The sequence below is a fragment of the Lytechinus variegatus genome, chromosome 1 (assembly GCF_018143015.1).
Source record: "Lytechinus variegatus isolate NC3 chromosome 1, Lvar_3.0, whole genome shotgun sequence".
Taxonomy (NCBI): Eukaryota; Metazoa; Echinodermata; class Echinoidea; order Temnopleuroida; family Toxopneustidae; genus Lytechinus; species Lytechinus variegatus.
The window spans coordinates 27568451-27640539 of record NC_054740.1 but is presented as its reverse complement, the minus strand read 5'-3'; the positions used below and the strand labels follow the sequence as shown (position 1 = coordinate 27640539).

General features: G+C 36.8%; 1 protein-coding gene across 1 annotated transcript; it reads right to left on the bottom strand.

The window, feature by feature from the left end:
* Positions 1 to 42042: 42042 nt before the first annotated feature.
* On the bottom strand, positions 42043 to 71844 carry LOC121410408 (probable protein S-acyltransferase 23). The gene is made up of 11 exons (XM_041602482.1): positions 71674 to 71844; positions 70226 to 70377; positions 68945 to 69066; positions 60546 to 60678; positions 59239 to 59309; positions 52651 to 52856; positions 51312 to 51408; positions 48626 to 48778; positions 46411 to 46583; positions 45100 to 45265; positions 42043 to 44892 (listed from the first exon to the last, which is right to left on the bottom strand). Exons 1-11 carry the CDS (start codon positions 71823 to 71825, stop codon positions 44698 to 44700), a joined length of 1620 nt encoding a protein of 539 aa, XP_041458416.1. The 5' UTR covers positions 71826 to 71844; the 3' UTR covers positions 42043 to 44697.
* Between the last annotated feature and the right edge of the window lie 245 nt (positions 71845 to 72089).

Genomic DNA, 72089 nt, shown 5'->3' with positions numbered 1-72089 from the left:
TCATGTAATAAAATACAAAATAAATAGTGAGTGGGTGACATCATTTGTCTGCTCATTTACATACCGACCAGGATGTGCATATAAATGTCTTGTGAAATACTAGTAAAGCAAAACTTTATAATATCCTACAACTTACTTATTTTACAACAGATTTTGATGAAATTTTCAGTGTTGTGTATGTTGAATTTTCTCCTTTTATGCAAACCAACTTTCTATTGGGGTGGACTTGTCCTTTAATGAGGAAGGTGAATGGATTCCTGCTGAGAGATTTCAAAGTGGGTCTGATGTTTAGAAGTGTACCTAAATACGCAAGAATATCATTATTTAGTAATATTTTCCCTATTCAGTTTGAGTGTTTATTGTTTGAAATCATTGAGCATCTGATTTTAACAATGTTAAGTTACTTTCACTTCATGATTATGGGCCAAATGCTTTTGCACCTCAAAAACTCCAGTGTTGATTTAACACCAGCCCAGAATCTATATATGTCCACACCAGAGAAGTGTTAAACAACACCAGTTCCGTTTTAGGTCTAACACCAGATAGGTGTTTATACGACACCAATTAGTATGAAAACAGCATCGGTTGATTCCAAACTGGAGTTGTTCAATGTCTTCTCTGGTGTGGACACATGTAGATTCCGGGCTGATGTTAAGTCAACACCAGAGTTTTTGCAGAGTGAGTTTATCAGTATGTATTATGTGTATTTTTCTTTATTTACTTGAATATATGATCAAAATTTTGTACCATAGAAGTAGATTATTTAAATGCAAGATTATAAGATATAGTAAAGATGTAAATAAACATGCAGAGAGCAAACTATTTGATGACATTGTGTATGAAGCATTTTTTTTTCCTTTAATGTCTGCTTTATGAAGAGTTTGGTTGCAAAAGGGCTTAGGTACTCTTTGGACCATTACGAGAAAAATCATGTTTTTCATTCTCACTGATTGCAATATTCTTATGAGAAACTAAATTACCATGAATGATGTGCAGTACTACCCTATCATGTGAACATAAAATTGAGAATAAACGAAATGTACCTGTCTTCAATTTTTTATATATATTTTTTTTTAATTATCATTGTGGACCTAACCCCTTTTGTAAGCAAACTGAAATGAATCTGATCTCTTGAATAATTTTTCTTTTGCCAATTTTATTCACGTTTTGATGTGAATTTCAAATTGTCTTTGATATCATCAGAGCGACTAAAAATCTATAGGTTTTGAGACAGAAAACAATATAATTTATGAAAAATTGATCTAACCCCTTTTGCAACTTTGCTCTTATATATATATAACTAAACTCGCCTTGTTTCCAATTAAGATGTGGGGGAAAAAATGTTCACAAATATGTCGATATTCTGTATGGAAGTGTGTGTGTGAACAGAAGATCCAAGTTGGTCAAGTGGCCTGACACCCCCCTGCAACAAATAGAAGGAAAGAGAGAAGGTAATTAACCCTAAAAGGACAGGGGGGCCATGATCCCCCCCCCCCCCTCGATGCTTCGCGCGATTTTTCCGAAAAACAAAGAAGATAGTTGTAATAATTTCCATTGAAAAAAAGCACTGAAAAACAAAAGAAAAAAAAAGGAAAAAATTCGCTTTCACAATTTTTCTTTGTGGAAACCTTTAAATTTAGATTACAAAGATGAGATCTGCAAAAAAAGAAGAAAATTGGGTATTAAATATGCAAATAATGTTTTTCATGAATAAATTTGCATGTTTTATTCATGATAAATGAAAATAATTATTTTAAGAAATTTATTTTACTAGCTTGTAGTTTATGTGGTAGAGAATGTGCGAGCCATATTTTGGTGCGATCGTGCGAACGGCGGCCAAGATCAGAAGGGCCATCATGCATCGTCACCTCCCCCTCCTCAATACATCTCATATAGTGCAGTCCTTTTAGGGTTAAGAGAAAGCTAGAGCTTTAAGGAATATGTTGATTTTCTGTATGGAAGTGTGTGTGTGTGTGTACAGGGGCAGATCCAGGGGGTGTTGAGGGACCTGACACCCACCCCCACCCTGCAATAAAAAGAAGGAAAGAGAGAAGGGAATGAAGAGAAAGCTAGAGCTTAAAGGAATGTTGACAAATATGTCGATTTTCTGTATATGGAAGTGGGCGTGTACAGGGGCAGATCCAGGGGGTCGAGGGGCCTGACACCCCCCCCCCCACAACAACAAAGGAAAGAGGGAAGAAAAAGAAGGAATTAAAAAAAAGCTAGAGCTTAAAGGAAGTTTGAAGAAAACAAGGAAAAGGAAATAGAGAGAGACAGAAAGAATTGAGAGTAAAAAGTAAATACATATACAATTATAAAAGTACCTGGATATGCCAGCATCGTGTATAATAGAGTGTCGTGTATAGAGGCCTGTGTGATCCCAAACCATTTGCAGCATACATGGGTATGTATGGGTTAATTGAAGCGACATTGAACGATTTTCGAACTTCGAAAATTGGGAATTGATTGAATTGATTTTCAAACTTTTTGGGGGGGTTTATTCCATATTTCCATACCTGTGTGCGTATACCTAGAAGTAAGATAGGTTTGCAGAAATGATGATCTTCCTCAATTAATCAGAAGTCGGTCCAAGTTTTTTTCAGTTTTGGTAGACGAAATTTGAGTAAATTTAATCTTATATAATAAAATACAAAGGAATTGAGTAGGGATATTACAACATCAGCTTGCTCATTGCATATTCATGAATATATGCATATTCATAGACAGGGCGGATCCAGCTTTCGCCAATAAGGATGGCCCGAGAAAAAAATCCACATTTCCCCAATCAGCCACTCAAAGATTTTTGTTTTGTTTCTGTGAAGGGATGGTCCTAATAGTTCCTTCTTAACTTTATTCTTAGAAACAAAATAATTGTATCTTTTAAGCCCTACTTAAATAATGGGGTCGCGAAGTGCGAACCAAATTTTTTGGAAATTTCTTTTATTTTGTCCTGAAAATTGAACATTTTGAGCAGTGGCTTACCTTGGGTCATGGCATCGGGGCTTATTTCGAAAGGGTGGGTGCTGTCGCGTTAGGGTGCGTCAACGCGAACGCGAAGATTCGTCCAAAGCCCCCCCCCCCCCCCCCCCGGTTTGGCCGAAAGGGTGCGTTGGGAGCGCCACTTCGCGTCGCGTTCACTGGAACGCGCCCGTTCGTCCAAAGCCCCCCGGTTTGGACGAAAGGGTGTGTTTAATAATAATGAATAAATAAATACAAATATTTATAAGAAAGCTGAACAAACAAAAAAGACGAGTGATATGTGAAATTTGCATAGGAACATAAATCATCATATGGCACAAACATTCTTTTTAAGGTAAAAAAAACAATGACGGCATGCTGCATGAGGATTTTTCGGTGGAAATGTTTTATGGTGTAATATTGATACATGTAAAAATTATGACTGATTACAAGGTTCTTTCAAATAAAAAAAAAGTAACTTACCTTCAATTTTATACTTTGCAGGTGTGTATTTATTACAAAGGAAAACATTCGTATACCTGGAGATATTTGGTGTCCCCCAAATTATAAAACTTACGGCAGATGTGTCCTGGAAGGGCAAGGCCAAAATTGATGTCGGGTCAGCATTCACAACGTTTAACTCTTCAGACCCTACCTTACTATATTTTACACTTGAGACCCTGCCTCAGTATATTTTGTGAGATGTATCTGTTGTGTATGTGTGCGTGTTGTGTGTATAATAATAATAATAATATGTGCGTGTTTGTATAATAATAATGATAATAATACTTATAATAATAAAAATAATAACAATAATAATACTAATACTTATAATAATGATAATAATAATAATTTTCACCTCAAAGAGTGAATTTATGGAAATGAATTTGTGGTTTATTGCAATGGTGGGTATCTGATCTTATTATCATAATAATTATTATTATTATTATCATTATCATTATTATTATTATCCTTATTATTATTATTATTCTTAGTTGAACTTTTCTTTCTTTTCCTCAAATTGTCAATGCTTTAAATGATTGAAAATCCACTATTTTACGTGCAAATTGGCAATGTTTGACAAAATACCTTATATTCAGCTTTCTTATAAATATTTGTATTTATTTATTCATTATTATTAAACACACCCTTTCGTCCAAACCGGGGGGGGGGGGCTTTGGAAGAAAGGGCGCGTTCCAGTGAACGCGACGCGACATGGCGCTCCCAACGCACCCTTTCGGCCAAACCGGGGGGGGGCTTTGGACGAATCTTCGCGTTCGCGTTGACGCACCCTAACGCGACAGCACCCACCCTTTCGACATAAGCCTGGCATCGGGGGCACCCGATGCAAAAATTTGAGTCACTTAGCGGTCGCGCGAAGCGCGCTCAATGGCCAGGTATGCTGACCTAATAGATACATTTTAAGGACTGTGCCATTAAATGGATAAGTATACTTCTCACTGATCAAATAATGCGAGCTCGAAGTGCGAGTTGATTTTTATATATACACAACAAAAAAAGTAAGTCCCCCCTAAATGAAATTGCTGTAACTTTTGAACGGAATTATTTTTAGATATGATATTTCGTAGGTGGCTTTCTACACTCATTAGGCAACTCCTGGGGAAATATGAGATTGATCGGTTGAGTCATGCATGAGTAATCAAAGATTGAATTAAAAATGACCATTTTTGAAAGTCACAAGTGTCGTGTTTCAGATTGTGCAAGTACAATGTTGGACAAAAGTGTATTTTTAGGTGAATTTTATGGTGTTATACTGGTTTACTATCCATCATTTAGCCACTCCACACACAATTTTGATATCGTATATAATTATTGTCATGGTTGAGTGAGCACATTGTATTGCAGGGGCCGTGGAAGCGGGGGAGGGGTTTAAGCCCCCCCCCCCCCCACTTTTTTCAAAAAGCATGTACAAAAATGTAAAAATGACCATATGATTGTGATTTTTTTGCATGGTCAGCCCCTACCCTCCCACTCTGGCTCAGCTCCCCCCCCCCCCCCACTTTGAAAACTGTTCCGCGGCCCCTGTAGTGTGACGTATCATCATAGGGGGTTATGGTAGTATTCTTTACAACTTGCTAGATCATGTCAAAATTTGAAAATGTTGGTGGCTCCCCCGATTATAGGCCCCTCCCCCATTTTAAAATTCTGGGTCCGCCACTAATTTGCCCATAAATTAAACTGATCGTGAGAAATTGTTACGAAAAGAATACATTTATGCCGTATAAAGAGTATTCATTCCTAAGTTTTCGAATGTGCTCGCTCAACCATGAAAATGTTTTAAGTTCGGAAAGTGTGTGGTGATAGAAATGATGGATGATAAAACAAAAACATTTGAAACCGAATTTGACCTCAATATTCACTTTATTATCCTTTAAAATGAGTCTGTGACATTGAAAATACCAATTTTCCTACTTTGATGCGTGCTCACTCATCCATGAATAAACATATCGATTTCATTTTTGCACAGAATTCTGCCCTTAGGTTGATAAACATTACTGCCAAATGACATTGCTAAAGACAGCCTTGAAAAAAAAGTTCCACCATATTGAATGAGGGGTTACTTATTCTTAAACATATGCACCCATAATGTACACAAGTCTATGAGAGAAGAAGTCAAAATTTTCACAAATATGAAATGAGGGTTTGTTTCATGGACGGTTTTCGCTACTTCTGCCAACAGTTATTTCATGAAACTTCGCACATGGCTTCAGAGTAACACTATCCAAAAGGCGCGCACACCAAAATAACCATTCAACACGGCACAGAGTGGGGCCAAGGCTTTGAACTTTCTTCTCATTTGCATAATTTTCGAATATTATGTGCTCACTGATGCATTAAACATCGGGATTTTCATAAAAATCAAATCAAATGAACTATGCAAGGAGGTTTTCAACAGATATCCATAGTTACGAATTGCATTTTTTCCAATAACGTAAAAAAGAGAGCATCACATTCCACATGTTCATTCAAGCGTGAATGTTTAATTAAACGCCTTTGAATCATTGAAGCATGTTAAATGGTCGTGAACATAACGAAAAAGTTGAGAAAAGATCATTTTCAGTTACCAAAATGAAACAATACTTGCCTATGATATTTGAAAATCGTATTTTTTGTTTTTATTGAATGTTCATTGAACCGTGAAACGATGAATATTGTTGAAGATACTCTTCCCAAAAATAACTGTCATCATATTCTTTCATTCTTACTGATATAAATGTGTAAAAAATCCAATTATTGCAAATTTGGACTTGTGTTTATTCAACCGTGAAATTTAGCCGAAAAAGTTGTATCGTACTTTAGAAAGTACCTTTTACAAGCCTTCTGACTATTTTTCATGATAAGAATGTGGAATTAGTTCCAGTAAAATGGAATCAAAGTCATGATTTTTGGCTTGTGACTTTTGAAAAGTGACATTTTTGCCTTCTGACGGTGCTCACTGAAGCATGACGCAAAATAAGTCCACAACATTTACTCAGAGGGTAGCTTATAAAATTACCTACACGCTCATGTAAAAATATACTAAAAACTCGCATTGGTTGGGAAATTATTGATGTTTGTTTAAGGGGGACTTACTTTTTTGTTGTGTATATATTCAGACCTAAAAAGCGACATTATCAGCAAATTTTTGTAATCATCATACGTACCTGTCTCGCTAAACAAACAATGCGAGCGCGAGCTTCATTTTTTGTATACATTGACCCCAAACAGGGATATTTTAAGGACTACTTTTAGGAATTCATTAAGAGCATACATAATAATTCACCATAGTCATCTAATGCGAGCGCCAATCGCTAGCTGATTTTGTTAGAATTACACCTAAACGCATGAAGCCAATTTTGCAGTCATTTTTATCATGAATATGATAAGTATCTCACTCAACAAATATTTCGAACTGAAAATTTTTGAAAATCAGACCTAAAGAGGGGCATTTTAAGGCTTGTTTCTAGAAATTCCCTAAGACCATACATATTTCACTTACCAAATGATGCGAGCGCGAAGCGCGAGCTGAATTTTTTTTATATTGAGACCAGAAAAGGGGACATTTTAAGGACTGTTTCAGGAATTCATGAAGAGCAGACACATCCCACCAATCCACTAATGCGAACGTAAGCACAGTCAAAAAATGTTTAATATTCAGATGGCAATCACTTTAAGTAGTCATGAAAAAGAAGCATATATCACTACATAGCGCAATGATAACTCCGGTGAAATGCGAGGAAATGTATTTGGTGTATAATTTACATATTTTAGTACAAAAGAATACATATATATCAACAGACAATACGAACACCAGGAATGATGAACACTCAGGCCTAAGCAAATTATATTTTATCAAAATTATTTTAAAAAAATCATTCTTATATGATATATAATATAACATAATTAAATATGACATACAATCATTTCTTCTCCCTCCCCCCCCCCACTATATGTTTCTCTTTCTTTCTCCCTCTTTTTCTCATTTTCTCTCGTTTTTTTTTTTGCCAGCCGATTAGGGGGCACGTGCCCCCCCCCCTCGTATAGTTACGCCACTGATTCTGAGCAATTAATGTTTGGAATCATGAACAAGATGCTTTAATATGTAACTAAATAATTACTGCGAGTGGAAAGCGAGATAAGGTCCTGATCAATAAGGGCCCTGTTAGGGACTGTTTGCAGTTATCCATGAAAACAATCAAATAATGCGAGCGCGAAAGTGAGCTTAAAATTTTTGACACTCCGACCTTCAAAAAATTGAAATTCTTATCACTTTTGGTAATCATTAGTAGGATATATCATGTAACTAGAGAATTGCAGCGAACGCGTACCGCGAGCGGAAAAAATTGAGATGTTGACATCAAACGGGACACTCTTTATATTTTTAATCATGAAAAGGTGCATTGGTGTCTTCCTATAATGCGAGCGCGACACACGAGCTGATTTTTTAAATATTGTTTATATTATAAGGCCTGAAAAACTGGACATGTTAAGCACTTTTGTAATTACGAATATAATGTATGGATGGATATATTTACCAGTTAATGCGAGCGCAAAGCGCGAGCCAAAATTTTTGATAAACTATCAAGTAAATGGAATTTTTAGTTGTTTGTTATAGAATAAATAGAACTTCTATAGATGTATGAATTACTCACCAATCAAATGCGAACGCGCAGTGCTGGCGTAGCACGAGCAGAAAAAAATCGATATTCAGGTTATAAAACGAAACATTTTAAAAATCACTTTGTAAATTAATAATTGTGTAATTCGAACAAAGCAATGAAAGCTCGATGTCCGAGCTAGCTATTTTATGTATACTTAGAACTGGATATTTTAAGCTCCATTTCAGCCTATTGAACAATATATGCAATAGTAGATGCAATTCAAGCGCGAAGCGCGAGCAAAAATATATTGTGACATGATTTTTTTTATCTTCCCCTCACCTTCTTTTATTTACTCTTCTCCCTCCTAATATTTTCCTCTTTTTTCTCCACTCCGTTTCCATCCAGTTGTTTTTTCTTTCCCTCTTTTTTTTTCCTGTTTTGCGTAGCCAATAGGAGGGGCGGCTCCTTGGGCCCCCTGGATCCGTGTATTTACGAAGACATGTATAGAACTGCTTCACCGAAATAATGCAAAAGTTGGGAATGTCATACAGTAGCTTTTTTATCCTTTGTCCATTTTTGACGAAATCGTCAGTGGTTTTTTTTTCGATCTGATTACATGTATTCTTTACATTATTTCTTGCCTGCGCTGTCATGGAAAACATCCTTTATATTAAGTTGTATTAATTACACGTTTACGTATTCTTGTCATTTATCATATCATCTTAAGACTATTATGATATGTCTTACCTGAAGCAAAGTATACAAAACACTTCGGTATTACGAAATGAATTATTACTGATTCGTACCTTTTATTTTCAAATTGAGTCTTCCAAAATTTCCCAAACTTAAGTGAATTATTGTTTAATATCTTATCAAATTATTTCATTTCATTACTTGTTTTTCTCTTCTGTGCATAAAAAAATGAATAGACATGGAGCGTTGAATTGTGTTGAAACGACATTGACGGAGACAATCACTACAAGTCCATTTAATTAACAAATCGACGCATGATAAAACGACAATCATTGTCGTGCATTGGGGCGAAACATGAACACGCAATGGGCGGGAAATTTTTGAATATCTGGGTGGAGCAGCAAGAGTGCACAGCAATCAACAACAACGGCATCGGTTTACGTGTATTAAATGCCGAGAGAAGTGACATGCTCTTCAATAACAACACATCCGACAGATTTTATTTCCCTGATAGTATACTACTGCATATGAGACAGAAGAAAGGATAGGAACTTCAGGAAGTGATTTAGGGAAGCATTGGTAGCCAGGTAAGACATATAATTATCGTATTGTTCAGTATTAAAAACCTTTTAAACATGCTTCACAATCAAAGAAACGCTTGCCGTAGCCTCGTACAATGTGTGAGTGGCCGTAGCCAGGAGGCTCTTTGCAAGCTGAATTAATTTGGGGGGATAATAATGACAATTGTTTCCATGTTATTTTCTTTAATTCAAAATATCCATATTGCACCATTGATACCAGTGATACCGTTGATACCAGTGAAGTCAAAGCATATGATGACATATAATTTGCCTAGATCTAGATCAAAGTGTATTGTAATGCAGATCGAGTTAAGGACAAATTGGTAAGATTAAAATTGGCTTTTTAAGTTTTTACTCACGGAATTAGGTTGTGGCCCAGCTTGTCAGGAGCAGGGCCTTGTAATTAAAAGGGGGGGTTACAATGTAAGCCTCCATTTACGCTCCCGTCGGGAAAATGGAGAAAAGTGCGCAGGAGTCTGAGGAAGTGGGGAAAGATAAGAATGAAAAGAAATGAGAAAAGAAGAAAGAAAAGGAGACATACACGAAAAAAATGAATGAAAAGGGAAGAAAGGAGCAAAGAGAGAAAAAACATCTTTCCCAGGAAGAGTTTGTTTATAACCATGGACCTATTTGTGATAGGTCCATGGTTTAACCAACTTTTGCGACAGCCATCAATCATGTCAGTTATAGGGTTAGGGTCAAGATTTTGCAGCAGCAGGTGGCTGTCGCAACAGGAACTTTTTCCAAAGGGAAGGAGAGAGAGGAGGGGAATGGTCTGGACTTTACATATCTTAAGCACTTTTGTAGGCCTAATGCAGGATAGGCATCCGACTAAACAATAATTGATGGGAGCGCGAAGCGAGAGAAATGTTATTATTATCATTATTATTGTCACCTTACGAGGGATTTTTGGTATGTGCTGGGACTCATGATCTCATCAATTAAATGATGCGTCCTGAAAAAAAGCGACATTTGGCCGATCTGAAAAACTCGACAGTCCTCACGTTTTATGCCTTATCAAGAACTACCTGTAGGCCTAGGTAGTATTTAATAAACAATTTTATCTGGGAGCGCGATCTCGAGCTGAATCTTTTTTCAATTTTAAAATAAAGAGGACATTGTATTCACACTTTGTAGTCATGAACATGATGCGTATACAATGCGAAGCGCTGAAAACATTTTATATGGCAGGCCTATATACAGACATGAAAAGTGGGACATTCAAGGATTTTTGTGGGAATTCACGAAGAGTGTAAGCCCAGCGTACATTGCTTATGAAGTAATACTAATAATGCAGGAAATAAAAATTTGAATATGAATATGTTTATGATTAGCGTGTGAAAGTTACATTGTGCAACCCTGATTTCTTTTATTTCTATGCATGTAAGCTTTGATGACATTAAATAGGCTAAACACGTAAGTATATATATATGACATATTGAAATAAAACCTGCGGATCTACTGACCGTAAAGATTTAGTCCTCTCCCATATAACCAAAGCTACAAGAACAAATTATTCATGTTATTCTCACAATTAGGGCATTTTATATGAACTCATTTTACCAAAAAGCTACAAAGTGACGAATGAACTCCCATAGATCTAATCAAGGGGAAAATAACCTCAACCTGCACAGCTGTATATAGACACCATATTTTTTGCACATGTAGCTTTTTATACTTAATTGAAAATAATAAATTGTACCAAGACCTATTTTCTGGGAATCACATTCGGTGTAAATATTATAGTTTCATATAAATTCCATGTTCTTTATTCTGCAGAATGTTGTCCTATAAGCCGGTCTCTGTGTGTTCTATTGATTGAACCTTGTCAATCATTATTTTCCATCAGAATATATGTGCGAATATTTCAGTTTGTGCATAAAAATTATGATGCTGGAATAAATTTGAATTACTGAACGTCTTCGCAATACAGGCTGAATGAACTTTGACAACAGGGCAAAGAGGTCTCTATTCTCTGGGTCAGTGTCGGTTTTGGGTCTTATCTGCCATTGTGCTATACCATTTGGTAATTGTTCATTATTTTGCCAGAATTATCAGGAAGGATGGTGTCAAAAATCTTTGCAGCCATTCCATGTATCGAAAGTGCACCCGAGGCTTCAAATTTCAAGTTAAACCAATCGATGAAGAATATTTATTTTTGGCTAGGTACATGTCCAAGAGGTGTAAATCTGATTTTTCACTGCCTTTTACCAACAATTGACCTAGATACACGATCCTAATTAGAGATGTATTTTTGTAACTTTTTTAATGACACTAATAATAAAAACGTGTTCACTGTATATATTCACCATTTTTGTATTGTGTCATATATCAGGGGCGGATCCAGCTTTCGCCAATAGGGGGGCCGAAAAATATTTTCATCAACATTTTTCTCGCTTGGCCGCTATAATCTTTTTTTGATTGGTTTTTCACGGGGTAGTCCTAACTAAAGACTGAAGTTTTAAGTATATGTTAGTTTTAACACGATAAGGTATCTCATGTGGTCTTAATATATAATGCGAGCGCGAAGCGCGTGCTATATTCTTTGATATTTTATGTCCTTAGAACTGAAGATTCTGAGCAGTTTTTATAATCATGAACAAAAATAAGTATCCGACTAAACAATGCGAGCGCGAAGCGCGAGCTGAAAATTTATTATAGTAACGTGAAAATGGACTAAATTAGGACTGTTTTTAGTGATTAATAAAGAGGATACAATTATCACCAATTAAATAATGAGAGTGCGAAGCGCGAGCTAAAAAAATTTGATATTCCGACCTGAAAACTGGACAGTTCAAGCGCGTTTTTATTTAAATAAAGAACAAGCTGTGTGTCTCAAACAATTAAATGCGAGCGCGAAGCATGAGCTTATTTTTTTTATACACTGACATGATAAAGGAGCATTTTGACAAATTTCGGAAAGAATTTCCAAAGAGGATAGATATCTCACAAATCAAACAATGCGAGCGCGCAGCGCGAGCTGAAAATGTTGATATAACAGTTTGTATAAATCAAACAAAATAATGAAAGCTTGATGGGCGAGCTAAAATATTGTTTGCAAATTGATTTTAGAACTGGATATATGAAGTATATGAATCCTATTGAATGGGATTCATTACACAGGCAATGCGAGCGCGAAGCGCGAGGGAAAATTTTTTATATAAAGTCTATTTTCCAATTCTTCCCCTCACCTTTTTCTTGTTTCCTTTCGGGGTCGGGCCGGCCGTTAAATTACACATTATGGGTATAATACCTCTTTTTTACTTTTCTTTCTGTTTTTCGTAGTTACTATCAAGATAAAGGGTACACTTTTCCTGCAGGTTGTCAAAAAATAGGGGGGCCGGCTCGGCCCCCTCCTGGATCCGCGCCTGTATATCTTACAGCTATTTTAACTTCACACTTTGTTTTTTGCACTTTTAAAAAAAAATCTAGGGAGTATCTTCTTAGGAAATTACAGACAAATACAGTAAGGTCAGGAATCTGCAATAGTGTCCCGTCACGCGAGTCACTAACAAATTTAAATGCTTGGGATCGCATCAAGATGTTGCTCAAACGCTCAACGCGTTTCGCATACTCCTTCGGGATTGTTATTTTTTTTTTAGGAATGGCAAGAACTGGCGGCCGCGGTATAGTTCCAACTTTCGACCAATCAGACTGATGATAGGATCGGGAAAAGATCAACATAAAGAATCGAATTGAGGCTGTTTAAAAGAAGGAAAAGTCGTCATTTTTGTTGTTTCAGATGACATTATAAGAAGAGAAACGATTTATGACTGTTTCATTTATTCTTTTTTCTATTTTCCATCAGTGCGAGAATGAACGTGGTGTCGACCAATTAGACTTCTACCTACCCTATGCGTGTATATCCTGAGCCACGTGGTTGGAAAGAGGATATGAGCCTACACTCGAGTGAAGCGGTCGTCACCATCCACATGCGGCCAGGTCAGCAAGAAACGGTGCAGAAGCTGATCAGGAGATGATGGCGGCCTGGATGGCGTGTCAGCTGGATAGCAGATTGTTGCTTAGGATGAGTCCAGCCTTATCTTGTGATGAGATGAGGTCAGACGTCGCCGGAGCCGTCGATGTGGACCCGCAGTTTTACCATGAGCTAGAAGAGGATGATGCTTCAGCGGACGATGTGCTCATATCAGCCGACGATGAGAACCATGCGGATACCATCGAAAGTTCACCCGATGGAGTTTCATCATGATGATGAGTGGTGATCAAGGATCCAGTTGGTTTTCTGCCGGCCTGGGTTCAAGGAACTTAAAGTTATACATGACGGAAATGTTCTCGAGGTCGCGAGGGTTGTTTTACAATTAAGATGTTTTTAAGGCATATACGTTCATTATACAAAGAAACGCGTGTATTGTACAACCTCATGTCAAGTTCACAAGCTTAATTTCTGGTATTTGGGCAAAATTACTGTCCCATTTTGTTTTTCCCCAATATAAATTCAGCGCAAATAATAATTTATTAGATAAATCCGATTGTTTGAAAAGATATGAAAGCCCATACAGAAATTACAGACTACTTGATTATTTGTGCAACTTTTAACCAAACATGCGGTATTCTCTCCAAAATGCCCCTTCAAATTCGGGAATTTTTCGCACAATTTTACTTAACTTGATTATGATATTCATGTCTCTATTTTTTTTCTCTTTGCCTCTTCCTTGAGGATTTATTGTTTCAAAATATTTACATAGGAATAACTTTTTCATGAGTCAAATTGAGTCAAATGATATAACATTTATAACAGGAATTACATTATATCAATAATTTTCTTGACCTCTAATACACAGAATTGTTTAGATCCGTAATGATTTAAATGAAACTTCAAATATGAAACAAATTCCGTGATCACTCTCTTATTGCCATGATTTAGAGTTTGAAGGTTGCATTTTACATAATGATTACAAACTGGGCATCATTATTGATCGTCAAATTAATAAGATCAAACTTAGGTTGTATAAATTGTACCCATTAACAATGTTTTCATAGTGATCACCATTTCTTCTTTGAAAATAAAATAAATCATCCTCGATATGATTTTTCCTATAAACTTTCATCTTTTTTCCCAAAAAACAGAAAATGGCAAATGGTTTCGATTTCATTACAGATTTCGCATTGTTGTATTTACAACTTTCCACTTGAACAAATTGTCTCTAAAAGGTAATATTTTATGTAACAGTCATAAATAAACAGTAAATTGCTTAATTTTTCAATCTTTAATCTTTTTGAATTTAAAATTAAGAATATGTCTCTATGAACACTTTTACTTATATGCAACAAACTTTGGATTAGTGAAGAAAAACAAAACATTTTTTATATTCTGATTGTAAAACAGCCCTCAAGGCATGCAAGGGGATTCAATACCAACCAAATCAGGAGAGTAGAGTCATCAACATTTTTTGACAGATCCGATAACTTTCATAGATTATGATAGGCTGAGAAGCACTTTTACTATGGTAACTGATAAATCACACTTGTTGGATAAAACATATCCGACAAGTATTTTCATGAAACGCTCCCCAGTTCATCTTCCTTCTACTAATTCGGCAACTTTATGCTCTTTGATTATATAATTTTATGTTAGTGGCTTTTTCAGACAAAATAATGTAAAAAAAAGATCGTTACAAAACCTATTTTGCGTGCGGGTAAATTTGCATTTTATACATTGCCTGTATTTTGATTCTGACTAAAATCTTGTATAGTTTGAAGATTCTTGGGATATTCCCATGCTGTAACGTAAAGTATCCGACATGATAGGCTATAAAAGAAAGAGGAGACATTCGGTCATTTTGTTCGTCAATGTCATCTAAATTAAGTTTTTTTTTTTTTTGGGGGGGGGGTAGAAATACTGCATGTGACCCACGGTGAAGTCAATATAGACTTAATTAATGAACAATGTTTTGCTTTACTTTCTCACATGATTCTCCCTAAAAGTTGCATAATTTCAACCCCAACCCAACCCCCCCCCCCGGGTCTATTTTTGTTTCCATTTCATAGGCATGATCGAAGTCAATGTTAATGTTAGCCTACCAGATAGCGGCAATTTTTATAGAGGGGCGCACTCAAAAGAGAAAGGAAAGGAGAAATGAAGAAAGGTGAGAATCTTTATAATAGACCTACATCATTTTGGTTTAAGCACAAGGTTTAAAATGAAACATAGTTTAAATTTAACCTTTGATTTAGCTCGGTCACTTCGTTCCCTTGCAAAGTGTTTTATTCCTTTTTGGTTTTAAGAAGATTGTACAGCACCTGTAAAGTTTAAAGTTTAAACATTCGTTATACCGTTGTTGAGACTTACATCATTTCTCAATTTCGTATAATATACTCCCAATAAGACTGCATTAAGTGTATTTGGGGGCAAAAAAAAACAAAAACAAGTCCGAACCAACAGATAGTAGGTTTAATTAGAGAAAATTAAAAAACATAATGCTGAAATTTCATAAAAATTGGATGTAAAATAAAGTTATGACATCACAAATTTTCGCTTATAAATTTTCACAAAACAATAGCCACCACGGGGATCATAATGGTATCACAATGTTAATTTGTATTTTAATTCGTGAAACATAGACTATTTCAATTTCTGCAGATTTGACAATAAGAAATCATCTTAATTGTATAATGTATTGCAAAATTGCAGTCCCATACATTCAAAGAGAAATAAAACCTTGTTTCATGAGAAAAAAATATGCAGATATTTCACGATTCCCATAATGATAATGAAATACAAAAGGAATTGTGCGTTGGTGGTGGCGCCATCATTTGCATATATTGACCAGAATAAAGTGAAGCTTTGAAATGCTATGATTACTGGGGTTATGTACCCCATGTTATATTCCTGCTTATACATGTATTGTAATAATTGTGAATCATTTACTTATTGTATATATATGTTCTGTTTATTCATAATTTGTAAAGCGCATAGAGAACTAGACCATGTTATTATGCGCTTAATAAGTATCCTCAATTAATTACTATCTTATTTTACATCCAATTATGATGAAACTTTCCCCTTGGATAAGAATGAATCGCGGTAGTAGGCTTATTTTTGAAATGCAGTTGGAAAACGTTCCTCTTAAAATAATATTTTGGTTACTAAATTGTTTTATTTTGTTATTTTGCCAGGTGGGTGTTTCATAATCCTTTCTCCAGTTATGACCGACTTTATGCCTGACTTGTGACCCTTTCTTATGCTATATTTTATATTAATGTGTAGCTGACTTGGCACCTAAGAACATGCTCCAGTTGTACATAAATTCGTGCATAACTTTACAAAGAGCTCCATGAAATACCCATCTGGGCCCCGTCTTGCAAAGTGTTACGATTGATGTGATTAACCACAACTATGGAGCGCCATCAACGTCAACATCTTAAAATGCATGTTTGTTCAAAATATTTTCTAGATATGATATATATTCATACATTTATTGGTTTCTGGACAATTCGGTATGCTCCTTTTTTACCAAATGACATTGTGCAAAATTCTGTAGGAAAAATGTTGACATTGATGGATTTCCATAGTTGAGATTGATCTGATCAATCACAACTCTTTATAAGATGGGGCCCTCAACAGTAAATGATTGTATTACACCTTCTTTTGGCTACTTGTATTTATTCTTGTACCCGGTTTCATATGAATTTGACCCCCTCCCCCTCTCTTTTTTCTATCTCTCTTATTCCTCTTTCTCCCCTTCTCTTTTCTCTCTTCTAAAGGTACTTTCATATTTTGGTGGTGCAATCATATTTTGTTACAATATATTTTACACAAAATAGCAATACTCACAATAGTTGCACAACCACGTTTGAAAGCCCCTTTAATATAGATGTGTACAGAGCATCCCACAGAAAAGGAAACCGGGGTATTCAGTTAATTGGGTCATTTTTTCAACATTGGCAAATGTTTATTGATCTTTCATTAACAGCATGTGATCGTCTTTTTTTAAACCTCTTTTTAATATCACTATAGGTCCAGAGCTGCCAACCCCATTTGGGGGAGGGGGAGAATCCTATTCTTTTATTTTTTTGTTCTATTTCCATGACAAACCTTTTGTTTCAAAATTTTGAAAATCATTTTTAAAAAGTATCGTTCTTAAAAGCTTGAAAAATCCTATTGAAAGGAAAAAATCATTTTCAGTAAATCTTTAAAATCCAACTAAATAGGATAAAATCCTACTACTTGGCTGCGTGGTCCCTCAGAGATGTGACAATTTTTTTTAATGATTTAAGCATATATAATGATTGTGATTTCTATTACTAAAACTGGTTTCCTTTTTTGTGTGTGATGCTCTGTACATACAACCCTTGGAAAAAGAGTGAACTTCATCAAATGCTTGTTTAAAGTTTTAAACCTATAATAATTTCAGCAACAATAAAAAAATGGAACAGAATTCCTATAATTCTCATTTCCAAAACCACCTATGGATAGATGTACAAAGAAAGAAAGGAAAATTTAACCAACATTTACAAATGACCTTTGGATTACCAATTTGAAGTAATATGTATTCTTAGTTTGTAAATGTTGTGAAGCATTCTTAATGTATTGCTTCTCAATGCATTTTCAATTATCATTCAAACACACTAATCAAATGTGTGACAATGTATAAAGCACAATGTTACAAAATATCTAAATCTATCTCTTGCCAAATTTTTCACTTGTGAAGTTCACTCTTAAAAAAAAAATGAAACGTTCCCCTTTTCAAATGAATTATATCTATTATGTTGCAAATGAATAATGAACAATGAATAAACACAAGTTTTATTTTCGATAGTTGATTTGGGATTGATCATGATTTCTTTTATTCTGGGTGGATATTGAATAAAACCCATCTAAAAAAAATGAAGTGCTGGATGCTATATTATGAAATAACATTCTTTCGAAAGGAGGAAAACATTTCCATCAATAACGATACATTTTGCAACAATCAATAGAATTAATGTACAAATCTCAAGGGGGGGATAACCTTGACCTGCTGCAAGCCAAAATGCGACATTCTTTAAACTTCTCTATAAGCTGAAAATATGGTTTTGCATTTCACCAATTTTTTTGCAAGTCGATCATTCGTAAACTTGCCTCTTCCTTGAAAATATCTATAAAAAAGGAAGACATTTGGCTCCAACATTGTAAAAAGATATTCCAAATCATGAGGGCTGATGAGAATAATTTAAAGTAAATCCTTGACTTTCTGTTGATACTGTACTTGTATCACTGAATATGTTGATATCAAAGTCATTCAGGGACAAATCGCTCAATTGAGGTTCAGAAAAGATTGATCTTGGCCAGCCTTAAAATTTAAAAACATATTTTTCTTTAAAAATGAAAATTGTACGATGGATAAAATCGGCCTAAATTTAGTTTACCTTCTACACATCGTACAACACCCATGAGAAACAATGTCACTTTTGGCTTGCAAAAAGGGTTTTGTGGCATTTCTGCCATCCCATGACAAAAGGAAGCGACTGTCGAATGAGTTTCTTCACAAAATAAGCAAAATGATTTTTTTATATTGAAATATCAATACCTTGGCCTTGGATTCAGAAAATATCCCAAATTAAGAAAAATAGGCAAAATTAAAAAATTGCATGCTTCCTTTTGTCATAGGACGACAGATTTGCTCCTGCGATAATTAGGTGGATTCACAATATGGAGCGCCATCTATCGGCGAACAGGCAAAATTTCTAAGTTTTGGGTAGATACGTGCAGACAATATGGGGGCAAATTTCTCTCCTGGATCCTAGTAAACATAATCCAGTGCTGAATAATCGCATTTCACTTTTGTATTAGCACACGCAACAAATATAGACTTTTCCCACGATGCATTGAAAATTTTAGCCTGTCTGCGGCAACCGATAGATGGCGCACCGTAATGTGAATCCATCAAATTGCTCCTACTGATAATGAGCACATACAAGTTCAGAGAAATTGGTGGAGGAGCAATTGTTGCGGGAGAAAAAGCCACCTTACTGTAAAAAGGGTGGGGGGTCTTAGAAAAGGGGTGGAGATCATAATAGAGAAAAAACGGGTAGGGCAAGCACAATATCTACAGGTACACAAATTAATGAAAAGCAAGAATTTTTTCATTTCCTAAGGAGTTTATTTTGTTCTCAATATCAAATGCAAGATTATAAAAAAAAATTGATTAAAAAAAAATGACCGGCAGCCAAGAAGATTCATTCAAGTATGAAGGTTACCAAAGCAGCTGACCTCTTGATTCAATGGAGCAAACCCCTAATCCCCACAAAATGGCCGCCAGTCTGATCCTTCCTTGGGTCTCCTTGTCAAAATCACACAATAGTCCTATTTTAAGTGTACAGGGCAGGGCACTGGACACTGCCATGCATGACATACAACCATAATGTAGGTGCTTTATTTACAATTTTCAATGATACTTTGTGTAGTAGACTGTATGAGAGACAATGCACTGGTTTTCTACCCCCCCCCCCCTTCTCTGTTAATCTCCTTCGTAAACCTAGAACAATACCACCCTATTTCCTTTAATCTGCCCCACCCCCTTCCTCATTACCCCCCCCCCCCCCCCCCCTTCTTTCTACAGGATTACCAGTTAATCCATTAAACTGGAGTCTCTCTCCAAACCTCTCTGTACTATCCACCCAGGGAAACATTTCATGAAGATTTCTGTCGGTGATTTTCACCAACAGATAAGAGCTATTGTAAATCACTGAATCTGATTGGTCAATGGCAAATTAGTCGGTGATAATCACTGACAGATCTCGTGACATGCTCCCCAAATCTGCCAATCTTCCTTCATTTCACATAATTTCAACATTTGCTTAATACATGACTGATATTACAATGGTCTAAATAATTTCATTATATAGTATTATTGCTAATTGTCATATTTTTTCATTTTTAATCTACTGCATCATTTTGTCATTGTAAGTTTTGCATTAATTTTTTTTTTTTGGGGGGGGAATTCATTTCAAATGAGCAGTTGCCTTAGCAGATATACATATAAGAACAATTTTGCAGATAAATGCACCGTTTTTCTGTATATATACAATTGTGTTTCTCTGAACTTTTCTTTTACATTTAGAAATATATCAACCAGGGAAAAAAAAAGAAAATTGATGGTTTCTTTTCATTTTTTTCCTTTTCTTTGTTTTTATTGTTACCCCTTCATTTATTCACCATTATACCAGAACCAAATGGTTTGCGTATGCATCCATCACTTCTTCCACAGAAATTTGAGAGATAGAGCTATTGCATTCAGAATGATAAGATATATGCGAATCTAGATCTAACAGGTCGAACCCTCAAGATAGGCTCGTCCTGAGGAAGTGCACTTTATATCCCACAATGCACCATCAATCATCACAGTACAATGCATGTTATCTAGTAGTGAAGCGCAATGTCAAATTTTTGAGACAACACCCAATAACATTTCTAAAACTACTTCCAGAATGGATGAAGGAAACACTTTCTTCAGCAAAGAAAAAAAAAAGGAATTTTCCAAAACGACACCGAATGAAAACTAATGAAAATTTCACAGCTCATTCCAAACTAGATGCAGAAATCCATTGCTTCAGGCAGGTCAATGACAACTGTTACAATCTCCTAGAAGATTAAATGTCAAATTTCACAGATGGCAACACAGAGAATTTCCAAAACTCAGACTTGACTGGATGTTGGAATCCGTTGTAACAATCTACTAGAAAATCTAATTACACTCCATAACTTCAAACATGAACTTTCAAAACTGGAATACTTAGAATGCCCCTTCGTCCCTGCCACCATTATAGATCAATGTAAAAATCCTGCTGAGGCTCTTCAAGGTACGACAATCCTCTTTGAATTCCAAACCACAGTCAAGTCTCGAAGAATCATTCGCTCTGAGGCAGATGGCTCCATATGTGGATGCTGATGAAGCTCTTCAAGAAAATACAAGCATCTTTCATTGATCACTATGGTTGGAACTCCCGGGTCTAGAAGAGTCGTCCTACTCTGGCTGCTACCTTTAGGCAATGTTACAATCCACTATCAACCCTCCTTTTTCAGGTTTGTCCAAAGTTTCCAAAGCACTGGAGAGAGATAAACGTAAATTTGAAAGATGACCTGATCAACCAAATCAGATATGCCAAGTTCCATCGTATGTGTTCCAAAGTACACCAATTCCTTCAGCCAAGTGAATAAATGCAAATTTCTCTAATTCACACAGCACATGACTTATAATGTTCCCTGAGGAAAAACTACCAGACAATACAATGATTGAACAACCGTGGAACAAATGGAGAATTCAGGTAGACAATTTTGGGGGATCACAGTCCCACTCACAGACTGAAATGTGGATGAATTCCAGATGGTGATAAGCTTAACTAGAAAAAACCATGCAGATCAGAGTGCTGTTATGTCTACCAAATGATACAACGGTTAATATCCTTCAGACCACCTGCTGCAAGGCACCATGTAATAGTAAAACAAAGGCACAAACCCCTCATCAGATGCCACCATTTGAATTTCTAATTGATAATACGCAGCTTGCATGATGTTTTGAAGAGCACTGGATACCAACAAATGGGTTGAAAAGAACACTTTTCCTCTTCATCAAAGAGTACTTAAGGATTATCCAAACATAACCAGATTTTCAAACAGCAAAGGCAAACATATCACATGCAATTGAAACATTACTCCGGAAGTCAGCAGCGCTCTCTTCAAACATAGGTACAGTTCATCTCTTCTCTGGAGTGCAAACCGGTTCTTGATGGATCTTGATCACAGCCACTAAGCCCCAAAGCCATCTTGGCTAGACTACTCCATCAAATATATTTGAAATAAAAGGCACACTACAAAATATCAACAGGGGTCAACCAGAAACACTAAGAGGGCAAGCCTCTTGAAAAGTAAATAGCACTTGCTGGCAAGATGGAAATAAAAAATTGACATTGAACTTCTAAAACTAGATTCCATACTAACTCATATTGCACTGATTGAAGGAATATTCTTCACTTGTGGGAAAACCATTGAAGCACACAATCCTCTTAAAAATAAGTTAGTTTTTTTATCTGAAGTTGAGGACAAAAGACAAAAGTATTGTCTTTGTCTTAATGTTTATTTTTTGTTGTTTTGTTTTTTGACAGATGAACCGATATTGAGAAGCCACCTTCATCAAAATATCATTATCATCCAACACAGGTCTGGCTAAATCTCTCGCATTCTGTGTTTACATGATGGATACACACTAGGCTTTTTCAAAAAAAAATTAGGTTCATGGTGAATGGGGATCGGACCACAGTTTGAAAAAGTAAAATTAGTCTGTCCGAAAAAAAAAAATATATACAGAAATAGGGAATGCATTTATTGCAAAATAATTCACACTGCTCTTTCATGGTTCTGCAATTAATTTAAAAAATAATGAGATCAAAGTATGTAAAAATATATATCAATTTGCTTTTGAATCATTATTTTTTGTCTTGTTAGCACACTATTATATCAGTCATGGCATATATTATGTTGCGACAATGTGAAACAAAGATGAATTTAAAGCAGATAGTACAGAAAGGTATATGAGAAAGACAGCAATCAATGAATCAACAGATAATGCAAGTAATGAGTTGTAGAGGATTTTTTTTTTACCCTTACACAGATTTTTCAAATTGCCTTCAGGAATGGTATGATTTTGATAGATTTTCATGAAAAGAATATCATTCCAAAGATTGAATAGATCTCATGAATTTAAAAAGTGCAGTTGTGATACAAAAACGTAGATAAAAAGCCAAAATGTGGGAAAAATTGCTGCCCATTTTATCCCAAACTAATTGTTGCCCTCGGGGAATAATTACTAGAAAACTAATTGCATTGTCTCACATACTCTAGGCTACACAAAATATCATTAAAATCATCACTAAAGCACTTACATTATAGACGTAGTATACCATGCACAGCAGTGTCAAGTGCCCTCCAGTGCACACTGAAAAATAGGTCTCTCGGTAGTGACATCACATATTGTGTGATTCTGGCAGGAAGATCCCAGCTCTAACCAGACAGGAAGCCATGTTTGTGAGGTCTGGGGCCTACTCCATAAATCAATGAGGTCAACTGCTCTGGTCCTCCAACTTGAATGAATCTCCTTGGCTGCCGGTCTTACAGTTTATTTTCAAGAAAGAAAAATAACATTGTGAATACAAATCGTACATTACATATATACATGTACATATAGGGCAGGTCCAAGCTAGCCGACATAACATTAGGGACAGTGATTTTCTGTTTTAAATATTTGGATTTTCTGTTTCTGGAAATCAGCAACTCTGTTTTAAATGTGTTCTAAACTGGAACATCTTCTTGTTTGTCCGTCGATGCGACGAGGACCATCTAATCATCCTGGGGTTTAATCATTAGCTTGATGGGTCCGCAGATGGCTACTCAGGCCAATCTGTGCCCTAAACTGGAACATAGCCAATACATTAATTCCATTTTTTAAAAGTGAATTCATGAATTTTTACATGATAAGTAAAAAATCAAAACAAATTTTGAATTACTAGTAAACAGACTATCACTGTCCCTAGAACTTGTGATGTTAAGGACACATCAAAGAGGTTTTTCACAAAGAAAAGTGTGACTAAAAATTGCTCTTGAATTTCCACATGTGTGTGGAAAATAAAAGATCCCAACATTGGCCAGATCAAAATCAGAGGATACGCTCTATTGCATACATGAATCAATCAATGCGACTGCAAATTGTCATGTGTATATTAATACTTACAGGTGTAAGCATGACATTTAGCCAGTCTTAGCTATTTGTGAAACACTTCCCAGAATTGTTTTGCTAGTTTCATAAACTTTCCATTGATTTAAAATTATCTGATATTCTAAAGAGTACTTTTCAAAACCTATATATTTCATTAGGGAAAAAACCTTGACTGGAACACATGACTGGAACCATAAATGCATATTAGTGGGACTATGCAAAATTTGATAGAAACAGATTGGATTCTCGGCTGCAGATCATCAAAATTTATGCCTCCACTATTGTCAGGTCTAGAATAGATTATTTGAAACTAATGACCTCTGTGACCAAATTGACCCCTGACCTTGTGACCCTAAAATCTGATTAAGATCATCCTCCCTCATATGCATACATGAGCAAAGAATGAAGATGTTCTCTCAAATAGTTCTTCAGAATGCAGAGAACAAGACACATTAATGCATAAAATGTTCTAGGTATGTGCTTTGTCCTCATGACTGCAAGATATACATGTAATACATGTGGGTATTTCGAGAATTCGAGATATTACTATTATGACCTATGTGAGCTTTGACCTCATGACCCTAATGTTTATCAGACTATCTTTACTCCAATATGAATTTATTCACACAAGTTTGAATCCTTAATCAGTTCTTTAGTTAGAAAAAAAAGAAGAGATATGATCATATGGTCAGGTATATCATGACCTCTGTGAACTTCTACCTCTGGACCACCAAAAATCTGGTCAGATCATTGCCCTTCGAATATACATACATCAACTACGTTCGCCATTGATTTCTTCTACAGTTTTCCGATTATCACGAGAAGAGGACATTTGAATTTACTAATGATCTTTGTGACCTTGGATCATTGATGCTGATCATAACCCCTAAAAAAATACGCAAATAATCATCACTTCTACAATACTTGGGGGCAAGTCTAAAAGTGGTCTGTCACACAAATCTTCAGTCATTATTGCAAGTATAAAAACAGAACAGACAGACGGACAACTCAAAATGTAACACCTCCAGAAACCACATACGTGTACAGTGAGAGGAAGTATAAGATTCATTCCCTCACATTTAACTAAACATAGCTTGATTCCCCAAACAGCGGTATACTACTTACAAGTTTTGGAATAACACCATAGGGTATGTTGCATTTGCATTGTTCAAAAATTTGCTCTATGATTGTGTAGTTTACCTATTTTTAATTGATGTTAAATCTGACATTCTGCCCATAATATGCATAACAAAATGTCCAAAAACATACTAGACATTGCGGATTCGGTCTAAAAATATGCGAAACTTATTATAAAATATTCCACTGAGACACCCAACCACCACACCCCATCCCCCCCCCCCCCCCCGACTAGTTCTACGACAAGTAGACCCAGGGTAAAAAACCAGAGATGAAACTCAATTAGGGAAAAACTCTGGAAAACCTTTGGATCCACTTTTGCAGAATAGTCAGACCAACCCCAACCCCCCCCCCCTCGACTAGTTCTCTGACGTACATGTACATCCAGGATGAAAAAACAAAACTTGATAGGGAAATTCTGGAAAAACCCTTAGAACCACTTTTGCAAAATATTTAGCATAATGTAAACACAAATACAAACTTAGATAGGTTGTGAAATATTGACTCCACAGGTATCTCCTCCTAACATGATCCCTAAACTATCAGCATAGAAATGATAGCTTGGACCTGCTCCTTATAGACCCACACAAAAGTCACCATAAATACATATCCTAATGGGTTCTTGAGTAGTGAAACCATATGTGAGTCACATATTCGATACTAAAAATGTTATCAACAACTGACACCAAATTTTAACTGACATTTAGTTCACTCATGCTAATGTACACACCCCTCCCCTCCCCCCGATCAACCAAGAGCTAACTATATTCTAGGTATTAATTGGAGTAATAATCTACAAAGCCAAACCCTTAACACCAAACATCATCTACATTGAAACTTGATCTGGAAAAGCTCAGTTAAAACAGGGCTAACACCAGACGTAGTGTAAATAATGACGGACACCAAGAGCATGAATAGTAGGAACATGAAAAACACAAGATGGAGGGGTGTATAAGAAGAGAAGGGTTACACATCCATCCTTATGTTGATCATACTTCACACAAAGACCAAAACTGTTCACACCAGACATTCCATGCAGATGAAGACTTGGAGATTGGTGTCATGTCCTCATCTTTGCTTGACACTACCTCTCTCATTGATGCTTGGAAGATGGTTAAACACCAGATAGGGGGTGGATCCATGTTGTACACCGAGTGACAGACTACAAGTATAAAGTGAAAGCAAAAATACCATCCTAACAACACTCCTATTTCAAAACATTATTTTGTACTGTGACACAATGGGAAATATACCAATGTTTGCAATGGGGCAAATATACTACAGGTACATGTAGATGCTTTTCCTTTCTTTTTCCTGTCTCGCACACATGCAGCCTTGATAACTATGTGTAAGAAAACTTTTCCGACAGGTCATTCATTCTTCTTCCATGTCAGTTTGAAAGAAGATGTGGTTTCTGTTTCCATGTTAGAAATGGGTAGCAAAGATGTGATTGGCCATGTTCCATAAATGTTCCAGAGTTGAGGGAATGAACCACAAGACTGGGTATTGGTTGCAGGAACTATTAAGAATGATTTGTTTCTTGAGCGCAAGTTGTGGGAGGGTGAATATTCTGATATTAACTTTTGAAGATAGACTGGAGCTGATTTCTTCAAACATTGAAAGGTCAGCAAGAGGATCTTAAAATCTAATCCTTCCTGGACCCTGAATAGCATGTGAAGCTCCCCTTAGGATTGGAGTGTTATGATGGCAATTCAACAATTACCCCCAACATGTCCAAAATTGATTGACCTTAACTGACCTTTGACCTCGGTCATGTGACCTGAAACTCGCACAGGATATTCAGTGATACTATATTATCATATTATGTCCAAGTTTTATGAACTAGCTCCATAAACTTTCAAAGTTACAATGGAAATTCAACAAAAAACCCCAACATTGCCAAAGTTCATTGACCCTAATTAACCTAGGTCATGTGAGCTGAAATTCAGGCAGGACGTTCAGTAATACTTGAATACCCTCACGTCCAAGTTTCACGAACTAGGTCCATATACTTTCTAAGTTACAATGACCTTTTAAGAACTTAACCTTAGTTTTAAGATTTCAATGTTGACGCCGCCGCTGCTGCCGCCATCAGAAAAGCAGCACCTATAGTCTCACCCTGCTATGCAGGCAAGACAAAAAAGGAACCTTAGTTTTATTATCATATGAAAATGATAACCTAACAATCATTATATGGGGAAAATATACTTACGTTCAACCAGTGCTTCCACAGCCTTCAAAGTCTCTTTAGCCTCTGTTGAAAACATCGTCTATCCTCTATGTTTGGCAAGATGTCAAGGAGGTCAAAATCTGTTCATCCCTCTTCTAGCATTCTCCCTCTTTTTATAATAGCTACAGCAAAAAAAGAAACAAATGAAATGTTAAGACACTAATTGAGTCAGATGCATAAAAAGTAGCAATTGCTGGCAAGCAATTGCTTCAATCACAAGCAATAGCTAGCCAAGCAAAAAATTGTGCTTCAGCAAATTGCTCTATTTCATATGCATAAACCCTTGCTAGTGCTTGAACCCTTTTCTTGCCTTCAGAAAGCAATTGCTAGTGGTTTGAACAATGGAGATGCCACGCTGGTGCGAACACGGCTCACAGAAAAGGCAGGACTCGGACACAAAGGTGTGGCAGTGCATTCTCAGGGGTGGTATCAAACCAACTTGTTTCTTTTTTATAAATTTATGTATGTGGCATTTGGTTTGCACTCTATATTTTAAAACAAATACATGTACATGTAGGTTACAGTACATATTGGGGTTCTCTCTAAAAAGCATAAACATGATTAAAAAACGTGAATACCCTGATCAAGCAAACGCTTAAGCTGCTCTGACAGAGCTTGAAAAAAACCCAAGCAAGTGCTTAAACGCACAAGTGAAATGCTCGCTTTATGGATATGCTTTTTAGAGTTAACTTAACCAACAAGGAAATTGCGAAAGCATTTGCTCGCTCATTTTTATACATACAGGATTAATCAAAAGCCTAGCATAAGCAATTGCTACTTTTTATGCATCTGACCCAATGTCTCTTTAAACGCTGCCATCAGAATTGCACTTGTGTAATTGATACACAATTGACTAATAAACCTATATTATTATTAAGGTCATTTTTAAAGCATTCAATCATTCTGAATAATATGTATTTGTTAAAATAGAAAACTAATGTTGCAGAGCAATGTAACCTCTTAATGGTAAAAGGTTCTTGATATCCCAATATAATATTGCTTGTCCAAGCCTTGTAAATGTACTATGTACTTAATTAGTAGAAATAATCCCTATAGCAGTTTGTCATGAATCTGAACTGAAATATTTGTGCAACATCATGGCAGATAGACAGTATAAGTTAACAAATGATGACGATTGTGATGACGATTGTTTACACTGAAACAGTAATGAAAAGCAAGATGGTGGATCAGATGCATAAAAAGTAGAAATTGCTGGAAAGCAATTGCTCCAAGCACAAGCAAAAGGTTGGCTTTATGCATATGCTTTTTAGCAATAGCTTAATTGTCAAGCAAATGCTAGCAGGCAGTTACCAATAGCTTGAGCTTACTAGCACAAGCATTTGCTTGCTCATTTAAATGAGCAAGCAAATGCTTGCAAAAGCCTAGCAAAAGCTCATTACCATTCTTTCTTTTGTAATATACTTTTTGAAAATTATTTTCATTTGTTTCCCCCTTTTATGCATGGTTCTAATTTTGCAGCGTTATTTTCTATGATTTCCTCCTGCTATAATATGCTGCAAAAGAGAAAAAAATAAACTGGATTTGGCACCTGCATAATGTAGGTTTTAGGATTCACAAGAGGAAAGGAAAAATCATTGTTTTGTAAATCTGTGTTGCTATGCACTATTTATTTACTTTACCATTATGAGTGTGTGTCTATACGAAGATTTAAAAAAAGTCCACACCTGGGAACAATACAATTCATTTATTCTCTTTCAATCAAATGTTTCATATTTACAATGATAGAACAATTTATATTTTTCCCCAAATAAATTAGCCAAGTAAAATTACAGCAAACAAGGTTTACATACAAGATGTACAAAGTGAAAGTAAATTAGTGGCTGCAGAATTAATATTTCAGAAGTTTCTTTTATTCATTTGTAATGTTTTTCTTTATATTTTTCGGGGCACCAAACTTTGATATCGGGCCACCAAAAAAATCATTTGAAGGTTTTGGTGACCCGAACGGGCCATCACCAAAAAAAGTCACTGTGAAGCCTTGGTTCCACCGATGGTTGATAAAACCACCTTTGTACATTCAAGCCGGTAAATCTATACGGTAATCCCTGTAGTGTAGTCGCAATGCTCTGGAATCTAAAATCACTTTTTTTTCAAATGCATATTTGCAATTGATTTCAAAGTTTTTAGACCTTCTCTCTCAATCTCTTCTTATAATTGAAAATGGATAAACAAAGAAAAATAGTAAAGGGAATGTTCACCCTGAAGAAAAGTTTGGTGTAAAAATAGAATGAATAATATACAAATAGCGAATAAGAATATTCGCTATTTGTGTTGTACACCTCGGAATTTAGTGAAAATATGAAAAAACAAAAGTATATCCCTAAAGTAATCTATGAAAAGAGAGCAAAAATACTGAAAGCGAAAAGCAAAATCCCACAAGCACACATGACCTTGGGCAGCATTGCGCATTTAGCCAGCAGGCTTATATGCGCATTGCACCTTCATTTTTACCGAGCGCAATGAATTAAATCGTATTGTGACGTCACCTCCTATAAAAGCCGTACAACGGTACATTTTGGATGGTACATGTACGTCTTTTGTGCAACGGTACGAATATTGACATTCAGCCTCCCATTTGCTCGCGTACAACAAACTAGGCGTTGTACAATAACAAATATTGGTGAATGATTTTTTTACCATATAATGTGAAGGAAAGCTGCTTGAATATAACATCAGAAATCAAATAATCAGAATTATAATATCTTTTTATTCTTTAATGTATTTTTCTCAAATCTTCAGCAGTATTTCACTATTATCTTTTCTGCTATTTTTACAACAAACTTTTTTTCGGGGCCTACTTCCCTTTTAACTTGCCAATTTGAAGAATGAAAAATGATCAAACAGGGTTTATAATGAATCATTGTAGGAGCGGTGGAATGAATAACTTACCATTTTTCTGAACTCTGAAACTAATCTTCAAGGAAACACCCTCTTCACAAACATCCTCAATTCATTCTCTGCAACATCCTCGCTGCATCACCACCACTTCTGATCCCTGGCAGATAGTAACAAGAATGTTATTATTATCATTATTATACTTGTCATTTATTCTGTAAAGTATAGAAGTTAACAAATGGATTGCAGTAGTACTAAAAAGTGAGTGAACCCCACCCTCCCCAAAAATGAACACATTAAGGGTCTGTTTATGCTTCCATTGCGAGGACCGAATCAGCGTTTTCAAACGTCGATTCAAAACGCCGATCGTAAACGTGGTTCTGGGTGTGCTGTTTATGCTTAACTTTTCAAAGGCGAAATCACGATCTCCAGCTGGCTTCGCATCGTAATTTCAGGAAAGCGAGGTCAAATTGGGGGCGCCTTTTTTCGAAAGTTTTTTCTGAGTGTTATTATTACGTGGAGATAACATGGAGCAATGCGACTGTATTTGCCCGCGGATTTTCATCTCACCGGAAGCATGTACCAAATGACGTCATTTAAACATGTTTACGATCGTGGTTCTGTTTATACTTCCCCAGAAAGCCTTATTCTGGTCAAACGATGTTTACAAACGATCAGCGTTTTGAAACAGCGTTTAAATGAAAGTAAGCATGGACGCAACCGTGTTTTGGAATAATCATGTTTGGAAACGCTGATTCTGGCCTGAAAATTGGAAGCATAAACACGGCCTTAGAAATGTTCAAGTTCTACCACGTTTTAGATCTTGAATTGCGAAGTCAGGTGATATGATTACATTCAATATAGCTTGTTTCTTTGGGCTGTTAAAATTTTGTGATTCATTTACACATGTCTCCAACATACATCATTTTGATACCCGCTCAAATAATCAAATATTCATTCCCAAACATAGAAAAATAATCTTCCAACACAATATTCGTTATACTGGCCCCAAAATATGGAACGAAATTCCGGATTACATAAAAAAAAACTTTGTCAACAACCAGCTTTAAGTATTAAATGAAAAAATTGCCTCTGTCGGTTTACATATGAATATTTTCCATCTTACGTCTCCTTTTGACTTTAAACATGATAACTTAAACCATGGACAAAATGTTGCTGCGGCATTTATATTTTGCCCCCACTGATATTTTGTTGAGCATTCTATTTTATTTAGTAATTCATGCCCGCCTCCCCACTCACATCTCCCTCTCTTGTTCCCTTTCCTTTTCTTTTCTCTGCCCTTTTTTCCTTTGTATTGTTTATTGTATTGTATATTTGTCTACAGGTGTATCCCGCCACAAGCCTCAGCTTCTAGGGTATACGCCTTCTTCCTTAAACCCAATATGTACATATATATATTTTTTTATAACATATTGATTTATGAATTTATGTTTACGAAAAATGTAATGAAATGGAAGAAAATAAATGTTTTTTTTAATTGAATTGAATTAAAGCTAAATGATAGTAGTTGCAGTAAAACACTAATTTCGTGAGAAAGTCTGTAAGACCAAGGTTAAGTATGACTATATCATCGTGGATCCAGACTGATTAACAGTGCCTAAGTTGCTCCTATGTAACACAGACAACAGATGCAATATTTTTACATTTACAATGTTCGCTTACGGGTCATTCCAACTGGATTCACCCAGTAGTTGCACCCGACCCTCTCAGTTTTTGTTGTAATTTAGTACATATGAAATTCCCCATGGCCAAGCACAAAACAAAAGAAAATTAGTGCAATCGGTCCATCGGTTCTTGTGCTACAGCCCACCCTTTTCTCTCATATATTTTATCAATTCATCTTTATTGTAAAAACCATTCAACATCCATAGATGAAGAAGAACATATATAACCCAGGACCGAGGTTTACAAATAAAAGTATAAGTTCCTCAGGCAGGGTGACACAGGCTATAGGGTACAAATTAACAGAACAGTAACTAATACATGAGTGGATTTGGTATACTTTCAGTACAATTCGAACATTTCAAATGACCCAGAGTTCTAAACCATCGAAAGGAAAGAAAAAAAAAAAGAAAAAAAAAGTCTTGACTTACTTGCAATTATTTGAAATTATGAAAATACATAATGACTACAGAATAAAGGTAAATTGTACATATGGTGCCGGTAGATACTGGAAAGGAGGGACAATAGGACACAGCCTTTAGATAGATGGTTATACATATAAGTTAGCTTATATATCTCAAGGTCAAAGTAAAGGTTAAACCTTATAAATTATACATTATTTGATGCACGTTTTGGAGTCCTCTCTGAATTTCCTTGTATTGGTACCAGTTTCATGAAAATTGGTCAACAAGTTTCGACACAATAGCCATTGAAAGTTGAAGGTCACGCCCATTTTTGTCAAAACAAGGAGAAAAATAGTCTAATCGGTCCATGGGTTCTCGCGCTATGGCCCACCATACATGTAGCGCGAGAACCCATGGACCGATTAGACTATTTTTTGTTTGTGCTTGGCCCATGGGGAATTTTATGAGTACAAATTTTCAACAAATTCTGAAAGGGTAGGGTGCAAAATTGCATATTCATTGGGTAAATTGGCATTGAATGTTCGCTTACCTTGACTTGTCCTGATCGATCTGGTTGCTTTGAGTCCGAGCTTAGCAGGTGAGTTGCGCTGATGATCCGGGGCCCGTTTCATATAGACTAACAACTATCGTAACTTTGCCATTATTGTAACTTCCATGGAAATCTCGATTGTGATTGGCTGTTGAGCCTTCACATCATGGTAGTTGCCATAATGGCAATGTTACTTGTAACTCTTTATGAAACAGGCTGGAGCTGCTGCCATCAAGTCGTAGGGGTGATGGGCTGATGAAATTGGTACTGGTGGTCGGGGCTTCATAGCAGTTCAAATCTGAGGGCGTCAGGCTGAATTGAACAAAATACATACATAGATTAATTATGGAATGGCCCAAGTTGATTGTTATTTGCATTTCCATTTTTTGGTCAATTTTAGATGAAATAAAATATGAAATTGTGAGTAAGTTCTTTTAATAGGCTGACCTTGAGCCGAATACGAATTAATAGTGGCCCAACAATTTCTTTGCCAATGAGAAAATATGATTTTTTGCTCACCTTGTTCTGATTAGTTTTAAGTTATGACGAGCTTGATTTCTTGATTGTATGTTAGTCCTGTGTCGCTGGTGAGCTATTAAGCTGATCTAACAGTTACTGCAGTTTTGGGTGATGGGGTGTTGTAGATAAAATCTGGAACATAGGCCTGAATTTATAAAAGTAAAATGAATTTATGAATCAATGATAAAAGAAGTAATTCATTATGTACACTGCACTCACATTCATGCCCCAATATGAAGACAGAATGAAGCATGAAATGAGGTTTTATAAATCTATGAAAATGTTCTTACAGTGATCTGACAATGTCATGAACTCATAAATGAATAGCTGCTGCAATAATCTATTGGTCAATCAGAATATATGCACTTACAAGTTAAAGAGAAATACCATTAGTTGCAGTAACACTGATTTCATGAGAAAGTTGAGGATCTAGATCTGGAACAGTCACATAAACTGAATTTTGTGAAATCTTGAAATCTACGCTAAAAATTATTCACACTGAAAATCACCAACACAGAGCATGTGGGACAGTGTATTATTATTGCTTTGAATGTCATGCCTGACGCTTGACCCGAATCCTGTGCTTATTTGCTAATTTCTCAGCAATTACACAATTTCTTACAGAACCCTTTGGCACATATTCTTTATTTATACAAACAGACACTTTGGTGGTCATTTCATTGGATTCTGTATGAACTCATTTTGATATCGTTACCAAAACTGGCATATACCTTTAAAGATATAACCGATTTTGACTTGTAGTATTCCCAGTCTGCTCAATGTTGAGCAAATTTTATCTCTACCTAATGACATACTGACAGTAATGTCATGAAAGCATGTTTGGTTGCAATTTCTCCTCAGAAAACCGGTACTTATAGAGATCGGATATTATAATTTTCTTGTCCTTTTTTGTGAGGGGTTGTATTTTCTACTAATCATGTTTACTCAACTTTTCCTGATCTGTTGAAATTGACACAAAATAGAGATTTCTTGATATGTTCAAGGATGAGCTGAGCAGGTAAGATGTAGGTGCCAGTCAGCAAAGCCAAGGGGCAGTGAGGCATACATGTACATTAAAGGAAACCAAAACCCAAGAAGAGAAGCAATCTTATTGAAAATAGTAAAATGAGACGAACCATTTAAAAAAAGTTTCATCAAAATCGGTTATGAAATAAGCAAGTTATGGAAGATTAAAAAGTCTTGTTGTACTTTCTATGTGGATCCTCAAATTGGCAAACGTGCTTCAAAATGGCTGATTTTGTGGACAACTCTCCATTTGTTTTGTACACATATTTTCAGATTTTCCCCTTTATTTTACATATTTCACATTATCACCTCCTGACCTTGACATATATGGTGTGGATTATATTTTCCCATGACATATGTTGTGCTCAGAAGGAGGCAAGATGCAATTTGAAAGATAATGAGGAAAATCTGAAAATTTGTGTACAAAACAAATGGAGAGTTGTCCACAAAATCAGCTATTTTGAAGCACGTTTGCCAATTTGAGGATCCACATAGAAAGTACAACAAGACTTTTTAATCGTCCATAACTTGCTTATTTCATAACCGATTTTGATGAAACTTTTTTTAAATTGTTCCTCTCATTTTACTCTTTCCAATAAGATTACTTCTCTTCTTGGGTTTTGGTTTCCTTTAAAGCTCAGCATGGCTGATCTCCATCATACTTGTCCAATTTACTAAATGATTGTAACCCAACTTGTAACCTTCGATCAAGCAAACAAGTACTTCTTCAAATTCCCAAAACCCACACAAGCTTTTATGGTAGCAGATCATTTACTGTAGCTGGACCAACCCTTTGGAACAAATTACCCCTTCATATCAGACAGGCATCCACTTATTCAACTACCAAGTCAGAACTTGGTGTAGTATAGGTAATTACTTTATAGGTAATAATTGTAAGTTTGAATATTAATTTATTCTGTAATTCACAAGTCTATTTTTCTTTGCAGATGTGCATTTTGTATCCTTTATTGTAAAGCATGTAGGGAAACTTTCAATTTATAATGCGCTATATAAGAGAAGTATTACTAATATTTTCCCAAACTCTTAGAATATTTTTGGTATTTTCTGAGCCATCCAATTATAATATAAATATTTATGCTGTTTGGCCTGCGACCAATTGCATGCAATGTTTTGAAATCGGCCGTGAAAAATACATGTGAGGAATTTCATACTGGCCCAAAATCACCAATTTCGAGGATAACCAGAGGATGGGCACAGAGTGACATAAGGGTGAAGAGTAAGAAATTAATCTATTTTTCTTTCTCGTTTTTTTTCTCTTTAATTTTTACAATAAACCAATTTTTGATCCCACCTTTGTCACTCAGAATATCCGATCGAGTTCACCGTCCCGAAGTTCGCGTAGGTTAAGATCAATCTCTCTCTCTCTTAGGTGATCCCTCCACTGTTCTGGAGATTCTAAGATACAAATAGAACAATTCCCAGTCAGGTAAATCACAGGTTCAGCAACAGGTTGGAACGGTAGCCATGCATTTTATGTAGAAAAAAGAGAGATTTAAGGAGCAGACAGTTATTGACTTCGGATGGGAGACCAGGTTGATGGGTTAATAAGGTAGCACAGGTGAATTGGTGTGGGTCATCAGCAGTATACACGTCTAGATAAAGTGGGAAGTCAGTGAGACACTCCTTTACTCTGAGTATGAAGTCTTGGCGGAGGTGGTCAAGAGCGGAGCAAGATCCAACAAAATGTTCAACTGTCTCATCATATGAGTCACAAAGGGGGCAGGTACGAGTGGAGGACTTTCCCAATGTGTGAAGGCGACAGTAAGATATGTGGATGAGAGTAGCTGCATGGGCTCTCACAATGAGTGCGAAACGGATTACAGGAGAATGTGAGGACTTCGGATAAAGGAGATTAACTGAGGGTGGTATGTGATCAATCCAGAACTTGAGAGTTGACTTCACACGGATGCCCTGGGCAACGAGATCATTGACGGCAGTGTAGATCTTGTACTTAATCAATTTCTTAAAGGTGGAGTAAGGAAGTGGTTTCAAGATAGTACTGTGAAGATCAGGGAGGTCATACTTTCTCAACGTATCCTGGATGACTTGGATAGTTGGAGTCCATGCTCCGAGAGCTGCCAGAAATGTCCGGTATTCGAAGCGGTTGTGGTCCAGATTGGAGAGTTGGCCGAAAAGGAGCAATCTATCGAGATCTATCTGGATGGAGAGAGGCAAGAGGTTGGTGAGAAGATATACAATCTCGTCCGCCGCTGTTATTGGGACTCCAAGAACCCTCTTAGATGCAATTGGGCTTTGTCGAGTTTCTGTAGCATGGGTTTAGTGAGTTTAATAATAGGAGCGCCATGCAACATCCTGGGAATACAGAAAGTTCGCCAAAGGTGTGCAATCAGCAAGGGGGAGAGACCGCCAGTATATGCACCAGAGCCAGACAGGGAATAGAATGCACGAAGGCCAGTTCCGATGATGCCGTCAGTAGGATCAGACCGAGAACCGGATTTTGAAATTCCAAGGTGAGGATGACTGGTTTTTGCATCAACAATACTTCCCTTGACTGTCCAGGAAGATTTTGTGGGATGCTTAGCATTGTTGAAGACAATCACTGCACTTTTAGAAGGATTGATTTTGTGTAGCGTAGTGTAGCAGTAGTGAAGTGGAGTGGAGCCTGTACACAGGTCACATCACAGAACAAAATTTAAACAAGTGGAATGCCTCTGGCGGTCTCACCTGCATCACACAATTCAATATAGCAGCAGTATGCAGGGGCCAAAGTTCATTGACCTTACATGACCTTTGACCTTGATCATGTGACCTGAATATCACACAGGATGTTCAGTGATACTTGATTACTCTTATGTCCAAGCCCGGGGGGGGCACTCGACCAAAAAAGTGGTGGGGTGTGCCGCGGGCGAGACAAAAAACGGGGGCCTTGGAGCGGGCTTGTTGTAAAAAGGAGGGTCCTCGGAACGGGCTTCGGAACGACAAATGTTTGTGAAAACGGGGGTCCTTGGAACGGATCGCCAGCGTGTGAGTGCGTATGCATCCCTATGGAACGTTCATGCATGCATGATGTAGATCTGGATCTGGATGTAGTACAGTGCAGGACCGTTAGGTATAATGCACCGGGTTAGGAGAGGGCGCAAATGAGTTTAGTCGAAACGTAGGTGGCTTTCCTCGATCTTGGCTTTAAACACCTCTGGTGATGTACTGCTGACAACTTCGTTAGGGAGTTGATTCCAGGCCAACGTTGTATTCACAAAAAAAGAATTTCTTAACTGCTCTGTGTTACAATGTCTTATTGAGAAGGCAGTGTATACAGCCACACGCGTGTGTCTTTACCATCCAGCCACACGCGTGTGGTTATATCCAGAACACCTATTTGTGGATACCGCCACACGCCGCCAGTAATAACAGTAAAACGCGTATGTAGGTCTGACCGTCTATATCACGATCAAAATAACCTCATTTCTTCATTAAATTCTTACATTCTAAACCACTCTGATTTCTTTAAATCGTTTCAATTTCATTCTCACCGTCTTCTTTCCTTGCTTTTCTTGTCGTTACAAAAGGCCGCCTGTTAAATAGCAAATTTCCACACTTTTTCTACTTGTGTCGATTCTCTACTGACTCTAGGCTATGTGCGTGTACGTGCGTACGTACGAAACTCGGGATTCGTGCATGCTTAACGCTTGGTACGAAAATTATTCGTACCAAACGTAACCATAAACCCAAACTGTAACCGAAACTGGAAGCCTGACTGCTGGGATCCACAGCACTCTTCCAGAAGTTCGGGTAAAGTAAAGTAAAGTCTACTGCGCTGCGCTAACGCTGTATGGGTCTGCCACTGTACCGCGAAGGAAGCCAGAATCGACACAAGTAGAAAAAGAGAATTTGCTGTTAAACAGACGACCGTTTGTAACAAGACAAGAAAAGCAAGGAGAGAAGACGGTGAGAATGAAATTGAAATGATCTAAGGATATCAAAGGGGTTTAGAATGTAAGAATTTAATGAAGAAATGAGGTTATTTTGATCGTGATATAGACGGTCAGACCTACACACGTGTTTTACTGTTATTACTGGCGGCGTGTGGCGGTATCCACAGATAGGTGTTCTGGATATAACCACACGCGTGTGGCTGGATGGTAAAGACACACGCGTGTGGCTGTATACACTGCCTATTGAGAAACACTTGGAATTATTTGTAACTTGTTTCTCTACCACATTAGTAGCATCAAAGTTTACAAATTTCTTAGCTTTGATATTACGTTTGGGTCTTGCTTTAATAAGAAATTTATCAACAGGAAGGGCAGGAACCAACCCCTCGACCACTTTGAAGTAGGATGTAAGTTTCAGGACTTGGCGTCTTGAGGCAAGAGTAGGCAGGTTGAGATTCTCTCTCATCTTGGTAATCGAGCCTGGTTCTCAAGAGCTGTAGTCGCCACAGATGAACCGTACTGCTGCTCTACGCTGTGTTTTCTCCAGACATTGAATGTCCTTCTGAAGATAGGGATCCCAGACACATGCACCATATTCCAGGATAGATCTGACTAGTGCAATGTATGCTGTGCGTTTGCAATTCTGTGGGCAGAAACTTAGATTCCTTCTGAGTAAAAAGCAAGGACAGAGTTTGCCTTCCTCACAGCTTTGTTGATCTGGGGCATGACCATTTCAGATTTGAGCTCTGCGGTCGCTTTTCACCAAAATCGCAGCTCATTCAATGCGATCGGAAAGGCGCGTAACAAAAAATATGCGATGCTTGCCTTTGGAGCGGATTTCTCTCTTTCTTTTTATCAATAAGAAGAAAACGCTATGCCTTGGAGCGGCTTTCTTTGTTCTTTTTCTCAACAAGGCAAAAATGCTATGCCTTGGAACGGAAATTTGAGTGTAAAAATGGGGGTCCCCTCCGCGGCACATACCCACTATGCATTATATACTGAGTGCCCCCCCCCCCCCCCCCCCCGGTGTCCAAGTTTCATGAGTCAGATCCATAAACTTTCAAACAAAGTTATGCATTAAATATGATGGCAATTCAACAGATAAAAAAAAATTGGAGTAACTGCGAACAGTGGTTCCAAATTAAACGATAATGCCACAATTTACTCCTAGTAATAATCCACGTATAGGGCCTACTCACTTCTAAATTACCCTTGTATGAGCTGCATCACAAAAGGAAAACAACTTTCTAAAGTCTATAACTTTTTTTACACATATTTTTCGCTCCATCCATGGCTTGAATCTGGCGCGGCTCTTTAAATCTATGGTATCGCCAATGTATCCTATTTTACTACCGCTTTTTTACAGCTCGTTTTTTATGAAGATTTTAGACAAAAAAATCAATAGTTACAACAAACTTTTTTATAATTATCTTTTTTTCAGATTGATAGGATGCACAAGAAAAAATATTTCAATACATCATGTTCCCAATATCATATTTGTAATAATATCATTGAGAAGTGAGATTTTATAAAGTCAGTTAATGGCGACAATAGTCAAATATGATTACCGGTATTCGTTAATAAAACCAACATAATATTAAAGAAGAAGAAGCTTTTTAGCCAATTCCAATCCCGGTCCAAATGATGAAAAATTTATTTCTAATCCACCTTTCTATATTTCCCTCTCTCTCTTCCCAGCCCTTTCTCTTATTTCCCCTTCCTTTTCTAAACTTCGATCCTCTTTAAATTCCCTTCCGGGGCTCTCGGTCGGCCCATTTCTATTCTTTCCCAGGTTCTTTCTCCATTTTCCTCTATTTTCCCCCTTCTATCTCTACTCTTTCTCTTTATTTTATCTTTTCCACTGTTCTTTTCTTTCATCTCTCCCTTACCCTTCTTTTCATTCACTGCTCTCTCCCCTTCCTTCCATTCCCATATCCCTTTCCCGCCTTTAAATCTTTCTCCCTCACTTTTCCCCCTAGCTACCTTTCCATTTCCCTCATCCTTTCCCTGGCCTTTATTCCCTTCTCTTTCTCTCCCGTTCCCTCCAAATCCCTTCCTTTTTTCCTTGAAAATATACATTTTTGTTTCGAAATTGTATCGAATCCTCTGCATTAGGCAGAAACACAGAAAATGACAGATAAAAGCAAATTAATTGGATTTGACCTTATGCTAAATCTGGGCCCAGTTGCATTAGTTACCATCCAATGGTAACTTGCATGGAATCCTTGATTTTGATTGGCTGTCGATCATCATTACCATAGTAATAACCATTGGAGGCAAAGTTACCATAATAGTAACTTGCCATCTAATGGTAGTAACCATGGTAACAATGTTAAGCAGCCAATCAGAATCAAGGATTTCAGGGAAGTTACCATTGGATGGAAGAGTTACTATAATAGTGAGTTTTATGCAAAGGGGGCCCTGACGTGTTTATGCTAATAATAAATCTATAGATTTCAGATTGCTATAAAATTATCCAAGTAAGCGGTGAGAGAGCGGTGTTGGCTCAGTCGTTAACGCGTCTGCCCGTCGAACCAAAGATCGTGGGTTCGCCGTCCACCCCGCGGGCGGATGACTGAAGCCAGTGCGTTGTGTGTAAACGTCTCTCCCATTTTTCATAGATGCAGGCTATGTTACAATGGAAAACACTCCGTCCCTCGGATAGGACGTTAAATGGAGGCCCCGTGTAGAGGAGAGTCACTACCTTTGCGCGTTAAGAACCCACTACACTATTCGTATAAGAGTAGGGGGAAACCCCGGTGTAGTGGTCCACCTGCATTCCCCCCAATCAGTTATATCGGGAGGAGAGACCTGCGGGTCATAGTGATTCAGTTCGCTTTTCTCCTCCCAGGCACAGGTGATGCCAAACAAATAATAAGTGCACAATTAAGGCAAACATTATATAAAATCCATGTCATAGCTTTGTGCATTGCCATTCATACACCAACCACATGTCGTAAAGGTAACTATTTGTGTTCTTTTAATAAAGCTATACATGTATTTATACAAAAGTTTGATCAGTTTCTTTTGGAACCTAGTTTATACGTGTACACGTGTGTAAAGTTAAATGTGGGAAAAGAAACTTTGACAGTTTTTTTTTTGTGTGTGGAAGAGATGTGTGTGTGTGTATGTGTGTGCAGGGGCAGACCAAGGGACTCAAGGGGTCTCACATCAACCCCCCCCCCCCCCCCGATTTAAAAAAAAAGGAAAGAAAGAAAGAAGGTAATTAATAGATAGCTGGAGAATAAAAGATGGTTGAAGAAAACATGGAATAAGAGAAAGATAAGAAAAGTGAAAGGGAATGGAGAGGGAATTCAGAGGAAAAAGAAACCTATACCATTGGAACAGTACATGATGAAGGCATAGCCAAGGGCACTCCGATTGTTTCAAGGGTAACAGGTGTGTGTGATTATTCTACTGCCCAAGCAAAATTATGTGCATTATTTGTTTTATAAGATAGCGATGTGGATCCCGGTCTTTGATACACCATCTTCATCTCAAAAACATGGCCAGTTAATAGACTTAGTCATTAGCACTAGTCAATAGCAAATTAGCAAATAAGCTAAAATCACATGACTGGTCATGTGATTGATTTCAGCCACTCATGTGATTAGAATCCATTTCACCATTTTATAATGAATTACATAATCATAAACACTCTAGAAAGCCAGGAATTAGTTGTTTTAAGGTTTATTGTATTGATACTATCATCAAGTCACAGGTACAAGTTATTTCTTTACCTTGCACCAGATCCCATCACCAACACAAAAACTCAAAAATTCTATATTCCACCCTTACATCGAGTTGATATAAATGAAAACAGACAAATATCAATGAAGGTTTGGGTAGAATCCATCAACAAATAACAATTTGGTATTTTTAATGTTATTTTGTGATGTCACATATGAGGAACATTAGTCATGTGATATAAATCAATATATACCAATTTCTCTAAAAGTTTTCGATGATATCGCATTAAAAGACCATTAGAAACATTAATTCATTCATTTCATACTTCATGAAAAATTATAATCATTGATTATAAAAATATGGCACCTTATGGAGTTATGAACACATATCACACGGTGGAGCTACTCGTATGAAACATCACAAAATTACAACTTCATTTATTCCTAGGTAGACTGTCATCAAACCTTTATCATATACTATTTTTTCATTATCTGATTTTATGAACACCAGCTAGACATTGGGGTGGGCTTTCCCTTTAAACATGCATCAAAATAAAACAAATAATACATAGTAAAAAAATGTACTACTAATATACACTGTACATCTGTAGAAAACCTAGGGGGAAAAGGTCTTATGTACAGCAGAATAAATACAAGTATTACAGGCTATTTAATAATTTACATAAATGATTTCATCAAATGTACACAAATCATTAGTACAAATTCCTGTAAATCATGATCAAATCATTTTAACCCAATATCTGGCAATAAATCATGATCTATTGAATATAAATAATGAGACTTGGTTAATAATACATTCCCATCCGGTATTACCCACAAATGCAAGAGTAATACTCTTCCGAAGGAAACTATAATAGTGTGGGATTGTGATTTTTTCATGTAAAGGCACCATGATATATTTGTATGAATTATGCAAAAAAAGAACAAAATATTTGACAATGAATTTTTAAAGATCTACATGTTAATCGGCCCAGTTGAAATCTCAAGGGAGGACAGTAATCTGCTCAACTTGGGTGAAAAATGACTTCGAAGACATCAATAACACGTTTAGAAAAAATCTAGTCTGGAAAAAAAATGTTATGGATTGGCCGATTATTCAACATCCAGGGTCTGTTACATAAAAGAAAAACTTTTTTTAATATACAGTGTAGATGGCATAATTTTCGTTTGCCAAAGTCTTTTTATGGAAAAAAATTGTTATGCTACAGGTCCCTGGAAGGTCAACTTGACTGTATTGAAGTGTAGTTTAACTCAATAAAAGCAGATAAGTGAGAGGAACATATTGGTAAAGGAATATCCTTTCAAGAATAAAAGAGTTCTGAATTTTATCCAACAGAATAAGAGAGTTCTAAATTTTTAAAGTTTTTCATTTGTGACATCATACATGCACGTGATATACAAAGCTCCCCATACATGTATATCATATGACATGAATTCCATAAATTGCAATTTTTCAATTGTAGTAATGAAACAAAAATATTTCTCTGAATGTTATATTCCCTTCACAAATTAAAATAATCATTTTTTATTTTATTAGAAAATGACATTCAAAAAAATTTTATCACATGATAAATGGAGCGGCTGCTTGTCCGTGACGTCACAAAATCATAATTTAAAAAATTCACGACTTTGTTACCATTTGGCAATTTTTCATAAAACCTTCACCAATATTTTCCCCCGATAATGCTTTTATCAAAAACAACTTGTCATCACGGTGAACCTTGCTTTTAAAGGGACAATAATAATTTTCAGAGTGAAATAAATAAAGTTGATTAGTACTTGACCATGTCAAATCACTCAAATATATAATCTTTCACAATATATATTTCTTTTTATTTTCATATTTCCCGAGATAAAATTAGATTATCATTTCAAATTGCACATACTCGTAGTGCGTAAATATCAGTACAACAAGGTAATTGCTGAATAAGGTAAGAAATTAGAAGTCTGCAATTTCAATAGGAAATCATAAAGTGGCAAGGTTCTAATATAGTTTTCCATAGTAAAAACAACACGAAATATCAAACCCCTTTAAAATAATACGAAGAATAACAATATTAATAACAATATTAGTAAATATTTGCTATTTTAAATGAATTAATTAATGCCAAGTAAAATAACCACATGTTGATCTATAGATTCTCAAGTGTACACAGTTGACATTTATCACTCTTCCACTGTAAGAGATATATTTAAAGTCATTCATTAAGGACTTTCTACATCATGACTTCTGACCTTATATATCGCGATCCCCCTAAAAAAAGTTTTTACCCTCAAGTCACACATAAGGCTTGCATGGAACGATCAGACAGGGCCTTTCAAAATTAATGCATCTGGCAACCATCTACATGTATGTAAGGTGAATGAAGGAATATAAATCTGAAGCTAGATTGTTCTGGCTAAATACCATGGGCCTGTCTTACAAAGAGTTGTGATTGATCTGATCGATTGCAACTATGGAAAGCCAGCAAAGTCAACATATAACACTGGAGAAAACCTTATCCCATAGATACTGTACACATACTGTGGCCCGAAGCCAAGGCTGGCAAACTGTGGCCTCGAGGCCGACTTCGACTACATCCCAGCAAAAATATAAATATAGTTTGATTAGCAGGTGGTAACATCATACAACATAGATTCTAGACTGGTCGACCTCTTCGTCTGTCATGTGGTTCTTGCCCCGGAAGAAGTCGTCAAGATTGCGGAGGATGCCCTTGTCGTAGGGATTGTGGTAGTTCCCGTTGGCGTCCTTGAGGTAATTGTATCGCTTGAAGTTGATGCGCTCGTTGGTGTTGGTGTTGACCACGGCCATGTACCACTGGATGGGGGGGAGAGGAGACAAAGATAAATCTAGTTAAAGGAGGTTCATCAATTACGAGACAATTCAAAATATCCGAAGAAATTTTTGTTTAAATGTAGCCTGGTAATATACATCATGTATATTACCAGAGAGATATTAAGATGGAGCAGATGTCGCGGGAACAAATGTCATGTCACCTTTTCAATCCCTTGAACTACAACTCACCCCTATTGAGCACAGACCGGTAGCGATGAACCCAAAGAATACGGCTTCAATTATACCGATAAGATAGAGCCAGTTCCATCCCTCTTCCCTTAATAGGATTGCAGCAAAATACACCACCATTATCATCATCGTTGATACCGACGTCGTAAAACCCATGAAGTATGTTCTGTGAGGGAGACAACAGAACTGATTATTGTAGAGTTAGTACACAGTAAGAGACACCATTAGATATCCGGGGGGGGCTACAAGATCCCCCCCCCAAAAAAAAACCAAAAAAACTTGGCTTACCATCAAAGTAAAAAAAAAAAATTGGCCCACTGACAAATCATCTGAAAGGTGCAAAACAAAATTTAAAAAACTTTAAATTTAGCTCAAAGATAAGGAAATTTTTTTTTTTTGCATCAACCCAAACTTCCAGCCCCCCCCCGGGTATCTAATGGTGCTTCTCTAATGCTGCAAGATTCATGATAATTCATTGTCAGGGGAATGGGGCATTTTATTCGACCTGCTCATATAAGAAAGCATGAATGCTCGAAAGCAAGCAACAAGGGGACAGATGACTGAAATTCATCTCTGAGGGACTGAAACATTAATTCAAAATTACAAGCTAAATGTACTTGCATATGGTCGTGGTCATGCTGGGCTGTCATACTGAAATGTATAACAAATATGCTTTTGGACAATGGAAGTACAAATAAGTTGTCAACATTTAAATTAACGTAAATGCCCGGGGGGGCCACTTCCATTCACGAGTGGATACCATGCGCGACCATGGGATCTCGAAAAGCACCCTAAACACGTAATTTCCATATTCTGAAAATGCACCCCTTAACAAGTATTGGCGTGTGAAACACTACCCTTAACAAGTATTGGAAACAAAACGATACTCTTGGCAAATATTCCCTGAAATGAACCCCTAAACAAGTACAGGAATGTTTTATTGTTACGGGTCCTTCGGTCGTCGGCTTTACCTTATTTGGTTTAGTACGACCTCACCTTCTACACCTCGCGCAAATAGGACTCTAAACACGTAGTATTAGGGCAAAAGGACATCCTTTATAAAACATTTAAATTTTGTTTTATCATCCCCGCAAATTCGACCCTAAACACGTAATTTTCCTAGCGAAATAGATACCCTTTTTTCATTATTTTTGTGTTTTTGACACCCTTATCACGTTACGTACGTAACGTGCCCTATCGTGAAAAGGACATCCTTTTTACGTGTTTTTTTGGTCGCGCATGGTATCCACTCGTCAATGTAAGTGGCCCCCCCGGGCGTAAATGAGTATGGGAGAAACTAGTGGAGCTTACCTATTTTTTAAACCAACGCAATTATATATGTAAGGACAATGGTGGTCGAAATGAAGGACACATCGGTTACACGTTCTGCAGTGCTTGGTGCGATAAGGTTTGACCAGTCTACACGTGTGACACAATCTGCTCAGTGGATTTTGACCTTGCTTCCATTCATCAAACTGGGCAACCTAGATAGGATAATATACATTCGGTTTAATAGACCAGTTCGTAGTTACTTCATGGACAATTTTGGTGAAATGACCTTTCATTTATTTCATTATGATAGGCAGATTTCAAAGGAAGATATTACGTATGCATGCCTTGAATAGCAAGATGAAGAAATTGAATAAACCAGGGGGGTGTTTCACGAAGGTTTAAGTATGACTTAGAGTCGCACTTAAGTGCCTAGTTGCGCGAGGTATAAAAGGCTTGACCGCATTGGTCAGATCATGCAAAGAGGACGCGCACTACTGCGTATTGATAAGATTGCGCGTTGCATTTCTGATACGCATCTGCATTTAAGTGAGACCTACGTCATACATAAATCTTTGTGAAACACCCCCCTGGTAACTGGAATACCACACCAGTGAACACTCCATGAAGGTATTTGCTGTGTTTCTACTTTGAATGCATATTGTAGCATGCTGCACAATGTACTTCGCAAACTGGGAAATACCATCGCTGATGTGGTTTACGGTACACCATGTGGAGTGTTATAGAAACAGTGGATAGAAGAAGAGAAGAAATGGATAGGCGAGAAAGTGGAGAATTGAGAGTAGAGTATTCTTTCTTGAAAGTAGTCCTGAAAAGGACTGTAAACCAGAAGGAATTGATGAGTGAGAACAGCTTGAGTAGTAGAGCTGATGAGGAGATGCCGGCTTGAGTCGGCGAGTAGTGATGATGAGTAGTAAGAATACTCTACTCTCAAATCTCCACTTTCTCCCCTATCCATTTCTTCTCTTCTTCTATCCACTGTTTCTATAACACTCCACATGGTGTACCGTAAACCACATCAGCGATTGTACATGCCACCATGCAAACCTTCAAACAACATCTGGGAAATACCATTCGTTCATGGACGAATTGTTGTTCTTTGTGGATGTGAATGAAAAACACAATACAATAGAATATATGAATAATCAAGACATCAAAGTTGGTGCTTATCTCATTAAATTTCAAACCACTATGTCACTTTAGTACCAATGACCTTCCTCTGATCTTGCGAAGAATGGAACTACGAACTGGCTTATTATGACAATCATCATAAACTGAAACTGCTGAACATAGCATCTAACATGTCCACTTTTCTATCAAAAAAAAGTAGTGCAGGATATAATAGTACGTGGCCTGGTAGGTGTTTCATAAAGCTGTGCGTAAAGTCATGCGTAACTTTACTAAAGTTACGCATGACTTTACGCACGACTGGAACATGTTCTTACAATGTAGGTTATAACTCAATGATATAGGGATATTACATAGCACAAGAAAGGATCACCAGTTGTGCATAACGTCATTTGTATCTTACAAACAGCTTTATAAAACACCCACCTGCTTCCAGAGAATATAAATGTAGGGAAATTGGGTTTGCGCCTTTGAACAATGCAGAATTGGCTTTATATTTTTAAACATTCAAATTCATATTTGCTTATATGATATAAATATGAAATTTACAGAGATTAGGAAAAAGTTGAGAGAATTTCCTACTTGTATTTTTATCATTGTACAAACATTGTGTCTAATATTGTGAGCATGAAGGTAACCAATTGCAATAAGAACATATTTCAATACAATAGTATTTGATTGGCCATCACTGTATCATCAAGGTTCTGTTTGAATGCTAATACCATTTACTTAAAGACAAGTCCACCCCAACAAAAAAAAGGGACATCATCGACTGTCTCATTTGCATGTCAACGAGTTGTGCATATCAATGTTTTGTGAACAATAAACGAAAATTTAACATGTCATAACTTTCTTATTTTACATCCAATTTTGATGAAATTTTCAGTGTTATGCTAGTTTGATTTTTCTCTATTTATTCAAATCAACATTTTTCATGGATAGACTTGACCTTTAAACAGAAAAATGAAATTATTGTCACTGACTATATTTTCCTTAGGAAAAGATGTGAAAAGTTGGGCTAATTGTGTTTTCTTTATATACACCCAGGAGCAAGACAACAGTCAGTAGAACATTTTCTACATCAAAATTGATGATAAAAATAGCATACCTGTCGGATAGCCTGGTCATATTCTGGTGAATTCCTGGGCAAGAAACCGGGATCTTTTGTGTATGCTTGGTAGAATGTGAACCACATGAAGACATTGTTTGCTAAGAAGACCATGTGCAAACCCGGGTATAATGCAAATGTGGCTGGAAAACACTGAGAAGAAAAGCATTGTTGAATTAGGGGGTGTTGCAAGAAAATATTTGCAATCAATCACTAATATTCTGTTGCAATTCTACAATTGATTGATCACTTTTAGCCATAGAAAATCAGATTACACTGCTTGTTTCATGGAGCAGATTAGCAACCATGCAAATATGCAATTAATTGCACGGCATATGCTTAATTTCGGGAACGAAAATAGACTTGCAATTGATCGCAAGTTTCTTGCAACACCCCAATAGTCATACAACAAATAACTAAATCTGCTCAACCTATGGTAATTTTCAACAAAAAAAAAGGGCTTTTCATCGAATGGAGAAAACCACAACTCAACCAACGGGTGTATATTACCAGGGGCCCGTAACACAAAACTTAGCAATGATCGTAGAACATTTTTCTGCGATTGATTCCACTGACTACAATACATACAATCCATCGTGAAAATCAAGCGTATGGTCAATCGCTAACCTTTGTGTTACGGGACCCTGATAATGTTATCTAATCAATTCACTTCTCCTAACTGATCTGATCAATCAACTGTAAACATAATGGCCCGAATTCACAAAGGTGGTTTTTAAAACAATTGGTTGAACCCATGGTTTATGCAGATTTCCTGTATAAACTACACTTATTTACCACGTACAGTGTATATATAAAAATTCCAATGCTGATGCACGCTTTTGTCACAGTGCGCCAAATTGACGAATGTTGCCGTGGTTATCCACGCTATTCCATTCGTGAGCCCACTATACTGAATTTAATGAGTCCACTCTTCAAACAGTGGACTCATGAATAAAATAGCTTATATAACCATGGCAAACAGGCGTCAATATGGCGCACTGTGACAAAAGCGTGCATCGGCATTGGAATTTTTTAATATACAGAAAATCTGTATAAACCATGGGTTCAACCAATGGTTTTAAAAAACACCCCTGTGAATTCGGGACAATGGTTTTATACTTTCTCTCATTGATACCTACAGTGTATAAATACCATGACTCTATTTTGATTTTCAGCCCAAGGATGAAGTTTGATTATCTTGAACCATATTTTGTAAATATGTTTTATAAATTATTTTCATCTTCCAGTGAATATCATGTGGTTGTTTGGGTAAAATAACTAAATCAATCACGAAATATCTACTACCGGTATAATAATAATAGGAATTTATAAAGCACCATCTACTAGAAATATTCTATTCCAAGGCACATTCTTATTATCATTATTACCCAGGCTTTAGCTCGAGCTGCCTTTTAGCGCTCAGTGCATTCAAGGAACTAATCCTGCCGGGTACCCATTCACTTAACCTGGGGTAAGTGCAGCACTATGCGTATAAATTTCTTGCTGAACGAAATTACGCCATGGCTGGGATTCGAACCCATGATCCTCTGTTTCAAAGTCAGAAGACTAATCCACTGGGCTTACATACTGTACATGTATTCTACACAAAATTTTCTCTTGCCTAAATTATACAATCTTGTTTTTTTTTGTGTATTAAAGAGAAATGCCAGTAGTTGCAGTAAACACTGATCTCATGAGAAAGTCTGTAAAACCAGGCTTAATTGTCAGTATATCATCGAGGATCTAGACCTGGTACCGTACTGTTACATAAACTGAACTTTGTGAAATCTTGAAATCTACGCTGAAAAATGTTCACACTGAAGATCACCAACACAGATAGGCACACATGGGACAGTGTATTAATATTGCTGGAATGTAGACCCGACGGAAGTGACCGAATCCAAGCTTATTTTGCTTATTTCTCAGCAATGAAACAACTTCTTCCAGAATCCTTTGGCACATATTTTTTATTCATACAAACAGACACTTGGGTGCTCATTATATTACATTCTGTAAAAAGTCATTTTAAGATCGTTACCAAGACTGGAATTTATCTTTAAACTGAATCATAAGACACAAAGGTAAACTGCCAACTCGTCCACTCATCACATGGTCTACTTCCATTCCGTCTAATGCCATTCCATCCAACAACATTTTAATAAGGATGATAGCATACAATGTAGATACAGATTTGAATATCGGTATTGGTACAATGATTTAGAATATTACACTGTAAGATATTCCATGTTTAGATATTAGCGTAAAATTCTGCTACATTTTATTCCAAAATCAGGGGAGCGTTTCATCAACATTTTTGTCCGACAAGTTGTCAGATCTGACATCTTTCCTTAATTTTGATTGGCTGAGAGTCAATGTTTCTATGGTAACTGTTGGATAAAAGGGAACTTGTCGGATAAAACGTCCGACAAGTCCTTTCATGAAACGCTCCCAAGGTCACAGACCAATCCGAAGGTGTGAGGTGGCTTTAAAAGCGGTAATTCAATTTACTGTATTATATATTGAGTGTCTGATTCATCAAGCATTTGCTTTTAGGTGGACACCCTTATCATTTTAAACTTCATTTACAATTGTTGTTCAGGTAAGATTTCTTAACTTAACAAAGTCAATTGAATTGGACTAATCTTCAATAATTCAAATAATTCAAATATTACAAGGATACACTTACCCTTATAACATACATGGGATAGCCCCAGAATAATACACTGATTACGAAGAAAAGAAATGGAGCCTTGCTATTGCCCGGGGGACCAAACATGATAGTTCTGTAAAGGAATAAAAAACAAATTAAAGATTAATCAATTAACTGCATTACATTGTACATGCCCATTTGTTTATGGGCAGTTTACACTAATGACAGATGCATGTAAGTTTTACTAAACTCAGAAAAATGAGAAGATAGAATAAATATTAATAAAATAAAAGTATATACATGTAACAGACTTAAGAATTGTTTAAGATTTGCTTTTGTGATACTACTACTACAACTATTACTATGACTACTTCTACTATTACTACTTCTACTCAGGGTAGGATGTTACTTTTCATTTTAGGGACTAATTTTTTTCACATTAGGGCAATTGTAAAAATTTTATTTTAAGGGCTCCTATTTCTTAACAAGTAATTATGGTGTAAAAGCATTTCTATACATTCTGATTAATGCAGAAAATTAATTTTGAGACCAATACTTTTTCTGGCAGGTCTTGGGGCAACTTGAAAAGATAGCTGCCCCCACAGCATTCAATTAGGGGAAATTTAGGGGGGATTTGGGCGACCATGAGGGAAAATTTCCTGTCAGCATCATGTATTTTTGAGCTACTACTACTACTTCTACTACTACTACTACTACTACTACTACTACTACTACTACTACTACTTCTACTACTACTACTTCTACTACTACTACTACTACTACTACTACTACTACTACTACTACTACTACTACTACTACTACTACTACTACTACTACTACTACTACTACTGCTACTACTAATACTACTACTAATACTACTGCTACTGCTGCTGCTGCTACTACTACTACTACTACTACTACTACCACTACTACTACTACGACTACTACTCTACTACTACTACTACTACTACTACTACTACTACTACTCTACTACTACTACTACTGCTACTACTACTGCTGCTGCTACTACTACTACTACTACTACTACTACTACTACTACTACTACTACTACTACTACTACTACTACATGTACTACTACTACTACTACTACTACTAATACTACTACTGCTACTACTTCTACTACTACTACTTCTACTACTACTACTACTTCTACTACTACTAAGTACTACTACTACTACTACTAAGTACTACTACTACTACTAATACTACTACTGCTACTGCTGCTGCTGCTGCTACTACTACTAATACTACTACTACTACTTCTACTACTACTACTTCTACTACTACTACTACTACTACTACTACTACTACTACTAAGTACTACTACTAAGTACTACTACTACTGCATACTCACTTGAGATCTATCCTGGGTATGACACTCTTTATATTCTTTGTCTCCTTGTCAAGGTAGCCCATGATCTCTGTGTGGTTACGTCCTTTAGCTAGTAGTAGGGGTGTCTTGTGGTTATGGTCTTCTAAATCGACCTCTACGCCATCCTGCTCACAGAGCATCTTGACTGTGTTTAGGTCACCATTGATGCAGGCAAGATGAAGGGGAGTCTGCAATAAACGTAAGATTAGACTTAAATAATTAGAAGAGCAACTATTAACCCAATCTAGGTCAAGATACAAGGAAAAGTGATCAATTCTTTAGTCTTGAATAACCCGTTAGAAAATGAAAAGTTTATGAAAAGAGCAACTATCTGTACCAACAAAATAGGTCAAGCTACTGGAAAAAATGATTAAATATTTAAAAGTTTAAAGAAAATACTAGAAATATTGCAGCTGTATGGAATAATAATACATGTAATGTATTTGGGCGTTAGTACAAAATATTGGTGGTAACTTTGGAACTGTCTGAAACACACTAACTGAAGCAGAGTGCAAATTTACTGATTAAAGATGGCAGAGGAGTTACTAATGCCCGACTGAGTAATGTGCATTATTTGTTTTATAATGTATAACGAAATGGGTCCTTGTCTTTGATAAAGCCATCAACACGTAGTATTCTTCAACCTGGTAAAGGGTGCAAACAAATATGAATTGCAACAGTAGACACAATACCATTTTCTCGTGCTCAGAATTCAATAATGATAAAATTACATGTAGCATTTGAAAGGCATCAATTGCCTAGTTGCCTATTTAATAATGCACTAAAACTACATATCACACCTGCTTTAGCTGATACATCCAAATAATTAATCCTACTGGGAACCCAGAGCTACCGACCTTCTACAAATATAAAAAGGCATCCTAATGGCAAGAAAGGGAACTTGACAAAACGTACCTTAACCCTAAATGAGCCGGGTTATTTGGACCCCTCTCACAGCCGGGGTATTCCCCCTCCCTTAAGATCTCGTCCACAAAAATTTGCACAGTGGTATAAAATCTACAAGGGTGTATGGATAATCTTTTTTAAGATTTTTCATTTAATGAATTAATTATGCTAATCTATGCATGAAATAAAACATTTGCTCTAATCAACTATTATACGGCCCTAAAAAACTGCTAATTTTTTATTCACAGACTCTTTGTAGGATCCCGATCAAATGTACTTTTGATATCAAAATTTTTTTCTTATGTGTTTTATTGTGTATTTATTTTTATTTCTTTGCTTTTTGACTTTTTGTTTAAAATTGTTGGAAATTGTTGCAGACTTAATTCTGATCACAAGCAAAACAAAAATTAAGTTTCATCAGTAAAAGTAGAAATAATGATACATTTGGTCATTTTCAAACAAAAGTGGACATGGGGGTGAAAATTAAAACTTGCTAGAAATCATTAGGCATCAATGTTTTTTGAAACTAGACATCTTAAAGTATATTTTTCCATTTCATTTACATAAAAGTATTAATTATGTCTTGAGATACAGTGAATTTTATGCAAGGGAAATTAAATGTTACAAAATGTTGATTTTTGCATTAAAATTCACATATTGCCTATCACAATATAAAATTTGTATTAGAAGCACATTTGTTGGCAAGATACAAGCTGTGTATTGTATCTAACTCCTAAATAGCAAAAAAAAATTCTGTGAAGTGTTTTTCTGAAAAAAATTGGGTTTCAAAGTTTTCAAAACTGGTTGTCGTGTCACTCACGTTTTAAATGCAAAAAGTTTTCTAGAGCTGTGTATTCTGAAAATTAATTTATCCCAGTACTGGAGCAAATACAGTTTATCTGTACCTTATTGTATATAAAGTAACTTGGTCCAATGTGTTAAGGTAAAGCTGAAATTAACTGTTAAAGTTGTGTCGTGTCACTCACAATGTCGTGTCACTCACGAAATGTCGTGTCACTCACGGTATCATATTGTGTATAAAAAAGGACATCCAGTAATTTTTGAAGCGTTTTACCAGGGATACAGTCAAAATGTTGTTCCTGACATCATTTAGGCCTATTTTAGGCTAATAATTTCCTCCATCTTCCTAATTTTACTCCTTTTTATGAAAATATTGAATTTGACATTGAGTTCATCTATTTTCTCTCCTCTCCATGGTTGCCTTGGTTTAAAAAATCCTGACAATTTTCCATTGGTGTGAAGACTTGGATCCTAATTCATATTTTGGTGAATGTACTGTGATTAAGAATATAACAACATAATCAATCAACACAAAATTATGAATGTATCAAGAGAAAACCCACTATACTCTAGCAATGGACATATTTACAATGCATAAAGGGTTGGTGATGTTTCAGGTCATACCTACATGTAGGTATTACTTGAACATTCTGTCTCCATTTACAGAAATGAGCAGAAAGTTCACCTTTTTCAGCAATGTTATTTCTTTGTTATACTCATAGAGCTTTAGAAAAGTCAGGGATCCTTTTTTGAAATTTGCAGAAATTTAGTGGTAAAGTAGTGTACATGAGATATAAGAGATCACCATGAACACCAAACATTTTTTCAAATTCGGGAAAGAAAATATTTTTCTTTTCCTTCTGATTGATTAAATCAACCTTTTCATTTGCCATAAAGCTTGTATTCCAGGACATGAAATAAACAAATTTGCAAGAAAACATAAACATTTCAGGTGAGAATGTACTGAGATTTGATAGAACATTTTGGATATTGCTTGAAGCAGCTACATGCCAAGTTCAAAATCATTATTTGTTCGGCCACCATTCATACCGCTAGTGATTAACTACATGTAGGGTCTGAACAGCAAACTACCGTAAGCGGGCCGATGTGTGTTCAGAGCAGATTTGCATTTACACATATTCATTACAACAAAATGATGCATGTTCATGTAGGTCCCAACAAGTCCCAACCGAGACCGCATTTTGATTTTTTGGGGGGGGTGTACCCTGATAAGAACAGAGCTGGACCTCGAGGGGAAAAAGCTATTGAGGTATAAAGGGAGCCTGGTTGAGATGCTGAATTGGATTTTAGTGTGACATCCAAGGGCTTAGAAAAGGAAAGGCTAATGACTTGTAGTTGTTATGTAATAGTAGCAGACTGCAAGAATCAGGTACTGACTGCGTCTTTCACCTTGTGGCTTTCCCTGGATTCCCGTGGTATGGTATATGATCAAATAATTAGCAATGAAAAGGTGCTTACAAGATTCCAGCTAAAAGCATAGCTCTGAATTTTGGTACAGTGCCTACATGTACATGTACTGCCTTGGGAGGGTCCACATACAAGCAGTGTTCAGGAGAAAACCTATGCTTGTTGAGATGAATTCCCAAGTTTCTCAAGGATTTGCTGATAGTCCATCTGAAGTGTGCAGCAACGTGATTGGGCCATTGGGGTTTGGTACCAAAAAAGACATTGAAACTGCCATGTCCTATTTGGACAATGCCTAAAATATTAAAGGAGGATAATATTGTAATCCAATATTTCAAGAAAAAGGAGTCATACATGACATCATTGGCTACCAGACCATGCCAGATGATGTTAGTGACTATTGAGAATACCTTTCTTACAAGGAACAATTGTATGAACCTGTAAACTTTCATATACAGATAGGGAGAAAGAGTTAAAGTTGAATGATATCAGGCCACAAAAAGAATGTTTGAGTTGATGTCAATGCCAAGACCTCATAACACCTCCTTCAAGTGCCCCCTCCTCCTCTAAAGAGGAGAGTGGTAGAAGCCCTAGTGTGACAATGTGGTATGGTATAGGGAATGTGAGTTGATGGGCAAATATGACCATAAACCAAGAATAAAACATCAGGATGACATGAACTTTAAAGAAAGCAGTTATTATGTAATTAAGCTTGTTTTTTGGTTAATGGTATTTTACTCTTCTAGATCATGCAAAAAATACTTTCAATGTTGAGATAAATGTTGTATTTTTGCACTTGTCGTGTCACTCACGTTTTGGATGTCGTGTCACTCACGGTATATAGGAGGGTACCATTTTCCATAGAGGTTTGATTGATTTTGACTATATGTGTTAGATAGGTACACTATTTATGTCCATTTACTGGTACTCACAGTACTCCATGACAACTACTTGGGCACGAATCCAACCATATGTGTTAGTGGTCAGAAACCCATGTCCAAAATTTGTCGTGTCACTCACGCACCGTTTTTTAATCATATCTACTAAACGAATTGTTGAATTCAAATCAAACTCGCAGTGGCCCATGCCAGTCCTACATTGTATATAATATAGTAGTCATGATTGATTCATAACCTTTAAGTTTGAAGATATGAGCCCTTAAACCTCTCCGATTGTCGTGTCACTCACGTTTGAAAATGACCATTTATGAATTTTGGCCAAATACTCAATTTGCATTGGATTTGTACATGAATTCACATTTTCGAGCAGTATAGGGTCTGAAATGCACTTACATAATGTTGTGTGATTTCATAACCGCGTATCCGGGCATCGCAAATTTGGTCTCAAAAGTTGTGAGAGATGTTGAAGTAAAAAGTTAGCGAGCGGCGCAGTTAAAACATTTCTCGCGGCGGATTTATCATGGAAAATGTAGAGGGGGCGGAATCCGCCTCCTCCCGCCTCCCCCCCCCCCCCCCCCCGGGCCTTGTAGGGTTAGAAGTCCAGACCTGCCAACTTCTGGGAATAAGGAACTTATTCAGTGATCCTAAAAGCTGTATTTTGAAAGATTGACCCTAAATGACCTCTGACTTTTTAACCTGAAGTTACATTCTACGTACTTTATATTACATTAGAGGCATAATCATGTCACAGAAATCTGTTTATTTGGCTTACACTGTACATGTATGATTACATAACGAGATTTATCCTCCACTGAGGACTAAATAAACAAGGTCTATGTTGTTTGATAGTATCCATCAGGTTCATCAAATTGTGTGTTGTCTATTGTAAACAGAGGATTGGTTTTTTTTATGTTAGTCATAGCATTTATGAGGCACTGATTTATCTAGTGGCCTATTCCATGGCGCACTATATACATGTATAACCCCGCCTATAGCTCCAACTGCTAAAGGCACTTGGTGCATTCAAGGAATTAATCCTGTCGGGTAACCATTTCACCTCACCTGGGTTGAGTGCTGCACAATGTGACTTGGTAAATTTCTTACTGAAGGAAAACATGCCATGGCTGGGATTCGAACCCACGTCCTTCTGATTAAGAGACGAGAGTCGTTACCACTAGACCACAATGCCCCCACATGAGATTAGCCCAATATTTGCACAGGTAGATTAATCCCATTATAATCATCAAATAGCATCCAGTTAAAGCTAGAGATCTCTGTGTACTGTTTAGGGAATAATCATTAGATTAAACAAGTTTTCAACACAAGTAATAATATGCTTGTCTGGATTTGTAACATTATTCATAGTATGTCTGGTGATATATAATGCAAGAAAGGAGGGAATATTACAAGCATGAGCAAATTCATGATATATAAGCATATCTTGTCCCTTTTTTATTTTTTAAATGACTCTACATCACTGCTTACTTTGTTTTAAAAAATCATTCCATTAAGGGAAATTATTCAAGATCTAGGTCTGTAACAATTATGGATGTAATACAACCTTGATTTTTTTTCTCTGCTATGTGTACATGTATGTCTCTGTTTGGGGTTTCATTTTTTTTATTCTTCACTTGAGAATCAAAGCACATGATTTGGCTCCTATTTCAGGAAAATCAATTTAACACATTACAAGCTTCTGAAAAAATACTACTGAAATCATATAGTTGGTTGCAATTCTATACCTAGCACCTGTTATTGGAAACAAGCATTACTGAAAAATGACCCGGGTCCCGTTAACACAAAGGTTAACGATTAATTGCACGCTTGATTTTCAAGATAGATTGTACATTGCAGTCAATGTATTCGATTGTAGAAAAGTGTTAAAGGATCATTGCTCAGTTTTGTGTTGCGGTCCCCTGGGCCCGCTAACACGAGGCTTTATGAGTGAGCATATCACTAATTTGTACCATTGATTGCACATAACGATCAATGCGATCAAACCAGCCTTATAATCAATCATAAATTTTGTGTTTAAGGGACCTGATGGGAGCTTTATAAAGCTGTTTGTAAATTACAAGCAAGTCTAAGAACGACTGGTGAACTTTTCTTACGTGCTAAATAATCACCAGTGAACATTCAATGGTGAATATCATTTACCGCAAGAAAGGATCACCTGGGGCCATAACACAAAGCTTAGCAATGATTGTAGAACATTTTTCTATGATTGATTGCATTGACTACAATGTATAATCAATCGTGAAAATCAAGTGTACGATTATTCACTAACCTTTGTGTTACGGGTCCCAGTTGTTCTTAATATCACTCTTAACTCACAAACAGCTTTATGAAACTGCCCAATGAACCTGGGGAGTGTTTTGTAAATATTTCTATCCAACAAGTTGTCAGATCTGACAACTTTCCTTGGTTTTGATTGGCTGAGGAGCACTGTTACTATGGCAAATGTCGGACAAAACAGGACTTGTCAGATAAAACGTCCAACAAGTCCTTTCATGAAACGCTCCCCTGAAGTCCGGCTTACCTGACCATAGTTATCCTTTTGTCTTGGGTTGAATCCAGAATAAATTAGTAATCTCGTCAGCTCGCAGAAACCTACGAATTAGATGAAACAAGAGAAATGAAAAAAAAAGAGTAACACAGCAAATAAAAGGGTTCATGGCATAAACGGTAATAAATGTATTCTTCAACATGTATTGGATTGCAGGATGTAAACTGGAAAAGTACTCTGCTGCTCATATATACTTAAGGTGGGATGCTAGTAAATATTTGCGATCAACTACAAATTTCTATTACTACTTCACTACTACTAAATCATTTGTACAGTAACTAATGCAAACAAATAAAATTATAAATACTTCTTTCTGTAACAAGCAGACCAGCTTTCCAGTGTGCACATATTTACTATTAATTCCCAAACTAATGATTTATTTTGGGTCCCCAAATTGACTACCAACTGATTGAAAATTAGTTTCAGTTTGTCTTTTTTAATATTGGATATCTTCTCGTACAATATACATGTATAATATGTGTATTTCTGCAAGTAAATATAACATACATGCATATTTTTAATACAATATGTATGATACATATTCTATAATACATATCATATTTTATTGTATTATCATCTTTGAATATCCTTTAAAGATGAAGAACCCTGTTTAAGGAGTGAAAACTACATGGACAATTTTTTTTACATGAAAAGCTCTCACATGGAAACTGGATTATATTGATTCCTTGCTTATGGATGCAATAAATGGAATTGTCATCTATATAGAGCGTTTTAGCCATACATTAAAAATGCATATTTTGTTCTGCATCAATTGCCTGTGCAGTATCAGAGGGTATCCCTAGAATGGCCGAAATCCAAAGAATATCCCATAGGCTCCTGTACAAAATTTGCTATTGAATACGATAGCATATTGGACAGTATGGTGCGCCTGCACGAATGCATGAAATATACAACGCGTACAACAATGAAAGCAATGCGGTGCGCAGCATAGAGCACAACTACGCTTGACGACGTAATAACGAATTACAGGCAAGTCGCAAGTCAACGACCAAATTTGATCTCATGAAGTGATGATGCCATTAGGTGATCAGTGATATTACTTGTTCAATCAAATTTCTCCCGCTTTTTGATTGCAAGGGGTGGGATAGATAATACTTATATCGGATGGCTTTCTTTCATGGAATACCAGAAATATTCGACTCGTTAGGGCCAATATTCCATTGACCTGCAATTCGTGGAAGATTTGCCAAAACTCTTGGATTATTTCTGGTATTCCATTCTGAGCCACCCAATATAATTATTAACTAGGTAATGATTACCTTTAAATGCAGCCCAATGCAATGCATTGTCCCCTTCTCTGTCTGTGAGTTGAAGCCTTGCCCCTTTACCCATGAGGTAACCAGAGAGCTGTGTCTGGCCGTACTGGCAAGCTATGATCAGAGGTGAACAGCCCTGAGGAAAAAGGCAAGTTAAAATATTAGGTTAAAGTTTGAAATGCTCCATCAAATTGTTCATAATTGTTCTCTTGCTTCTGTTGCCATTAAATACTATTATTTGATTTTATTTTATTTATTTCTGCATTCACATCAGTATCAAAATTACAAAATACATATATACAACATACAAAGGTAATATATATATAATAAAATAATATCAAAAAGATGTGTTATACATTTTTTCAAAACAAGATTATTTAAATGAATGCAGGAGACCACCATCGTGAGTGATTAGGCTTGATGAGGCCTCGTAAAAGGTACTTAATAGTTCTTCATTGATCAAGTGGGTGCGGTGCAGGTGTAGATGGATTTGTGGGTTATTAAGGTTATTAATAATTTGGGGTTAGTCTGGTGGAGGTTTCCAGATATGCGGGTTGGGTAGGAATGGACAGACCTGCTGAACCTAAACATACATGTATTATTAAAAGACTGAGGAAGTTTATTATTCAAATACTTCAAAATAAATATTGCAACTTGAATCATATTAATATCAAAGATTTTTAATGTTTTGAGTTTGTGAAAAAATGGGTCAGTATGAGCCAAGTACATGTAATGTGAGCCTGTACACATATGGTTAGCTCTATTGCATTCATGCAAGTTTTGCCCTTATTGTGACATCACTTCTTCAGATTAATTCCAAGAGTTTGTTAAAAAAATAGAGGTCCCAATAACATGCATTTATCAGAGTCTCTCCTGTATTAAATATTATAAACCTGCTATAGTTTTTCTTGCATCTCACTTAAAATTCAACTGATGAATTCTTCCATGTACTATCCACATTTATCACAGAAAAGTTGTGACCCACCAGGGAAATTATTCCTCTCATGACGATAAAGTAATTATGAAATGCAGAGGTTGATTGCTGTTGTGGGGATATTCACCTTAGGCAAATGTTGCTCACATGGAGGGGTTTTTTTTTATAATAAAATGCAGATTGTGTTAATGATCAGATAATGAATTTCAATAAAATCCAACAAATTGAACACAGAGATTGTGTGAATGTGTGTTTTGATGATTCTACATGTACATGTACCTACAAGAAAACGTTCTATCTGCATGGATTAAGATTTTCTAAACTTTTCTCTTTTTACAAAAGAGTTTGCTTATGCAGACTCACCTAAGAGCACAGAATGCAATGTAATTCAATACGATTTCCATTTAAGAAAATGGAAAACTGAGGTATCTACTCTAACCCAAATCAAAATGTTCAGAGATGACAACCTTTTCAACGAGGTTTCTATTAACCCTATCTAGGCCGGGGTATTTTGGGAGTTCATATGGCCGGGGGGGGGGGCCTCCCAGCCCCAACCTTGTGATTTCGGCCGTCGACTGCGCGATCGCGCCGAAAAATTGGCACATTGGTTGCCTGGGACATAATCTACAAGATTGTATAGTAATTCATTTCATGCGAATCGCCATTAAGTACCGTAAGTAACGGTGTATTAACCGCACCTTTTTCTCGGCGGGGTAGAAGCAAAAGTCGGGGGTGCGGTTTATACACGGTGACGGGTCTGAGCCAGCCCGCCGTAACCCCTCCCGTACATGTACGATGTCTGCCAGTTCACAACACATCGAGTGGCCGGGCGTAGCCGCCCAGGCAATGTCGTTTAGAGGGGTATGAGCCGCGGGTAATGGGAAGTGATTATTGCAATATTAATTAAATGTTGTCCATAACAAACGCACCCACCTTCATGACACTAATTTCGACTTTATTCTCGATTCAAAGTAGTGAAGTTCCCTGGCTAATTTAAAAGAGACGCCAAGCATACTCGGTAATATTTTGTCACCGCTGAGCGCGAGCGAGAGTTGAGTGAGCTTTAGAGATTGCGTTGTAATGTGGTTATAGTGCGACTTAAGCTGGCGCTATTCAAAGTCCCGTTTCGCGCCAGCTTGTTTTTTCCTTCCTGTTTGCTTTTCATAAGATACCATGTAAACCACGCACGAGAGAGACGGCACGAAGCCGTAAAAAAACAACTGGAAAAAATGCAAATTTCTTTGTTTCTTGAACCTTCCTATAATCCCGTATCCAAAATTCATGCTAAGACATCAAAATTCTGAAAGTGATTGTGAGATTGTGATGCAAGAAATGTGAATGTTTCTTCCTCCTACGCTGGGAAAGACACAGATCATAATTTGATAAGATGTACTGGCATGACTTGTACTGTATCGTAGTTTGCAATGTAATGGCAGTGCTGTGTGTGTACACTGTGACTGTGACGTGAGGTGAGCGAGTGTGTAAGTTGCCAATATTGTCGGGACCGTTCTTTCTTTCTAACATTTGTAGATGAATTGATCAAGAACAGCATATTTCTGCATACCGGTAATCTCTTTGGATACTTTGAAATCTTAAAAACTTAGATTTTGTTTCTTCGTACCTCAAATATGCATGTAAATGTGAGATTTTTTTTTTTTTTTTTTTTTTTTTTAGTCCAAAGTTGGGGGTGCGGTTAATACATGGGTGCGGTTAATACACCGTTACTTACGGTAATGCTAATTTATGCGTAATTAGTATGCAAAATCATACTTTTTCCTTTAACTCCGAAATAAAGCTCCAAATGTACTCATTTTTGGTATAGAAACTCTTTGTGGTGTTCTTAGCAAGTGTACATGAAAAAAATTGCAATATCAAATCATTTTCTTATGCATTATATTTTTTTTGCAATTTCTTATGTATTTCTATGTTTTTTCGACCTTTTGTTTTTCATTGTTTTTTCAATGAAATTTGTTTGGGACTCTTCTGAGACTATAAAAAGCATAAAATCAATACATTTAGACCAGCAAAACTAAAAAAATAATTATACATTTATGAATTTTGGTTGAAAACACAATTTGCATTGAATTTGTACACAAAACCAAGTTTTTGAGCATTTTTTGTCTGACATGCACTTACATAATGTTGCGTAACTTCGGAACCACATACCCGGGTGACCCAAAATTGGTCTCAAAAGTTGCGCAAGACTTGAAAGTAAAAAGTCAGCGAGCAGCGCGGTCAAAAAATTTCGCACGGCAAAAATATCACACGATTCATTGAGGGGGGGATTCCAAGGCCCCCCCCCGGCCTAGATAGGGTTAAGAATATATACATCAAAAAGATGTAGCAGGGGCGTAGATAGCGGGGGGATGGGGGGGATGCATCCCCCCAGAATTTTAGGTGGGGGGGATGGTGTGTACAATCATCCCCCCCAGGTTTCTGTGGGGGAAGAAGCAAAACTATACAGTAATAAAGCAATGAATGCTAGTTAAAATCAATCAATAATAATAGCAGTAATAATCATAACGTACAGCAATGACAAACATGATCAAAATTGGACTTTTATTCAGAGTCAATCATCTTATATGCATTTACAACTTGCAAGTTTTAAGTAATAACAACTGTCTTGCGTCGTCATTTACATTTAAGGATCGTTATTCAGAGTTTCACCAAGTACATTTCCTTATAATAATTATGTATTTGCAAAGTTCAAAATATTTCATTACAGATTTAAGAAAGTGTCGCTTAATCACTCCCTTTCAGAGCAATTGCTTTCATAACACATTAACACTGTTCAAACGAATTAATAAGAAATTACCTATACACATACACTGACCCTTTTCCCTGCTGGCCATGTCCTCAACCCCTACTTTGCAAAGGAAATGTGAAAATTTTCAGTCTCTAAGGAGCGAATTAGTAAATGAATGATTTTGGAATGAAAGTGCAAATTTTGGATGGCCTCAGTGATATCCGAGGTTTTTTCACTCAATATTCACTCTTTCATATATTCACTCCTTAAAGAGTGAACTATTTCACTAATTTTTTCAGAGTACTTTTGCGCTTTTCAAAGAAGGTAGAATCATCCAATATATAGACATGCCTTAATTCACGAAGGCAGATTGAATCAATCCATGGATAAGATTAATTTATGGTCTAAGATCACAGAACAAGCCTAACTCGACCCTCAGCGTGTTCATTGTCGGACCTTTGACAAAAAACATAATCATCTCGCGCATTTACGCGATAAAAATTTGACTAATTTCTAGACAAGATTCAATTCAACCTTGTGAATTTCGGTCAATGTAATGACTTGAAATTGTCCAAGCATGTCGCAAGCAAAGCGTTTGAAAACGTCAAAAATTACGACCTTCTTCAAAAGTTGTCAAGAAACTGATGAAGATCGGCCATCAACGTCACAGTTGGAGGACGAACAAAGAACACCAAGTGGGGATGGAGGAGACATGGAGGATGCTCCAGTTGAGAAGACTCCACATGATGGAAATCAAGCAACTGAATCAGAGTGGATGAGTCCAAATCATCCTGCCCCTTCTTCTATTCCGCCAAAGGAAAGACAGAAGCAGAAAATCTATTTCCAGGAAAAATGGTACAAGATGTACCCTTGGATCCATTACGATCCATCATTGAAAGGAGTACTTTGCTTTACTTGTATGAAAGCAGAAAAACTTGGCCATCTAAAAATGGCAAAGAACAAGGAACCAGCATTTGTGGCTACCGGCTTTGATAACTGGAAAAAGGCAACAGAAAGATTTGAGAGCCACAAAGCCTCTGAGTCACATAGAGTCGCCTTGGCGGTTGCTTCAAAATCACAGCCAGCAATTGACGCACAAATGAGTAGCAATCTGAGAAAGCAACAGGAGGAATCAAGCAAAGCCCTTCTAAAAGTGTTCCAGTGCCTGCGATATCTCCTGCGTCAGGGACTTCCATTCCGGGGGCATACGCCAGAGGAAGGTAATTTTGTTCAACTCCTCAAACTTTTCCTGGAAAGCGACGCCGGTCTTGATGACTATCTCAAACGGGCAATCAACTTCACTTCCCCACAATCTCAGGAAGAGATGATTCAGATGTTCTGTCATCAAATCGGGAGAACTCTGGCTGAAGGTATCGCAAAGAATGGACCTTTTGGTGTAATGGTTGATGGAACTCAAGACATAAGTGGTGCAGAACAAGAGTCCATTTGCTTTCGCCATGTTGATGACAATCTCATCGTGCATGAAGACTTTGTGGGACTGTATGAACTACCAAACACGTCCGGTGAAGTAATTTGCAGCATGATATGCGATGTCATCACTCGCCTATCACTGTCGGTGGATAACCTGAGGGCCCAGACATATGATGGTGCAGCCAACATGCAGGGACAATACAGGGGGTGTCAAGCTAGAGTGAAAGAACGACAACCGCTCGCATTGCATTTTCATTGTGGATCCCATGTAGCAAATCTCATCATGCAGCATGCAGTTTCGGAGTGTCCCGCTGTTCGAGATGCTATCCAGTGGGTGCATGAGCTGGGTGTTCTTTTCAAGAGATCTGGAAAGTACAAAGTAAGTGACATTACGTTTATATTTAAAACTTCTACTTCAATTTATATTTGCTAATGTACCTTAAATCAATTGAGTCTGTTTTGCGTCTGTGTAGTATTTATAATGATGTGAGCTATTAGGATAAAATTACAAATAAAGAACACATCGATCATGTTGATATACTCATGATAGTCCATTCTTTACTTTTATGAATGATAGACCATTCTTTACTTTGAAACCCACCTAGGCCATCTTTGAGGAGATTGCACAAGAGAGCTCTTTTGATGATCAGCCGATGAAGCCTTCGACAATTCGGCCCTTGTGTCCTACTCGTTGGCTATGTAGGTTAGCTGCCATCCTCTCCGTCAAGGATAACTACAAGGCTGTTCTCGAAAGCCTCAGAGAGATGGCGTCATCGGGTTCTACAGAATCAGCTGCCAAGGCGAATGGCCTCCTCGATCGCTTTGAGAAGGGAGAAACCTACCTCAGCCTTGAGATGGTCACCAAGCCTATAGCAGCTCTAGAGCAACTGAATCGTTCCTGCCAAGCCCGCTCAGCTGTCGTTTCAGGTAAGATACTTACACTGCCGCATTACATTATTGTATATGAAATTACTCATGAATATTCAGCATAGAATGTGGAAGAAGTAAAGTGTCTCTGTTTTGAAACTACTTTTAAGATCATGTTTTAAGAAACTTAGAACTTCGAAATCCATGAGATTTTACGCTCTTGATAAGAGCAATTTTCTCGGATGTTCTCATACAGTTTTAATCATTCTTTAAATTTCGCCCAAATTGTCATTGTGCAGGTATGCTAGAAGCAGTCAGCGTCACAACTAACCAGATGACTGCATGGCGGACAGACGAGGAGTTCCACGTACTGTATGAAAAAGCAGTGTCCAAGGCAGATGAACTTGGATTAGATCCACTTCGCCTCCCAAGGAAAAGGAATCCTCCTCGAAATTTGACAGGACCAGCAACGGCGTTCAACCCAACAAGTGCAGAACAGTACTACAGGACGCAGTACCTGACCTTTGTCGATGCTGTGGTAGTTCAACTGAACGACAGGTATGATCCTTCCAAGACTGACATGGCTTCGTACAAGAAGCTGGAGGATATGCTTCTCTCTGGGAAAGTAGCGGACGAACGCTTCATCCAGAAATATCCGGAGCTTAAGAAGGACATCTTGGCAGTGCAGCTGGCTATGTTCAAGCAGACGACGGGAGCGTGTAGTTTGCATGAAGCAGAAGTCGCATACCGTAACATGGCGAAGGAAGTACGAAACCTGTTCCCACAAGTTGTTACACTTCTGAAGTTGCTCCTCGTGTGTCCGGTCTCATCAAGTGAATGCGAACGGAGCTTCTCTGCTCTGCGGCGCCTCAAGACATGGCTGAGAAGCACAATGACTCAGCGGAGGCTGAACGCAGTTGCCGTGTGTAACAGCCATCATGACCTGCTCGACAACATATCTGTCCAAAATCTCGCCAAGGAGTTCGCTGCCAGAAGCGAGAAGAGGCGCCAAACATTTGGGCTTTTCTTAACCTAGATTACAAGAGACTTCTGGGACATTAAGCACTTAAGCGTTCATACTTTTGTACTTATACATGTACTGATTATTGAATCGTTCAAGAGAATAGGAACTTAGCAAGTATGTTCCTTTCGAGCGTGTTACCTGATACTGCCATATGAAGCATTAGTATGCCTGTTTTTCCTTCATGTTGGGCATTATAATCCTTTACTGTTAAGGACTGTTTTGCATAACTATATTGGGTGAAAATAAACGTCTTCCAGTTTCAAGAAGTCGAGGCGCAATGTATTTTGGAATTACTTATACCAGTGATTTCTGTACGTGCGCAGTCTTCTAGGTTTGAAGGTTATAAACTGTTACATTTCCTTACCTATGTTTTTATCATAATCATCATAACAAGGTACATAATAAGAAATGAATCGAAATTATAACAAGTTACTATCTATACAGTTTACTTCCGACAACCCGGTGAGGTTTATTTCATTTCCATACTTAATTCAATCAAGCCTTTGTAATCATGGTAATTTTAAACAGAGTGTGCTTATCATTTTAGTGTCCGCATATCTGCACGTGGATAAGAAATATAATGTTGAGCTTTTTTTATTTTACCCCTATTACTATAATTGTAATTGATATTTTTTTTAGTTATTTGGCTGTTTATTTGTTTATTCCTTTAGTTGTTGATTCATTCGTTTGATCATTAACAATATCGCTACTTTTAAAAGAGTATACTACTATACTAGTAAAATAAGGAATACTAGTTATTCTAGATCATGTTTAGCAGGACTGTCATGACCAAGATGATAACTAGACATCCGACAAATGACATTCTCTTATGATCATCTTTACTCATTGTCATTAATTAAACAAAAGATTACTGCCATGAAAAATGTGCAAGGAAGTTTGTTTATTACTGGATGCCCTGTTTATTGCTGAAAGCAAAGTGATTAAAAGACACACGAGATAATCCATGAGGCAGATCGTGTTATTTTGTTATCTTTAACTAGTCTGCTTTGGCCCATGATATTTTGTTTTTATCGAGTACGTTATCTCCTTCATTCTTTATATTTATATATATATAGTATGACCCAGCTAGGGATCATCCCCCCAGGTCTAAGGACCTGTCTACGCCACTGAGATGTAGCATATGTTAGAGCAATCTATGCATCTTGTCACTGTTAAGATTAATGCTATATAATTACAGCAAATACTCCATGAATATAACAAAAGATTTAAAAAAACTAATTGCCTTATTCATAGCAAAAAAGGGCCAAACATGACAATAAGAGGAATGGCTTATTCATGGCAAATAAGAAAAACAAGAGAGAGAACAAATATGTACAAAAAAAGAAACAATTGGCACCTATACCTACACTTTGACAAAGAGAAGTATAGATTGTACATACCTTATTATCTACAGTATCTATATTTACACCAGCCTGGAGAAGAATATCTACCACTGCTATGTGGCCATTCACACATGCCCAGTGGATCGGTCTAGCACCAAGTTCATTCTTGCTCTGGGTATCTGTAGAACAGAGGACAGTTTGTAAGTCTTCATTTGGCGCCATATATGGAAGGGTCAAGTTCGTTGGATACAGTGAAACCTACATGTATCGATGAAGACCACCAAAGTCAGAGAAGGATATCAGTGCACAAGTGGTCTTTGTGAACTGGTTCATTTAATCAGGATAGGAAACAATTTTTATTTATTTAGGAGGAGGGGGGCTATTTCTTTCATTTTAAGGGCTACTTTTTAGGGGCAACAAGTAAATATGCAGTATAAACTAAAACTTTAAACCCCACTTCTATGGAATGCTGGGCATTACAATACATATTTGTATTCATGACAAAGATAAAGATAAAGACAAAGACACAATCAATCAAATTCATTATATTTTGGAATGAGATGACAATTGGCATTTCATGAAAGTTTGGTCCAAGTTTACCCAGGGTTTTAATAGTCTGCAAGCACAGACTCAAATTTGACAATTTAACTAAAACCATGTCTAGGGTGAAGACTAGACTTCATAGCCTCTCTGTGTGTCAAATACAAGCCAGCCATAGTACATAGTGAATCTAGTCTCACTAGTTCAGACTCTGCATAATATGTACTATGCGAATAAGCCAGTTCGTAGTTCCTTTCTGCGCATGATCAAAATATTCTACGCATGATCAGAAGGTCATTTGTACTAAAGTGACATGGTGCTTTAAAATCTAATGAGATAAGCACCAACTTTGATGTCTTGATTATTCATATATTCTTTTGAATTGTCGTTTTCATTTACATCCACAAAAAACAACAATGCTTCCACGAACGACTGGTATTTCACAGTTTGTCAAGTACATTGTGCAACATGCTAAGATATGCATTCATAGTAGGAATGCGACAAATACCTTCATTAAGTGTTCATTGGTGTGATATTCTAGTCACCTGGTCTATTCAATTTCTTCATCCTGCTATGTAAGGCAAGCTTACGTAATATCTTGCTTTGAAATCTGCCTATCATGATGAAAGAAATGAAAGGTTATTTGACCAAAATTGCCCATGAAGTAACTACGAACTGGTCTATTGGGAATACCAAGGGTTTGTGCCTGCAGACTAGGATTTTATCATGGCTATCAGAATATCATCCAAATGAGGTTTTCACACGGCAGCCATGATACGCTCCTACATGCACTCTTACCCAATGGGACTTTACACTGGACCATGATCCTGACGATGTTTGTGAGTCCACCAAGGCAAGCCCAGTGGACCGGTGTATGACCTTTATCATCTTGCTCTGTGAAAATACTAGGCCCTTCTTGCTCCAACAGCTCCTGCACTCTCATCAAATACCTGAAAAATAATCAATTAAAACAAGAAAGCTATATCAGCTATCCTACCACTGCTAAACAGAGCAACAGCAGCTACATCAGAATACATAGGAGCCCCCCCTATCCCCCTCCAAAAAAAAGATAAAGGTTTAACTAATAATGATCGAAGGTCATTTTGTCTCACTTACAATTTGACAAATAACAAAAAAGGTTGTCACTAAAAAAGAAGGTCATCTTGTCCCGTGTTATATTTGGCAAGCCCCCACCCCCCCCCCCCCATAAAAAAGTTTGTCACTAAATATAGAAAGTCATATTGTTCAAAGTAAAACAAATTTGAGAATCAAAAAAGAAAAGATCAAAAAAGAGCAAAGAATATGAACAAAATATGCCCATTACACATATTGCTGTGATTCTTATAAGGGAGGGGAGGGGGCACATAACTTTGTATGAACGACATATTTTTTTTTACATCCAAATATTGACTATGAATCTCAAAAGGTGGAAGGGCCAGAAATGCTCACCCCCCCCCCCGATCTGCCACTGATTCCAATCTATAATGACTTTTCTCTGCAATACTGATGCTTTGAAATCAAGATACAGGTACGGAAGATTGATATATTATGAACGTCTGACAAAAAGATAACAAACCGATCACCTGACCAGTACCATCGGAGTTGATCAGTCCTCACAGCGTTTGGAACGCCCACCAAGAATTCAAGTAAAAAGACTGAAAATGTAAGTTTGACCTCAATCCATTAAATCTTAAACGTCTTAAAGTTTACTTATGATGTTTAGAACTAATTTATACCAAAATTGTTACCATCCAATTAAGGCGTACATTTGCCAAAGTCCTTGGTTGCAAATAGAAACGAAAATAGAACGGCCAAGTCTAACTGGTTTTATCACTTATTTCCCCTATGAGGTCTATACATGTAATGTTTGGACCTCACTACTAGGAATGGTAGTGCCTTGAATTGAAATGTGGGGCAAGGTCCAAGCCAAGGAAGGTCAAATTAAAATGACAATATATGACAGTGACTCACTGTCACTGTCATTTTAATATTTGTGACGATGAGTGACTTCTGAGTTTCTCAGCGGTTTCTTTTGTTTTCATGCACCTTAACATCAAAATAAAAATGGAATCAAACACTCCTCTACACAAGCAAACACATAACAAACAAACAGAGCTGCAGAGCTGAAATTGAAATAGAGAATCGGGCCAGCAGAATATCAGACGCGTGGGACCGAAGAGAGACACTAGGCCCAGCGACCATTCCTGTGACCATACATAATATACACTTAAATATATTGTTCTTACCCCGACTTCACAGCTTGAAAAATATCCATCGGCTTCGGCTGAGCTTTGTTACCAGAGCAACAACCTTTCCCATCGTGTTTATGATCATGATCTTCATTTCCAGGATCATTTTCTGTGTTCGATCTTCTCTGAGTTTGTTGGTGAGTATTCATTTTTGGCTGAAATAATCGTCAACTCTCGTTGGTCGGCGCCTAGATAAACTAAAGTTAGCTCGATTGTCGAAAAGGTATGGTACCTTCAAAGATTTCGGTTCAGGTTATGAGATTTCTTTGTTTCAATTTGTGCTCACAAAAAATAGGAACGAAAGTAAGATCTAAATTCAGATCTCGAAGTTTACTAATTTTTTGGAGAAAAGAAAATTATTTTATTATGAGCACACTCGAATGAAAAGAATTAAATAATTTCAAATCAAGTAA

Coding starts and splice junctions, on each gene's coding strand:
- LOC121410408 (XM_041602482.1), bottom strand. CDS start 71,825: ATGAATACTCACCAACAAACTCAGAGAAGATCGAACACAGAAAATGAT. Junction 51,409..52,650: donor ATACCCAGGATAGATCTCAA/GTGAGTATGCAG, acceptor ATTCCTTTACAG/AACTATCATGTTTGGTCCCC. Junction 46,584..48,625: donor ATGACCAGGCTATCCGACAG/GTATGCTATTTT, acceptor TATCCTATCTAG/GTTGCCCAGTTTGATGAATG.